General features: G+C 38.2%; 2 protein-coding genes across 9 annotated transcripts; both read left to right on the top strand.

Moving 5' to 3' along the window:
- The first annotated feature begins 27,413 nt into the window (after positions 1–27,413).
- On the top strand, positions 27,414–71,694 carry LOC141665043 (very-long-chain aldehyde decarbonylase CER1-like). 8 transcript variants are annotated; one of them, XM_074471035.1, is made up of 11 exons: positions 27,414–27,530; positions 28,544–28,767; positions 31,487–33,084; positions 44,026–44,070; positions 46,058–46,150; positions 55,654–56,035; positions 56,128–56,235; positions 56,478–56,679; positions 56,782–56,880; positions 57,004–57,177; positions 71,005–71,694. In XM_074471035.1, exons 6-9 carry the CDS (start codon positions 55,703–55,705, stop codon positions 56,793–56,795), a joined length of 657 nt encoding a protein of 218 aa, XP_074327136.1. In that variant the 5' UTR covers positions 27,414–27,530; positions 28,544–28,767; positions 31,487–33,084; positions 44,026–44,070; positions 46,058–46,150; positions 55,654–55,702; the 3' UTR covers positions 56,796–56,880; positions 57,004–57,177; positions 71,005–71,694. The 8 variants fall into 8 exon arrangements, 6 of the variants coding, with proteins under 6 accessions (XP_074327136.1, XP_074327146.1, XP_074327149.1 ...); XM_074471029.1 differs by lacking the exons at positions 27,414–27,530; positions 28,544–28,767; positions 31,487–33,084; positions 44,026–44,070; positions 46,058–46,150 and adding an exon at positions 51,564–54,663; XM_074471040.1 differs by lacking the exons at positions 27,414–27,530; positions 28,544–28,767; positions 31,487–33,084; positions 44,026–44,070; positions 46,058–46,150 and adding an exon at positions 51,577–54,663.
- Positions 62,562–65,165, top strand: LOC141685997 (uncharacterized). The gene is made up of 4 exons (XM_074491086.1): positions 62,562–62,868; positions 63,025–64,075; positions 64,817–64,982; positions 65,082–65,165. Exons 1-4 carry the CDS (start codon positions 62,562–62,564, stop codon positions 65,163–65,165), a joined length of 1,608 nt encoding a protein of 535 aa, XP_074347187.1.
- Positions 71,695–72,089: the final 395 nt, after the last annotated feature.

Here is a 72,089-nt window from a genome sequence, read left to right as displayed (position 1 = left end):
TTTCTTTTCTTACTGCAATGAGTTAGTTTCCCGAGCTTTATTCCTTTGACACCATCCTAACACCATATTAGCACCAAAACAATGCTAATTCACTTGAATTTCGGATTAATGCCTAAAATGCAAAAATAATAGAAAACAAATTAAAACACCAACAACTCGAGTACAAATGCACCAATTCAAAGCTTAATGGAGCGTTATAAAGTGTCATAAATGCCACTCAACATACCCCCAAACTTGAATCGATTCTTGTCCTCAAGCATAAATAGACTCAAAGAACAAGAAATAAAAATTCATGAATGCAACGATCCCCAATTGAATAACTAAACCAATCAACAAGGAACATCTCAACAAATGCAGTGATTCGCATAAAGATCAATCAAACCTTACAAATCAACCTACAAACCAGAGACGTACGTGTGTAGAAATGCTTATAGATATACTATCGCCACTAGATCAATAATCATGACTCACTACTCATCAAAGCAATCACAAGGTTATAGATAAAATAAAAGCTAGACTCAAAATAACTTATAACACTTCAATTCTTATAATGGATTATTATATGGATTCATGCTTTAATTCACAACAAAACAACACAAGTATCCTTATTTGACCGTGCAATTAGTGAGGTCCACAAAAGACTTATACAATAGTACCCATGTAGCGAGCGTTAGGTTAGCGGATCCCAGACTATAAAAGCCTTAGGTCCCCTAAGAACTTAATAACTCGAGTACTAAAGAGCCCACTCTTGATCAATTATACACAACACTTATTTTTTTCTAGTCTTTTTTTTTCTTTTCTTTTTTCTTTTTTTCTTTTTTTCTTTCTTTTTTCACAAATTTCTGAACGAGTGCGTTTCGCTCCATCTCGTTCAACCCTAGACTACTCATATAAATATGAGCCGGCTACTAGCCAATTGACACCTAGCCACAACAACTAGCAATGAAATCCAATTTCTCCAAAAAAATTTAAAAATCCATGTTATTTTATCATTAAGAGAATATCCTAAATTATAAATATAAACAAGTGATTAAACCTCGACAAATAAACAAGCCATGATCATGATCTAGCACTCAAACAACCTATAAGACTTAGTTAAATACAATTGTCTCTAGCATGCAAAATCAATTCGACAAAACTTAACATCACTAAATACGACATCACTACACTAACATTAATATCACAAGTCAATCGGAAAAATCATCTAAGGCATCATGTTATTATACAAATGCATGAATTATATGAACAAACTTTAAAAAAAACTACAAAAATAATAATAAAAAACTACATGGCAAAATATGCAACTATATGCACTAAACTATCATGAATATGCAAACTATATGCGATTCACACAAAACATATTCCTTCAACTACTACCCCAAAACTTAAAATTTTCACTGTCCTCAGTGAAGGTAATAGTAAGGAATCAAACATACCTACTCGGAATCAGGATCCTCACCCTCAATGGGTGGAGTGTCAGGTGTGTCTGGAGGTGGATACACGGAGTCCTCACCAAATACTAGCCATTGGATGTCAACACATGTGGCTCTGAATGCAGTCCCTAGTGCCTGGGTGAGATCACGTGCAAACCGACTATGGATGTCATGCATCGCATCCATCCTCATCGCTAAACGCCTGTACTGCGTCGTGCTCAAACCAACTCCAACATCCGCTCCTGCTTCCTCCTGCTTCTGCTGCGATGGACCATCCTCTTCACCTAGTTAAGCTCTCCAAGCAGTCCTGCTCGACTGAGCTGCCCCAGTAGCTGGCCTCCCACCAGACAGATGGTCAAAAGAATAACCGAGCCCCGTCAAATCAGACTTGCCTCCATCCCACTCGTGCATCGTAGCCAAAATGGTGCTGTCAATTGGAGCACTCGGAATCTGGAGCTGCTCGTATGCTGGCCAATGAACACCAACTGCCACACACAGCTTCGTCACAATGGATGTATAGGGTATAGAACCCATAGTACTCCCTCTCAAGAATCTCAAAATACCCTGGTTGATCACCATCCCAAGGTCCACATAGTCACCCTACAGAATTCCCCACAACAAACGTGCACGCTCCAGAGTAACCTCATGCATATGAGAACTGGCATGATATTAGCACAAATAAATGAATTCCTTGTACGAGCAAACTTGTTTATACACGAAGCAGGAAATGTGACATAATCAGTCATGCCCCTCTTCAACTTCCAATGAGTCTCAGGCACACACAGAGTAGCAACAATCAAATCTTGATCAAAGTCCTCCGGAGTCTTATCATTCCAGGTGTCCTGACCGGGCATCCTCGTAGGCTGCTCAATCACCCTCCTTATCGCATCCGCACTGTACTCCACCGTCATCCCCCTAACCACAGTGAAACCATTCTTCTCCGCCTTTGCATTAGCATAGAACTCATGAATAACACTCATGGGCACAGCAGGGGGTGCCTCACAAAAAGCAACCCAACCCATCTCCAAGATCATCTCCAACAACTTACCATCTTTCCCTGATGGCAGTAAACCTAGCTCATTCGCTATAGGCTTCGAGAGAAGCCTCATATACTCCACTTCAGCCTCAGGAGTCGAAAACCTCAGCCTCACACCACCTGCACTCGAAGAATCAGTGGTGTTGTTGCTGACTTGAGTTCTTTTCCTCTTGGGTGCCATTGGGATTGAATAAGAGAGAATAAAAGATAAGTATTTGAGAGAGAATTGTGTTTGATAATTTGAGAAGTGGTGGAGAAGTTTGTGTATAAGTGTATGTATATATAGGAGGTAAGAAGAGAATTAGATATGGAATAGAAGTGGGAATCAATTATGGGAATAGTGGGAATAATGGGCTTGATTTGGAGAGGGAAATTTGGGATGTGGAAGAGTAAAATTCTTGTATAAATTGATTTTTAAAAGAAGTCCCCGATTTTCTCTTCACAACTGCCTTTTATATTTTTTTCTGAATAGGGACCCCAGCGCGGCCGCACGCTAGAACAACGCGGGTACGTTCACCTTCTGCCAAATCGGCGCGGGCGCACGCTAGTTCGGCGTGGGCGCGCGCTAGTTCGGCGCGAGCGCGCTTGGTTTCTGGAATTCCAGCGCGGCCGTGCGCTAGATCAGCGCGGCCGCGCGCTGCATCAGCGCGGACGCGCTCAGCTTCTGAAGTTGGCCCCGATTTTTTTTATTTTCTGATTTTTTTGTGTTTTTCTCTTTTTTTCTTGCTTCATTTACCTACTAATATACAACATACTTGGGTTGCCTCCCAAGAAGCGCTTGTTTATGTCGTTAGCTTGAAGTAGAAATGCGAGATCAAACGGACAACAAAACGGCACTAACCACCTCGCGGTTTGCCGTGTCACCATAGTAATGCTTCAACCTCTGACCATTTACCTTGAATGCTTGACCTGGATCATTCTCAAAAATCTCCACCGCTCCGTGTGGAAACACAGTTTTGACAACAAACGGCCCTGACCACCTAGACTTCAACTTTCCAGGAAAAAGACGGAGACGAGAGTTGAACAAGAGAACTTGTTGCCCCAACACAAATGATTTGAGAACTAGACCCCTATTGTGCCACCTCTTGACTTTCTCGTTATACATTTTGTTGTTTTTATATGCTTGAAGTCGAAACTCATCGAGTTCATTTAATTGAAGCACCTCTTCTTTCCAGCTGCATCCAAGTCTAGATTCAACTTCTTCAAAGCCCAATACGCTTTATACTCCAGCTCCACCGGCAAATGACACCCCTTACCATAAACCAGCTGAAACGATGATATTTCCAATGGAGTCTTGTATGTTGTTTTATACGCCCAAACAGCTTCGTCAAGCTTCAAAGACCAATCTTTTCTCGATGGACACACAACCTTCTCTAAAATTTGCTTGATCTCTCTGTTAGATACCTCAGCTTGACTATTAGTCTGTGGATGATAAGCCGTAGCAATGCGATGATTCATATTATATCTTTGCATCATAGTAGTGAACTTGCGATTGCAAAAATACGACCCCTCATCACTGATTATGACTCTTGGAGTTCCAAATCTTGTGAATATCTTCTTGTGAAAAAAATTAAGCACTACTTTCGCATCGTTCGTTGGAAACGCCTTAACTTCAACCCATTTCGACACATAGTCAACCGCCAACAAGATATATTGATTGTTACAAGATGAGACAAATGGCCCCATAAAGTCAATTTCCCAAACATCAAAGACTTCAACCTTGAGAAGCACATTAAGAGGCATCTCATCCCTCTTGGATATATTACCCACACGTTGACATCGATCACATTTCAAACGAACCGATGTGCATCTTTAAACAAAGTTGGCCAAAAGAAACCTGCTTGAAGAATATGAGCTGCTGTTTTTTTCTCCACCATAATGTCCTCCATAAGCCGTTGAGTGGCAATCTCGCAAGATCCCCCCCTGTTTTGCTGTAAGGAATATATCTCCTGATGATTTGGTCAGCTCCTTATTGAAAAAGAAACGGCTCATCCCACATATACCACTTCACTTCATGCAGAAACTTCTTCCTTTGATCATATGATAAGTCGGGAGGCATGATATTACTCACAAGGTAGTTCATAATGTCTGCAAACCATGGTTCTTCATCTTGCACTCCAAACAGCTGCTCATCAGGAAAAGACTCATTGATCAACGACTTATCTTGTGAAGTAGCAATTGGATCCTCTAAACGCGAGAGATGATCAACGACTTGATTTTTAGTCTCTTTTATATCCTTGATCTCTAATTCAAACTCCTGGAGTAAAAGAACCCATCGAATTAATCTAGGCTTCGAGTCATTCTTCGAGATGAGATATCGAATGGCAGCGTGATCAGTGAAAACTGTCACCTTCGTCCCAAGCAGATAAGATCGAAATTTCTCGACATTATAGATGATAGCCAAAAGTTCTTTCTCCGTAGTAGTATAATTAAGTTGAGCACCATTAAGAGTCTTACTAGCATAGTAGACTATATGAAATATGTTATTCTTTCTCTGCCCAAGAACTGCTCCAACTACATAGTCACTTGCATCGCACATCATCTCTAAAGGTTCACCCCAATCAGGTGCAGTTATGACAGGTGTCGTGATTAAACTCTTCTTTAAGAACTCAAAAGTAGCCACACACTCGTCATCAAAGTTAAACAGGACATCCTTCTCCAGAATATTGCACAAGGGTTTAGAAATCTTTGAGAAGTCCTTGATGAACCGCCAATAGAAGCCCGCATGACCAAGAAAACTGCGAACTCCCTTAGCAGAAATTGGTGGGGGAAGATTTTCGATGACCCCCGCCTTGGCTTTGTCCACCTCAAGACCCTTGCTAGAGACCTTGTGCCCAAGAATAATGCTCTGTCCTACCATAAAATGATATTTCTCCCAATTGAGAACCAGATTGGTCTCAACACACCTCTTGAGAACGTCGCCTAGATTTTGCAAGCACTCATTAAATGAATCACCAAACACAGAGAATTCGTCCATGAACACCTCCATATTCTGACCAATCATATCAGAGAAGATAGCCATCATGCATCTCTGAAATGTGGTCGGTGCTCCACATAACCCAAAAGAAACCCTTTGAAAGGCGAAAGTACCAAATGGACAAGTGAAAGTAGTCTTCTCCTGATCTTCTGGAGCAATGCATATTTGATTATAGCCAGAATAACCATCCAGAAGATAGTAGTACTCATGCCCAGTCAATCTATCGAGCATCTGATCAATAAATGGCAGAGGGAAGTGATCTTTTCTTATAGCCTTGTTCAGCTTCCTGTAATCCATGCAAACTCTCCACCCCGTGACTTTTCGAGTAGGAATGAGCTAATTCTTCTCATTAGCAACGACTGTGATACCTCCCTCCTTTGGTACACACTGAACCGGACTCACCCAAGAACTGTCAGAAATGGGATAGATGATCCCTGCATCCAGCCACTCAAGGATTTCCTTCTTCACAACTTCCTTCATGATAGGGTTTAACCTTCTTTGTTTCTCAACACTAGGCTTGCTACCTTCCTCTAGCAGAATTTTATGCATACAATAAGAAGGGCTGATTCCCTTGATATCTGCTATAGTCCAACCAATTGCTGATTTGAATTCTTTACAAATTCTTAAAAGCTTCTCCTCATCTCTACCTGAAAGGTCAGATGCAATAATAACAAGCAGAGTAGATGCATCACCTAAAAACGCATACCTCAAATGTTCAGGTAAAGGCATAAGTTCAATAGTAGGAGCTTCCTCAATAGATGGCTTGAGGCGCTTAGGAGCTTTGTTCAACTCCTCCATTCCCAGAGATTCAAAAGGCATATCAATCTTCCTCTTCCAAGGAGAAGCATTCAAATATTGCAACTCCTCATCCCCGTCATCGTCTTCACTATCGGAATTCCCCAATAAGGCCTTCTTTAAGGCATCAGACCTTAGCAATTGATCAAGTTCTGAAGTAACAACAGAATCAACCAACTTCACTTTTAAGCACTCCTCATTTTTCGTAGGGAACTTTATGGCATTGAACACATTAAAAGTTATATCCTGATCCATCACTCGCATGGTGAGCTCACCTTTCTACACATCTATCAAGGTTCGTCCAGTAGCCAAGAAAGGTCTTCCCAAGATTATGGGAATGTTCTTATCCTCCTCGAAATCAAGAATTACGAAATCAGTAGGGAATATGAGTTTATCCACCTTGACTAAGAGATCCTCCACACTACCTCGTGGATATGTAATAGAACGATCGGCCAACTGCAAAGTCATATAAGTAGGCTTTGGATCAGGAAAGTTCAACTTCTTGAAGATTGACAAGGGCATCAGATTGATTCCGACTCTCAAGTCATATAGGCACTTATCAAATGACACATTTCCAATGGTGCATGGAATAGTGAAGCTTCCAGGATCTTTAAACATTGGAGGCAACTTCTGTTGCAGCACAACACTGCATTCCCCCGTGAGAGCAACGGTCTCTAAGTCATCAAGCTTCACCTTCCTAGAAAGAATATATTTCATAAACTTCGCATAACTAGGCATTTGTTCAAGAGTTTCAGCGAAAGGTATATTGATGTGAAGTTTCTTGAACACCTCCAAAAACTTCTCAAACTGCTTATCCAGCTTTTTCTTTTGTAGCCTCTTAGGAAAAGGAGGTGGAGGATAGATATATTTCTCCCCTGTATTACCCTCACGAGGAGTGTGCTCAACAGTAGTCTTCCTTGGTTCCACTTTTGCTTAATTCTGCACTTCTTCTTTTTCAGCCTCAACTTCATATTCTAGAGTCTTAGCTTGTTAGGAATGTATGTGCATTAGTTTGATGATATGTTTAACAAAATACTTAAGTAGAAATTTAGTGTCTGTAGCCTCAACGGATAAGACCACTTTGGCTATCCGTTGATGGTGTAGCTTTACTTAGAAATAAGTCTAGTGTTGTAGCATATTTCAGTCTCTGTATTTAAAATGTAATTCTTGGAAGTTGAGAGAAACTATGAGTCATGTTGACTACTAGATGATATGCAGATAGGAAGGCCAATTGTAAATACTTCATGCCTTGTAATTTTGTATAAGTGAAGTGGTATCAACGGATGACTTAAAGACCTTCAACGGATGAGAAGCTAAGCTTCAACGGATGTCTCTAAAGCTTCAACGGATAACATCCTTCAACGGATGAGTGCATCAACGGATGAAAGCTTCAACGGATAACATCCTTCAACGGATGAGTGCATCAACGTATGAAAGCTTCAACGGATGTTCTGATGATTAGCCGTTGATAAGGGGTAGTTGTACCTACAAACAGAGGCACATGGGTTGATAGAGACAAATGAGATGTGGTAGCCGAATTTCAGGAACAACAGAAAAAGCAGCCGTTCTTCTTTAGTACAAAGATGCAATAGTCAACAAAGTACTGGAGTGAACAGGAAAAGTAGCAAGTGAAGATCTTATTTTATTACTGTATTTTATATTGTTCTTCACTTGTACACTTGGTAATATATAAACCAAGTAGAAGCTAGTAATTAGACGAGAGATTTTCCAGAGCTGTTTAGAAAAATATTGAGAGAAAATTCATCTAGTTTGTACTAGGATGCAGCTGTGATCAACATTGTTTAATCACAGATTTTCTAAAATACCATCTCTGGTGGAACAACAAATCCACCAGAAAAGTTTTTAAGGTCTGTTGTGTTCTTTACATTTGTGCTTGAATATATATCTGTCTGTATTAGCTTAAAGCAATTCACACACTTGTTCTTCTTGAACACACAACTTTCATAAACTGCTCAAAACTTGAAAAAGTTTTGAGATTTACATTCAACCCCCCTTCTGTAAATCTCATTGTTAGTCCACTAGGAATAACAATTGGTATCAGAGCAGGCTCTTGACATACAAAGAGTTTAAAGATCTTGGAATCTAACAAAGATGAGTAAGAAGGATATTGGAGTAAAAATCCCAGTTCTTGACAAAGACAGTTATCACCATTGGAAGGTGAAAATGCACCTTCATCTACTCTCCCAAGATGAAGGTTATGTAAACTGCATTGAGAATGGTCCTCACATTCCCCACAAAGTAGCAACAGTTGCTACAGCCACAGTTGCTGTTGGTCAATCCATTCCAAAACCTAGAGCAGAATGGACAATGGAAGACACAGAAGAAGTCCACAAGGATAAGAAGGCTATGAACATTTTGTTTAATGGTCTTAACATGGATATGTTTGATAATGTGATAAATTGCACAACTGCCAAAGAGGTTTGGGACACAGTTCAACTACTGTGTGAAGGTACAGAACAAGTGAAAGAAAACAAAATGCAGCTTCTCATTCAACAGTATGAATACTTTCATTTTGAAGAAAATGAATCTTTAAATGAAACATTCAATAGGTTCCAAAAGCTGTTGAATGGACTGAAGCTGTATGGAAGAGTGTACCAGGTGAAGGATTCAAATCTTAAATTTTTAAGATCCTTGCCAAAGGAATGGAAACCCATGACTGTCTCCTTAAGAAACTCTCAAGATTATAAGGACTTCACTCTTGAAAGATTGTATGGAATCTTGAAGACTTATGAACTAGAGCTGGAACAAGATGAGGTATTGGAGAAGGGGAGAAAGAAAGGAAGTTCAGTTGCATTGGTAGCTGAAGATGAGAGGAAATGCAGACAAGAAACTGCGAGATCTACATCAAACTCCAAAGATGGTATAAGAAATCAGGAATCAAGCAAGGGGAAAGAGCAAGTTGCTGAAAATGAAGACAACTCCAGCCAAGATGACTCAGATGGTATTGATGAGCATCTTGCATTTCTGTCCAGAAGATTTGCAAAGATGAAATTCAAGAAAAACACTAGAGCCACTAAACCTCACAAAAACACTGTGGACAAATCCAAGTTCAAGTGTTTCAATTGTGGTATAAGTGGACACTTTGCAGGTGAGTGCAGAAAGCCAACTTCTGAAAAGAAGAAATTTGAACAAGTAGATTACAAAAAGAAATATTTTGATCTACTCAAGCAAAAGGAGAGGGCTTTCATTACTCAAGAAAGGGACTGGGCAGCTAATGGAGATGAAGAGGATGAAGATGTGGAGTATGTCAACCTTGCTCTCATGGCTGATTCTGAAGAAAATGAAGTTAGTTCATCAAGCAATCAGGTAATCACTACTGACTTAACACAGCTTACTAAAGAAGAGTGCAATGATGCTTTTAATGACATGTCTACTGAATTATATCATTTGCGTGTGTCTCTTAAATCTCTTGCTAAAGAAAATAGTAGGATTAGAGAGAACAATCTGTTTTTAAGTAATAGAAATGCTTTGTTAGAAGATAAGATGATTGACCTAGAGAAAACAAAGTTGCATTGTATATCTGTTGAAAATGAACTAGCTGAATCTGTTAAGAAAGTAGAAATACTTTCCAATCAATTAGAGAAAGAGCAAGAGGTGATTAAAGCCTGGAAGACATCTAGGGATGTAAGTGCTCAAATTGCTAAGGTCCAAGGAATTGAATCATTCTGTGAAACTGCCTGGGATAAAAATAAAAAGAAACTGGAATTAATTGATGGGCTGTCAACGGATGTGGAATCAACGGATGATGAAAGTTATCCGTTGAAGGAAGAAAAGGAGCATCCGTTGAAGGTTCCTCAATCAAAACAGGCAGATGTTTCTAAAAGAGAGAATCTAAAGAAACTCAACAAAAAGTTTGGTTCAACTTCAAAGAACTTTGTCAAAGAAGAAGCAAGCACATCCAAAGATGTCAGTAAGGTGAATGTAGGGCACATGACCTTAGAACAGTTAAATAATAGGCTCAAGATGGTTGAGGATAAAAAGGAATCTAAAAGAAAATCCAACAGAAATGGGAAGGTAGGAGTTAATAAACACAACAATTACACACCTGATAGGTATGCTCCTAGAAAAAGCTGTGTGCATTGTAGTAGTGTTAATCATCTATCTGCTAATTGTAAATCCATTAAGAAGACTCCCATAACTGTACCCTCTTCTATGCCTAATATGTCTGCATCACCTCTGCATGCTATGCCTGTTATGTCTCAACAAAATCCTTATGCACATTTTGTAAACATGCCATATTTTAACAATCCTTATCTTGCTGCATTTAGTATGCCTCAGATGCCATACAATATGCCCATGTGGAATAACATGTTTGCATAATCAATGCCTAATAATTTTACAAATGTGCTAAATGATTCTGTGACTAACCCTACACCTCAACCAACTACATCTAAGACCAAGGTTGACTCAAACTTACCTAAGTCTAAAGATGCAGGAGGAATGAAGTCTAGGAGAAAGGCTAACAAGGATGGACCCAAGGAAACTTGGGTACCAAAATCAAATTGATTGATTTTATGGTGTACAGGGAAATGGAAGAAATCTATGGTACTTGGACAGTGGTTGTTCAAGACACATGACAGGAGATTTCTCCCTGCTCACAGAGTTCAAGGAAAGAGCTGGCCCTAGCATAACCTTTGGAGATGACAGCAAAGGGTTTACTATGGGATATGGCTTGATTTCAACAAGGAATGTCATCATTAATGAAGTTGCATTAGTTGATGGTCTCAAGCACAATTTACTGAGCATCAGTCAACTATGTGATAGAGGGAATACAGTTTCCTTCAATTCTGAAGCCTGTGTTGTCACTAGTAAGAAAGACAACAAAGTGGTTCTAACTGGAGTTAGAAAAGGAAATGTGTACATAGCTGACTTCAACTCTACAGATGCAGAATCCATTACTTGTCTCTTCAGCAAAGCAAGCTCAGTTGAAAGTTGGCTATGGCACAAGAAGCTATCTCACTTGAATTTCAAGACAATGAATGATCTAGTCAAAAAGGACTTAGTTAGAGGAATCCCTCTAGTTGAATTCTCAAGGGATGGTTTGTGTGATGCTTGTCAGAAAGGCAAACAAAGGAAAGCATCATTCAAAAAGAAGCTTGAAACAACAATTGATGAACCATTACAGCTGCTACATATGGATTTGTTTGGACCAGTCAATGTATTGTCTATTACAAGAAAAAGATATTGCTTAGTGATTGTAGATGATTTCTCAAAGTTCTCATGGGTCTATTTTCTTGGATCAAAGGATGAAGCAAGTGAAATCATTATCAATCACATCAGGCAAGTCAACAATCATCCTGACTTGAAGGTTAGAAATATTAGGAGTGACAATGGAACTGAGTTCAAGAATTTGACATTAAGGCTGTTCTGTGAAGAAAATGGAATCATGCATGAGTTCTCAGCTCCAAGAACACCTCAGCAAAATGGGGTTGTTGAAAGAAAGAACAGATCTTTAATTGAAGCTGCCAGAACAATGCTTGAAGAATCAAAGTTACCAACATATTTCTGGGCTGAAGCTGTTAATTGTGCCTGCTTCACTCAGAATATTTCTTTGATCAATCAAGCTAAAGGCATGACTCCTTATCAGTTGTTCAAGAGAAGAAAACCAACTCTAAACTTTCTTCATGTCTTTGGATGTAAATGCTTTATACTGAGGAATCAATCTGACCATAAAGGGAAGTTTGATGCAAAGGCTGATGAAGGGATATTTGTTGGTTACTCAGCTGGAAAATCTTATAGGGTCTACAATCTAAGAACCAACATTGTTATGGAATCTGTGCATGTTGTGTTTGATGATAAAAAGATTGATGGACTAACAGATGAGGGACATAATGAGAGACTCAAATTTGACAACATTGAGATATATTGTGATGATAGTGAAGAGGAGACTGATGGAGATGACACTTCAAAAGGGATTCAAAACATGCCCCTGGATAATGCACAAAATACTGCATCCGTTGATAGAGGCAATGCAGTATCCGTTGAAAGACATAGTGCATCATCCGTTGAAGTACAAAATGAAGCATCCGTTGATCATAGTTCATCAACGGATAATCGATTTACATCATCAGTTGATAGAACTCCAAGTTCCCTGCAAAGGACCAACAACTCAGGGGGAGTTTCAACTAGTCAACACTCTGTCTCACATCATGACAATACTGAGGCCACCTCATCTAGAGCACATCTTCCACCACAAAGGAAATGGACCAAGAATCATCCCTTTGAACTGATCATTGGTGATGCATCATCTAAAGTGCAAACAAGAAAAGCCACTCAAGATGAATGTCTGTATAGTAGTTTTCTGTCTCAGGAGGAACCTAAGAAAGTGGAAGAAGCTCTATTGGATCCAGATTGGATATTAGCTATGCAGGAAGAGCTGAACCAATTTGAGAGAAACCAAGTATGGAAGCTGGTACCCAAACCAAAGAACAAGAGTCCTATTGACACAAAGTGGGTATTCAGAAACAAGATGGATGAAAATGGCATTATCATAAGGAATAAAGCCAGACTGGTTGCTAAAGGCTATTCTCAGCAAGAGGGAATAGATTTTGATGAAACATATGCTCCTGTTGCAAGACTTGAAGCCATCAGAATATTTCTAGCCCATGCAGCCCATGCCAATTTCAAAGTCTATCAAATGGATGTCAAGAGTGCATTTCTAAATGGGAAATTAGAGGAAGAAGTCTATGTAAGTCAACCTCCAGGATTTGAAGATCCAAATTTTCCAGACTATGTGTATTATCTGTTGAAAGCACTCTATGGACTGAAGCAAGCACCTAGAGCCTGGTATGAAACCTTATCAAAATTTCTTTTGGAGAATCACTTCACTAGAGGTACTGTTGATAAAACTCTCTTCTTTAGGGATGTTAATGGCTCTAGTATACTTGTTCAAATTTATGTAGATGACATAATATTTGGCTCTATAGATGATAAACTTTGCAAAAAGTTTGCTAAGCTAATGCAAAGTAAATATGAAATGAGCCTAATGGGAGAACTAACCTATTTTCTTGGTTTACAAGTTAAACAAGTTAGTGATGGAATTTTCATTAGTCAAACTAAATATATTTATGATCTTTTAAAGAAGTTTGACTTAATGGAATGTTCATCTGCAAAAACTCCCATGGCCACTGCCACCAAACTTGAATTAAATAAGACTGAAAGGTCTGTGGATATTACAAGTTATAGAGGCATGGTTGGTTTACTTTTATATTTAACTGCTAGTAGACCAGATATAATGTTTGCTACATGTCTTTGTGCTAGATTCCAAGCTGATCCTAGGGAGTCTCACTTAATTGCTATCAAAAGGATTTTCAGATATCTCAAGGGTACACCAAATTTAGGTATTTGGTATCCTAGAGAATCTGGCTTTGATCTAATTGGTTATTCAGATGCAGACTATGCAGGTTGCAAAATAGATAGGAAAAGTACAACAGGCTCCTGCCAATTCCTGGGAAACAAGCTTGTATCATGGTTTAGCAAAAAGCAAAATTCAGTCTCTACTTCTACAGCTGAGGCTGAATACATTGCTGCTGGAAGTTGCTGTTCTTAAGTGTTATGGATGAGGAACCAACTCCTTGACTATGGACTTCATGTTGATAGAATTCCTATCTTTTGTGACAACACAAGTGCCATAGCCATAACAGAGAATCCTGTGCAGCACTCAAGGACCAAGCACATTGATATCAAGTACCACTTCATTAGGGAGCATGTCATGAATGGTACAGTGGAACTACATTTTGTTCCAAGTGAACAACAAATTGCTGACATATTTACCAAGCCACTTGATGAATCAACATTCACAAGATTGGTAAGTGAGCTAGTTATTCTCTGCAATTTCTACTCACAACAATGGCACCAGTCGTGAAGATTATGTCTCAATCTGGGTTCATCTATGAAAAGAACAATTTCATAGCTTTGGTAGAAAAGAATGAAGCCCACTCAGACTATCACAAAATGATGGACTTCATCAAAAACTGTAAACTTAGCTATGCAATGCTGGAAGCCCCAACAATTTTCTGTGAAGTAGTTGAGGAGATTTGGACAACTGCTGAGTTCAACTCCATGGATATGACTATCTCCTTCACTCTCAAAGGTAAAACTCACTGTATTAACTGTGATGATTTACAAGCATGTTTTAAATTGCCTGAGAACAATGCCATGACACCACACACTGATAGTGATGTATCCAGCATGTTAGATTCCATAGGTTATTCTCTTAACTCTGCTAATTTAGGGAGTATTAGAAGAAAAGGCCTTAGGAAAGAATGGAGTTTCCTTGGGGATGCCTTTATAAAGGTTTTCTCTGGGAAAATTAGTAATTTTGATGCCATAACTTCATCTCTGGTTAATATGCTCTATATGCTTGTTTCTGATAGGTATTTTAACTTTAGCAACTATGTGATGCTAGAATTAGGTACTAGATTAGGTAACAAAGCTAATAGACCTAATAACATCTATTATGCTAGATTCTTTATGTTATTGGCTAACCATGTTGCTGAAGGTTTAGTCATAATCAATGAGAATAATAAACTCAAGTGCTGGGCACAAGAGAAAAGAGTTCTTGCAGACTTGATGAGAATGGATCTTAACAGCAGTGTGCCATTGGTATATTTACCAATCATGAATGCACCTCAGGTAGGTGAGGTAATTGCTTCTACAACTCCTACTTCTTCCAACCCCTCTATTTCTTTATCTTCTAGTGTGGCCATGAAATCTGTGATGCCCCAACAGATTTCTACCAAGGTCACCAAAACTAAACTTTCAAAATCAAAGACAAAGAAATCCACCTCTGTTGTTTCTCAAAAGACAACAGTTGTAACACCAACTATTAACCCTGAGGTGAGTGAACAGGGTGTGAGTGGTGAGGGGAGGGGTGAACATCAAAGAAACCCCCAGGATAAGGAAGGAAAGTTGAGTGCTTCCCAAGCTAGCCAAGCCACAGTTTCTCAAAAAGCTGTGGTGGTTGAAAAGGTATCTAGCACATCCCTAGTAGCATCCTCCCAAAAGGATGTTACTATTGAAAATAATTCCAAACCAGGAACACAGAACAAACGAGGGAGGGACACTAAAGCCAAACACTCACCAACAAAAGCCTTTATTAGAAGAAAGAAGGCTAGAACCCAATCTTCTACACAGGGTGCACACACTGCACAGATACATCCATCTGTATCTATGCCTTCTCAAACTCAGTTTGATGTGACTCCAATAAATGTGGAGTCACAGCCCCATTCTCTCACAATAATCACACATCAATCACCAAACACTTCATCACCATCTCTGGATGTGGATATGTTATTCCCATCAATTCCTGATTCTCCCTCTTTACAACTCAGGGAGAAGCCCCACTCAAATACAGGTGATCATCATCTCTTAGATGATTTGTTGGATCACCCGCAAATTCTTTCAGATATAATTGAAGGATCTGTGTCACCACATCTCAAATCAATCTACACAGATTCAACAGTTATATCACTTTCAATTTCAACTTCTTTTCCTTCTTCAACGGATATCACTCATCCGTTGACAAGTGGTTGTTCTTCAACAGATAAGCTTAACAGCAGTTATCCGTTCATAACATCAGTTTCACCTTCAACGGATATTCCACATCCGTTGACAGTCTCTACACAAATAACTGAATTAATCCCAAGTGTAGAAGACATGAATACTGTGCAATCACTCTTAGGATTGAGGGAAGGGAGTGACAATTTGAGTGAGAGGCTGGGTTGCTCCCAGGGAAAAGGAGAGATTGAGAGCTCAAAAGTGCATGCTATTTCTTCCAGCATGGCAAAAGTAAGTGAGTGGAGTACCACCTTAGTAGGTGAAGGTGAGGGAGTGAGTTGTGTGAGCCAGGGGGAGCCCCTGATGCAAGAACATAGAGAAAAAGAGAGAAAAGCAGGTACAGTAGATACAAGGGTGGAACCAGCCATTGCTAATGAGTCAATGATTGTGGATGATGCTGAAAAGGAAAGACAATTTCAGCAACATTACAAAGCTGTAATTGATAACATTTCCTTGGATGCTGACACTTTTACTCATCCTGTGACAGCCTATCAACTGTTGGCTGCTCAGGGCAATGAGGAGGCAGAAAGGTCACTACATCTAGTGCACACAACACAATCTCTTCAAAGGGATAAAGCTGCCATTCACAAAATGCCTTCTACAGCTGGTGAGCCATCTGAGGAATTTGGAGCAAATTCTGATGATGATGACTCTATTTCTTTTGATGGAAGCATGAACTTAGGGGGAGATGAAGGCCCTAGTTCAATTCCAAATCTACCTGAATGGGCCTTGACTAAGGAGTATAGATCAGGGGAATTCAATGTCTCTTTAGTCAAACAAATCAACACTATTCAACAGGCCATTCAGAATACTTCACATGCAAGTATCAAGGCTATCCTTCAAGCTCACCTGGACTCACTGCATCTCATGAAGCTGCAGCAAGTGAAGCAGAATCTGAGTATGGATGATCTCAAGAAGGATATTGCTGACTTGAAAACCTATACTTCAGAAAAATTGGATTCAGTCATGCCCTATGGTACATTGCAGGACTTGGTTTTGAGATTGAAGAAAGAATCTGTTACTGAAAAACGGTTGGCCAAGTTAGAAGACAGAGTTCAAGTTATTGAAGATTCTGTGGCCACCATTCTTCACAATCAACAATCTCAAACCAGTCTCCTAATGCAGCTGGCAAAAGCACAAGGCTTGACCCCTCTCCTTGATGATAACAAAAAGGGGGAGAGTAAAAGGGAAGGGGAAGGAGAGCCATCTACAAAAGTTAACATATCTAAAGTGCTAGTTCCTGCCATCACTACTTCTCCAATCATTCAAATCAAGGGCAAGCCTGATGGAATTGATTTGATTCAGCTAGCAGCAGCTGAAATTCAAGTGAAAGAACAAAGGAGGAGAATTGATGAAAGGTTGCAACTGTTGTTTGGTTCTACACAAGACAAATCAACATCTGTGAAATACAGCACAAAAATTGAACCAATCAACATGGAGCTCATGCCAGTAGGGAGTCATAAGGATGGAGAAGCTTCTTCCAAAGAACTACAAGCTATAATTCTCAAGCCCAATGAAAGATCCAATAAGGACTCAACAAAGAATCCTTTAAAAGAAGTGGACTTTCCTCCTCCAAAAGCTGATGAGAACAAGATTTTAGGCAGGAGTATTGCTTATCTCAAAAAGACCATGGATGAGGCTGTAAGGAGAAATAGAGCTATTATCATTAGAGAGGGAAAGAGCATATGTGTGATGCAAGGACATCCCAAATTCTCAATAGCCAAGAAGGAAGAAGACAAGCAATTAAAGGCTGACAAAAGAGCACAAGCAAAGCTTGAACAACAGCTAAAGTCAAGTCTAGTTGAAAAAGAAAAAGGGATTGAAGTCAGGGGTGAAGACAAGACTACAAACCTAGATGAGGTTTTAGGGAGTATATTTGGTGAGAGTGTGGAAGAAAGAGAGGAATGGCAGAAGGGAAACAGAAGAAAGGCCAAGGCACATAGAAGGAGTGGAGATAACACTGAAGTAACCAAATCTATATCTAAACCACTACCTTCCATACCTGAACCCCTTGTTGCTGATCCCACAATAAACATCCATGGTGAACCAATCATTCCAAAAGAGGAACCTATTGATTGGGACACTATCAAATTGCCTACCTTTCTAACCACTCTTCCACTACCAAAGAAACAGAAAAGAAAACCAAAATCTACACCTCCCATAACCTCTAAGAAATTCACTCAAAAACAAAAACCTAAGCCTAAGTCACCCATTTCTAAAGATGATTATGTTCACATCTGTGACATAAAAGAAATTTCAGACATTGAACTCTATCTGGATGAGCTGGAGGATGTAAGGGGAATAGCTGCCTACAGACAGCTACCAGAGAGATTAGTGTTCAGATATAAAGGAGCTGGGGAAAGAACATGGCCTCTCCACAGGATTCTGGATGAAGGCTACTCTACCTTGATTAGAGTCTATTCAGCTATACAAAAGGATTCTGGCTTTACCAGAACTGCCAAGACTGAAATTCTCAACAAGATAGCCAATATAAGGAAAACTTGGAGGGAGCCCAATGCTTTACCCAGGACTTTACTCATTCAAGAAAGGGAAATGAAAATTCACAAATCACCTCATTGGTTGATGGAATTTAGAGATGATAAAGGAGTCAGAAGATTTTTCAGACTTGAAGACCAACTCAAGATTGCCAGCAATGAAACTCTCAAAGAAATGCAATCTAAGTTGGATGTCAGTGTTGAAGATGAAGCTGAATTCTTCAGACAACTCCAACTCCAAATTGAGGAAAATGACAAAAGGCTAGGAAAGAAAACCAGGGAACAAAGAAGAAAAAGATGATTTGCTCAGACTAAAGGAGTGTCCTTGGAAACACTGTAAATCTTCAATTATCTCCTAGTACATACACTTTTGCAGCATTTTTAAATTTCTACTTAGTTTCAATTCATATATCTGTTAAGTGTTTTGTTATCATCAAGTTAACCCTGAATTTATGCCTACAATTCTTATAGACATAAATAGGGGGAGATTGTTAGGAATGTATGTACATTAGTTTGATGATATGTTTAACAAAATACTTAAGTAGAAATTTAGTGTCTGTAGCCTCAACGGATAAGACCACTTTGGCTATCCGTTGATGGTGTAGCTTTACTTAGAAATAAGTCTAGTGTTGTAGCATATTTCAGTCTCTGTATTTAAAATGTAATTCTTGGAAGTTGAGAGAAACTATGAGTCATGTTGACTACTAGATGATATGCAGATAGGAAGGCCAATTGTAAATACTTCATGCCTTGTAATTTTGTATAAGTGAAGTGGTATCAACGGATGACTTAAAGACCTTCAACGGATGAGAAGCTAAGCTTCAACGGATGTCTCTAAAGCTTCAACGGATAACATCCTTCAACGGATGAGTGCATCAACGGATGAAAGCTTCAACGGATAACATCCTTCAACGGATGAGTGCATCAACGTATGAAAGCTTCAACGGATGTTCTGATGATTAGCCGTTGATAAGGGGTAGTTGTACCTACAAACAGAGGCACATGGGTTGATAGAGACAACTGAGATGTGGTAGCCGAATTTCAGGAACAACAGAAAAAGCAGCCGTTCTTCTTTAGTACAAAGATGCAATAGTCAACAAAGTACTGGAGTGAACAGGAAAAGTAGCAAGTGAAGATCTTATTTTATTACTGTATTTTATATTGTTCTTCACTTGTACACTTGGTAATATATAAACCAAGTAGAAGCTAGTAATTAGACGAGAGATTTTCCAGAGCTGTTTAGAAAAATATTGAGAGAAAATTCATCTAGTTTGTACTAGGATGCAGCTGTGATCAACATTGTTTAATCACAGATTTTCTAAAATACCATCTCTGGTGGAACAACAAATCCACCAGAAAAGTTTTTAAGGTCTGTTGTGTTCTTTACATTTGTGCTTGAATATATATCTGTCTGTATTAGCTTAAAGCAATTCACACACTTGTTCTTCTTGAACACACAACTTTCATAAACTGCTCAAAACTTGAAAAAGTTTTGAGATTTACATTCAACCCCCCTTCTGTAAATCTCATTGTTAGTCCACTAGGAATAACATAGCTTTTTCAGGATTCGTAACCTTACCAGACCTCAATGTAATTGCCTTAACATGCTCCTTAGCTTCCTTCTTGCCCGACACTTCAGTATTGCTTAGGAGTGTGCTAGGTTGACGATTCAGTAATGCATTAGCAATTTGCCCAATATAATTCTTCAAGGTCTTGATTGACACAACTTGGCTCTTGCACATGAGCCTCAACTCCTCCAATTCAGATTTTCCATTAGCTTGCGGTAGCTGCTGAAGTTGAAGTTGTTGCCTAGGGGCATATTGCGGTTGCTGAAAACCAGGAGGGTTATACTGCTTTGCTTTGTATGGCTGATAAGATTGTTGCACTGCATTCTGATTATTACTCCAGTTGAAGTTAGGATGATTGCAGTTATTTGGATGATAAGTGGCTGGAGCTTGTTGTTGTGATCTTTGAAAGTTGCTCACAAATTGAGCTGATTTGCTAGAAATAGCACACTGCTCAGTTTCATGTGCCCCCGCACAAAGCTCACAAACACTAGTGATTTGATTAACTTCATAATTCACCAAAATCCACTTTCATCGTCAAATCTTGAAGTTGAGCACCTATAGCAGTAGATGTATCCACTTCCAGAATTCCTGCTACCTTGCCTTGCAACATTCTTTGTGTAGGATTATGGTATTCATTAGCTGCCATGAGCTCAATCAACTCATAAGCTTCATTATAGCTTTTGGCCCATAAGGCTCCACCAGATACTGCATCGAGCATAGGTCTAGACTGAGCGCCCAAACCATTGTAGAAATAGTTTATAATCATCCAATCAGGCATGTCATGGTATGAGCGCTTCCTTAGCATCTCCTTATTTTGATCTCAAGCCTCACACAGAGATTCTCCAGTTTGCTGAGCAAACTGAGTAAGAGCATTCCTGATTGCAGCAGTCTTCTCCATAGGAAAGAATTTAGTGAGAAACTTTTGAGCTAGATCATCCTATTTGGTGATAGACCCTGGTGGTAGAGAATGTAACCAACACTTTGCTTTATCCTTCAAAGAGAATGGGAAGAGTCACAGCTTGATAGCATCTTCAGTCACCCCATTGAACTTCAAAGTGTCGCAGATCTCGATGAAATCCCTGATGTGTATGTTGGGGTCTTCTATAGGAGAACCCCCAAACTAAACTGAGTTCTGTATCATCTGAATCGTGCTCGACTTGATCTCAAAAGTGTTAGCTGAGATGGCTGGTCTGATAATGCTTGACTGAATATCATTGATCTTAGGCTGAGAATAGTCCATCAGAGCCTTAGGATTTTCTCCATGATTTCCCATCAATACTAAAGCTGGTTTCTCGACTTTCTCTTCTTCTTCTTCTATTTTCTCTACATCCTCAAGAACTTCCCTTCGAATCACTACAGCTTCTTTCTCGGCTTGATCCAGATTTCTCTTACGAGCCCGCGAATGCGTATGCATACACGCTCGCTAGAGTACCTGAAACATGACAAAGAAATGAGTAGGTAAGTAACAAAGTCCGAGTAAATGAACTTTAACGATCACTGATGACAAATACATAAACTAAAAGTTAACACCGTTCCCCGGCAGCGGCGCCAAAAACTAGTTAGTCGCTAAACACGTGCTAAAATTCACGCAAGTATACGCATTAGCAAGTAGTATAAGATATAAATCAGATTCGTTCCCACAAAGAATGGCTTAGATTAACTTTCTGATTTATGCACTTATACAACAATGATATGGCTATTATTCAATGCTAAGACGAATAACAATTTTGGGTTTGATTATACTAAGATTAACTATTGAGAATTATACTAGAGAACGTTAACTAAAGAGAGTAAAGAGAGTTGAATAATATCTGACACAAACATGGGATTCTAACTTCATTAAGTACTTCATTCAATAGCCTTTTCGCTCTTAACCTTAGCATGTAATGGTGATGACACTAATCAGATAACACGAAACTGATAAACGCCAACTTTCGTCGCACGAATACCATACTACCAGACATCCACAAAAGAGATGGAAGCTGAATAGACACCAATTATATTGAGACCCTATATGTCTATAGAATTTGACAACATAACGGTTTAATGCACAAGTTATCTATCATGATTATACAGGGCAAGTAAGATGGTTAAAATTACCTATGAATCATGCATAACAATAACATATGAACCTATGCTAACATGAAAAGTTCTAAATCCTTAAATTCATTATCGCTTCATTAAGAATTAACAAGCTATCTTATAATTTCGCGACGCTCATAAGACGAATAAGCACAACCAATACTAGGTTAACATAAAATCACCACACACTAAGGCATCAAAACAAATCAACTAAAGAAATCCATAAATAAATCCGCTAGAACCCCACGGTAACGATTAGCCCATAATCGGACTCAGCATCAATGTGGGTTCCGATGAAAGCATGGTATAATAAACGTAGTCTTTATAAACAAATAATAAATCAAGTACGAAATCCAGAGTATTAGGTTCACAAAACAAGAAACGAGCATCCAAGATTACAACTTAGAACAAAGATTCACAAGAATAGATTAGATCTTCTCCGCCTTCGTTGAATTGTGCTATAGGTCTTCTTGTCGTCTTCTCATTAAGTTCCGTTACGTCTCTCCTGAAAAAATCTTTTATTTAGGTATATATAGCAGCCCATGCAAAGTAGAAGTCCTCCAAATGTAAGCCAAGTAGAATCAGGATTTTAACATCCCGAACCTGCGCGACCGCGCGCTTGATCATCACGGGCGCGCTGTGTCTCTGAAGGTTGGGCACGGGCACGGGTGCGTGCTATGACAGCGCGGGCGCGATGGCCTCCTGGATAAAATTCTGCTTTCTTTCTTTTTCTTGCTGCAATGAGTTGGTTTCCCGAGCTTTATTCCTTTGACACCATCCTAACACCATATTAGCACCAAAATAATGCTAATTCACCTGAATTCCGGATTAATGCCTGAAATGCAAAAACACTAGAAAACACATTAAAACACCGATAACTTGAGTACAAATACACCAATTCAAAGCTTAATGGAGCAATATAAAGTGTCTTAAATACCAATCAACATACCCCCAAACTTGAATCGATGCTTGTCCCCAAGCATAAACAAACTCAAAGAACAAGAAATAAAAATTCATGAATGCAACGATCCCCAATAGAATAACTAAACCAATCAACAAACAACATCTCAACAAATGCAGTTATTTGCATAAAGATCAATCAAACCTTACAAATGAACCTACAAACCAGAGACGTGCGTGTGTGCAAATGCTTACAGATATACTATCGCCACTAGATCAATAATCATGACTCACTACTCATCAAAGCAATCGCAAAGTTATAGATAAAATAAAAGCTAGACTCAAAATAAATTATAACACTTCAATTCTTATAATGGAGTTTTATATGGATTCATGCTTTAATTAACAACAAAACAACACAAGTATGCTTATTTGACCGTGCAATGAGTGTGGTCCACAAAAGACTTATACAATAGTACCCATGTAGCGAGCGTTAGGTTAGCGGATCCCACCCTCCCTCGTCTCTCTTTTTCCGGCCTCTCTCTCTCTCTCTCTCTCTCTCTCTCCCCTCTCTTTTTTTCCTCTCTCTCTTCCCCCCACCCCACTGCAAGTCTCAGACCCCTCTCTTCCCTCACGCTCATACCCCTTTCAAATCGGAGTTATACTAGAACTGGGAAACGGCGGTGTTGCGACCAGAACCGCACAAGCAGAAGAACAAAGAAGTTGCTCCTGCTTCTTTTTCGCACAAACTCACAGCCCCTTTCTCCTTTAGTTTGATTTAGTATAGAAGCTTCGTATAATTTTGTATTGGTTTATATAATATGTTACTAGGTTAAGTTTTAATTTGAGTTTTGTGTTAGCCGGAATTTTGGCGCCGGAGTTTGGGCGCCGAAGTTTGGACGGATATTGTATTACATTGTTTGTGTGTATTTTATCTTAGCATGATGGAATAGCTTGTCGAAAAACCTGATTGTCGCCGTAATTTGGTAGCTGTTTGGTTTGTTTTTGAACTCGCCGGATATTTTCCGAGTGACCGTAGAAGATGACGGAAAAATTTTCTGATTCAAAACTCCGGCTAGGGATTTTTTTTAAAAAAAATTGGTGTTCGTTAAGTCAACCGATTTCGGTTGAAATTAGAATTATATTTTGAATCATATATGGTTGAATTTAATTGTTGAGCGGGCTTTTTGAATTTTTTTAAAAGATTTCAATTTTTGGGTGATATTTTTAAATTTGGTCTAAATACGACCGATTTACTAAATATGACTCGAAAGAATATAACCGGTCCAAAAATCAGTCGTATTTGGCTAAATACGACCAGAAACGGTCGAATTTAACTAAATACAACCGATTTTTTGGTCGGTTGTATTTACCCGTTTTTCTTGTAGTGTCTGCATTTTTCTCTTCGAGCAGTTCGTAGTTTTTTCTGATACAAATAATCTTCGATCTGCATATCCAAAATCCATAATTTTTGCTATCAAATTTATTGAAAATAAAACATCGAAAACAAAACTCAAAGCAAATAAAAACTAACAAGAAAATAAACAAATACTATGTATGATATTACTTTAAAAAGTTGATAAATAAATACTAAAATTTTATTTGATTATTCAGTTCTATTTTTTATGAGGTGTGCAACATAATATTTTAGCAAATAAGCTTTTAAAATGCGTTCAAGAACACTTATTAGTCGTGGAGTATAATTTCTTTTCGTATAACATTGTATGGTGGACGAATAATTGAGATACGAACCCAAATGCTGAAATACATGTACCATGCTTTCTTCATCCAGTTTTTGACTTTTAATTCTGTCTTATTTCATAGCTTTTTCTTATTCGGTAGAATCGGTTTGTCCTCACCATCAGCTAAAGCCCGACATGTAACATGTACATTGCATTATGAGATTATTTCTGGGCTCAACTTAAAGAGTGGATTAGTATTAGACGAAGGGTCAAATTAGAACAAAATATGAGCACCCAACATACTTTGGGAGAAACAATTGCTTTTCTAAAATATAGCTCAAATTATATAGTGTATCACTATTATAAACTGAACAAACAAGGCTTATCAATTAAAATTCTGAAATTTTTAAAGGTTGTAGGAGGGGCCAAAATAAGACATCAAATAAAAAAAATACTTAAGGAGACGGGATAAGATTTCTAAATGTCAGACCCCATATCCCTTTTTTATTTCTACTTTGGACTCCTTATGAGCATTTTAATTTTCCAATCATAACTTCTCTTAGCAATAATTTTAGATCTTGAATATGTAGTCATTGGCTAAAATATTCACTTCCTTATATTTGAACCTAAACCTGGGTTCTCAATATTAATACATATATATAGGCCAAAAGTTTAGTGGAGTCTATTTTTTATTTGGAGATCTGCAGTCCCTGTTTATAGACTGTTAGGGTAGAAATGGAGGTCTCACATTACATTATATGTGTATAAAATAAAATCTAAAATTAAGGGCGTAGTACTGTACATACATCTAAGTAGTTTTTTCTTCCTTATTCCACATAAATTTAGGCTAAATTATGTATTGAAATTTTATTTTTGAATATAATTTTCATATATTATTTGTTTATTTTAGATGATACATTTTAATTTATATTTTAAATTACTACACTTTATTTATTAAAAAAATCTACAATATATTCTTCACTCTATTTTTTCTAATATATTTTTCAGATAATATTTGATTTGAAAGTTGCATTATATTTTTTTTATTTAGGTTTGAAAGTACTACACTTTATAATTTTAGGTACTTCACTCTATTTATAAAATTCTACAATATGTTCTGACTTTCATTTTTCTTAATTTATTTTTTTACAATATTTTTTTAAGTATTATATGTCTCTCACTTTGTATTCATCTATACAGCTCTCCAGAGTCTCCAAATAATATGGTTCTCTACTAAACCCAACTCTCTCTCTCTATATATATATATATTCATATAATATTTAATACATATATTTTGAAGTTCTTATTTTATATTTAATATTTTTAATACTAATAAATCTAGAATAATAAAATCTAATATGATGTAGTTATATATTTTATAATAGATGTATAATAATGTTTATTAATTGTGTTTGATCATATTTCTATATGTTATTATTTTTTAATCATAACATATATCAGATTATAATTATAAACAATATATTTTCATTAAATTTATATTTTATTTTCACCTATATTTATTTAAATAATTATATTTATTTTAACATGAAATTTATATATATATATATATTTAAGAATTTGAAAATAAAAATAAAATAACATTATTGAATATAGTTAACTTACTACTCTTACGAATTCAACAAAATTTTACATAAAAAGTTTACCTAATCATTATTTATAAAACCATTTTAGCTATTAGCATTACTCAATGCTCAGAATATATACTCTATATCAATAAGCGAAATCATATTTTATTGATGCAAAAAGTATGGAATTAACAAAGTAACAAATTTTGGTACTTAATTACCTAAAGTACATTGACTTCTATTCTATCTAAACTTTATTTTTATTAGTTAGTATCTATCCAATGTGTCTATCTACTTTTAATTTGAAATAAAAAGTAGATAGACACATTGGATAGATACTAACTAATAAAAATAAAGTTTAGATAGAATAGAAGTCAATATACTTTAGGTAATTAAGTAACAAAATTTGTTACTTTGTTAATTCGATACTTTTTGCATCAATAAAATATGATTTCGCTTATTGATATAGAGTATATATTCTGAGCATTGAGTAATGCTAATAGCTAAAATGGTTTTATAAATAATGATTAGGTAAACTTTTTATGTAAAATTTTGTTGAATTCGTAAGAGTAGTAAGTTAATACATATTAAACTTTGGTACTCACCTAATACAAATTCGTAATACAAATTCGTAAGAGTAGTAAGTTACCAAATTTTGGTACTCACCTAATACAAATTAATTTATATTTTCTTTAAACTTTGTTTTCTATCGGTTAGTGTTCATCCAAGACTCTATTTGCTTTTAATTTAAAATATATTTTAATCTAATTTGATAAAGCACAAATTAAGTATTTCACATTACAAATATTAATTATCAACTATAACTCATGTTCTATTAGAACACAAAATTACCAAATTTGGTACTCACTAGAAAAATTATATAACTATTTTTATAATTTTATATAATAAAATCTCAACTAATACGAATTGACTTTTACTATTTGTATACTTTATTTTCATATTAATTTCTGTTTGCCAGTGTTTATCCGAGTGCCGATTTAATTTTAAATAATCTTATTAGTAAAAATTAATATGTTAGATTAATATAACAAATAAAATAATTAATTAAATAACTAGAATTATAACTAGATTTATAAGTCATATTAGTAAAAAAACTAAAATTCTATAATTACACTTGAATTCGATTTTTTTTAACTATATAATTTAAAGCATTTATTTATTTTAAATTTTTAATTTGTATTTTACATGAATTATTATAAGATTAAATTTTATACAAATAAAACTTGATACACGGGTTAATAATAATAAGTGTAAGTGTGCCTATTTATAAATGAAGCAGAACCAAGACAGACAAGAAAGAAGCAAGATAGAAGGCCATGGCTACTAACCCAGGCATTCTCACTGATTGGCCATGGGCACGCCTTGGAAGCTACAAGGTATACTCTCTTTCTCAGCTTTTGTAAATTCTTGAGCTTGTTTCAGAAAATTAAACTCCTTTGGTTGATTCTGGGATTTGTAATTACTCCTCATTTTTTACATATTCAGTATTATCTTCCGCACAACGCACATTATAGATTGTAACTTAGGTAGTTGACTTAGAACTATTTTTAACATATATATATGTGTACCACACCGCAGTAACAACATAAGGTTTGACAGTTGCACTTGAAAAAAAAAAGATTGTTATGGTAGAATATACTAATATAAAATTCGTGTAAAATCTTCCTGGTAAGACCGAAATGCATCAAGAATTCGAAAATATAACTAAAAAGTAAAAAAAAGTTACTCCAAGACATAAACTTGTTAGGCATATTTTTAGATGACTGAGAATTATATCAAATCCACATCATTTTCTCCAAAATTGAACTCTCTGCTACAAAACCTAACCCTAGACCTAGACTTTGTATATGTACATATGTATTATAATTTAGTAATTAATTTAATTTTATATTTTAATGTTATGTAATGTTAAGTAGGAGGGTTGAACATAATCTTCATTTAAGACATTGCTCCGTTACTACTCATGATTTATATTTTAAATTTGGTGCTGGTTAATTCGGCCGCTCGAATTTAGAATAATATTTTTAATCATATACACTCGAATTTATGTTTTAAGCAGATGTTTCAAAAAAATTTAAAAATTCAATTTTTTGGACGGGATTTTTCAAATTTTAATGAAAAACAAGTTTGACCGCTTTTAGTCGAATTTAGTCGTTCGTATATTAAATACGACTTATTTACTAAATATGATTCAAGCGAATATGACCGGGCCAAAAACTGGTTGTATTTAACTAAATACGACCAGAAAACGACCAGAAGCTGACGAATTTAACTAAATATAACCGAATTTTAACCGGTCGTATTTATTGTTTTATTTTATTTGTAGTGATTACACAAGCTTAAGTCTTGGATTTGACTAATCCTATGTTAAATGAAATATAAACTGCAGTATGTGGTTCTGGCGCCATTTGTGGTTCACAGCATCTGCTCGTACCTAACAAAAGAAGAGAATGGAAGAGACTTGACTAATTTTCTTATATTCCCCTTTCTGTTGTGGAGAATGCTTCACAACCAGATTTGGATTTCTCTCTCTCGCTACAGAACGGCCAAAGGCAACAACAGAATTCTTGACAAAACTATCGAGTTTGAGCAGGTTGATAGAGAGAGTAACTGGTAATCCTTCCTATCCATTTTGTACTAATAATTCTTCACACCGATCTTTTGATTATGACTCTCATGTTGTTGCTTTTGATCAGAAAAAGCCTCGGTATATGTAACACCCTTTTATAATAAAAGGAGATATTATTTAAGGAAAATATTAGAGAAACAAAATGACTTACTAAAATAGTTACAAATGTCACATGTGATATATTGGTTGGCTAAATATAAATGGAACCCCTACAGTTACATTAATAGGATCAATTAAATTTTTTCATTGTATCACATCATTCATGTCATGTCATTTTGTGACAATTTTTTGTAACCTTCTTTTGTACCTCTAGCATTACTCATTATTTAAAATCCATAAACCTGCAAACACAGTACTAATATATTTCTAAAAAATAATTAAATAGTCTAAATATCTTTAAAAATAATATTAAATCTCCAAACTGTCTAAAACAAATATATAAATGCCGAATCTCTAAATAATTAAATCTCGATAATGATAAAGTCAGAATGCCTAATCAACGAAATGGGGGAGCTCTCCATCACACATCCCAGATCCCCCTAAGCACCTGTCAGAAAAAGAATACGTCATGAGCCAAACGCCTAGTACGGATTTGGATTACAGTTTATAAATCAAGGGATCAGAAATAAATAATCAGCAACTTATAATAAAACAACAATTTTAAAAATAAGTAAGGCTGAAGCAACGAGGGGTTATGATATTTCATACCAAGATCAGAACATATACAAATACACACATCATAGGGTACCTAATGCGTGCAACAGAATGGATAACGTGTACGATATATACAACGTTGCCATAAATCAAATCACAAATCAAATTCTGGGTATATCCATGTATCCTGAATAAATATCAAATGCGCAAAAGCTCTTCCCAAGAGTTAACAGAAGGATACGCCGTGACCAATTACATTGTCACGGAAGTGTCATGTCACTGGTGCCGTAATGACATGGCTGTAGTACCCTACAGCTCGTTAACTCGGTATACCATAAATCACACTAAGGGTTCAAAATAAAAATATTCTCACAAAATTTTAAAAAATCATCTGAGACAAATAATTCAGATCTAACACTTTTCAATTTTTAATACTCTAATATTACAACTTGTAATACATCATGTACCCAGACATGAAAATCACATGTCATGCTAATGAAGATTTTAATTAATGCTATAATCGTAATAAAGAATCTGCACAACTAGCATTATATTATTTAATTAATTACACAATACTATATTAGTAGTACAAGTAGTACCTGTTCTCATCGTTGATATGAAGAAGAAACAGAGTGAACCACGGACCAACTCGGCGCCTGTGTTTTCATTCTCCACATGCAGTTTTAGGGTTTATTATTATTTTTTTAATAGACTCCCGTATGTTTCCCAATATTTATATGCACTAAACTAAATATTGTGTTGTATGTCCCTGTTAGAACTAAAATTCTAATAAGAAAATAATTATATACGTTGTCTTTTTTCTATTTAGCAAATACATTAAATCACTTATTCTGATTCTAATTCTAATCCTAATCTAAATTATATTTTTTATATTGTTTTAACTATAATAATAATTGTTGTTAATATTTTTATTATATTTGAAATATATAAAATTCATGTAATATCCGTCGTTATCTATTGATACTATTAAAAATCTAAAACAGGGATGATCAAATTTTGTTAAATGGGATATTTTTTTATTTGGGAAACTTGTTGCTGAAGGGAGGGTCTAATCTGCCTTTATGGAGGACGGATGGTATTGTTATAGCAATTTTGCTTCATGCTGGACCTGTGGAATATTTTTACTACTGGCTTCACAGAGCTTTACACCACCACTACCTCTACTCTCGCTATCATTCTCATCACCATTCCTCTATTGTGACTGAGCCTATCTATCCATTTCTATTCCTTTGCACATGTCTAGATATTTAATTGCCTGCTATGAAATTTAATTTGTCTGAATTTGTTACTTATTTAATACATTACTTATACTAGTTGAACCAATTTTTTTAGGGTAAACTTTCAATACTAGTTACCAAACTATGAAAACTATATTACAGTCGTGTTTCGAGTTACAGGTTTGGGTGATCCTCTAATATTGATGTTTGATGGTTAACAGATTTAAATATTACTTTCAAATAGTAATTTGGACTCGTGCACTAATTTTTGAAAAAGTTACTCCGAGAAATTTTGTCAATTAGGAGGATTGGTAATATCGCATCTAGTGGAAATGCAAGTCGCTTATTCAAACACCTAATTATCGAACAATTTTATTCAAAACAATTACATCAATCTGCTAATCGAAACAGCTTACTCAATCGATTACTCAATAGTTTTTTTTTAATTAATCACTAACAGTTAAATGTTGGGCAAACTAGGCCTATATCTGGTTCTTAAATATGCAATGTAGTTTAGTAAATCCTGCAAATTTTTATACTATTTACATAATGTAGCATGTGCTAAACTTATCTGCAAGCTTTAGGAGTTGTATTCAATCCAGATTCTAAAATCCTCCAACAAAATAGCGATAATCTATAAATCTCATAATCTCTATCATCTGGCATGGTATAAGTGATCATGTTTAAAATTTTCATTTTCATGTGTGCATGAATATTTAGATTTTGTATTGACATTTTCAAAATGTTTATTATATTTGAACTTATATGTGGGTGCATATATATATATATATATATATATATATATATGCAGCTGTGATTCATCCGTTTGCAGAAATTGTATCATATTTTACCCTATTTCTAGGGCCGGTTGCGACTTGACATTGACGGGGACAAGCTCTATTGTTGTAGTATTTGGTTATGTAACTTACATTGATTTCATGAACAATTTGGGGCACTGCAACTTTGAGCTCATTCCTAGGAAGCTTTTCACCATCTTCCCTCCTCTCAAATACATCATGTACACACCTACGTATGTCTCTCTTCCTTCGCTCATAATATCTTTCGATATATTGACGCTCCCATCTGCCAATTCGAGCAGGGCTATATGTACAAAATTTGGTTTACAAAAAATTTACAAAATAATGTGACAAACATAATGTGTGATATTTTAGTTGGGTTGTTGATGTGAATGCAGTGCCTCGTTCCAATTAATGTCTACCACATATTTATTATGTGAAACTTTTTGTATATAATTTTGTGGATGTGGCATTTCTCTGCCAATTCGCAGCATGCCATGTAAAGAATCTGTTAATCCGTGATTTCTGATGATGCATTGAAGAAGTCTACAACAAATCAGATTGTTAGTTAGTTAGATAAGTATTAGAGTTTTGTTTAATGTTAACTTAGTTAACTGGATAACCTTTGACTTATCTTTTCATAACAAACTCTATCTTAGATAAACCTAACATATTTCAAATTCCTTATCTCTCTCAGGTTTATCTCTTTCAAGAAACAATACTAACGGATTACTTGTTTTACTCATTCAAATATTTCAAACCTAATCTTATCTTTTATTATCTTTAAAAAAGTTTGAAATACATTATATCCGTTACATGTTTTCTATATAAACCGACTTGATGTTTTTCAGAAACATACAACTCTCTGCACTTTCCATCTTATATCTTTCTGAGAAAAACATCCTCTTAATTATATTCATTGATTATCCAGTTAATTAAGAGTTTATAGTCGAGTTGTCATCTGTCACATTATTATCTTTGTATTTGAAAGAAAGGTGTATTGTATCACTTGTCCCGGGTTGTGGGAATATTGATTACAAGATCAAGGACAAGTAGCTGTGTGCTAGGTAGCTGTGTGCTAAGGAAAGGGTTCTTTCATTCAGGGCCAAGATTATAATCAAGGAAAGTTTGTAAGTACTTTATTTAAGTGGATATAATACATTCTCTATGCTAGTTGGCATGGGGACTTGGATGTAGGCCACAGACTAGGTATAGGGGCCGAACCAAGTGAAAAGATTTGGTGTTCTTGCATTAACATATTTCCAGCATTGCATGTTTATATTTCTGCAACTTACATTCTGCTGAATATATAGTATCTGTCACATTCAGTTACAGCCTGTCTCATTTGCTAAGACAAAAGAGACTGTCTCATTTGTGAACAGTTGCACTTTAACTAATTCTGTTGAGCCTACGAATTTCATTTGGTATCAGAGCAGGTGCATTTAATTCTCTTTTTAGTGTTTATTTTGCTAGCGATCTATGGCTCAACCAGATAGGTATTCAAACAATTATCCACCACTGCTTCATGGTGCTGAAAACTACAATGATTGGAAGTTTCGTAAGAAGATCTTTCTCCAGCGTGATGCATTCGAATGGGATGCTGTAGAAAATTGTAAGAACCCTGATTTTTGTAATATTTTAAAACTTCTGTGAATAATAACTTGAGCTAATTAAGTAATACGTATGGGGATCATCATAAAATGAATAGTGGAATTTTGAGAATCCGAGATCATATTCTTGTGTATCGAGGAAAATAAGTGAATGTAAAAGCCGACGGAATTCGAAGATTCACAATTATACTACGTGTTTTCGTATCCGTAAAGAATGGCGTAGAACCGGGAATACTACGTGAAATAAATAATATATCAAGGTGTTTCTATGATCAAGAGAAGGAATGGAATTGGTTATAGGATTATAAGCGATAAAAGAAATCGCTACGAAACAAGTCGTTATACATGGAAACTATCGGAATGGAACGACGATTGCATTTACGATAAATAAACGAATGAGAAATTAAATCCCATGCAAGTTGGCCATGCATAACCAAGTCCTAACTAGTAGTTAGGAGTATAACTAGATGATTAGAAGCTAACTAGAATAGTTAGTGGAATAGTGTTGAATAGTGATGGGAGACAAACAAGTACACAAGCCATACTTCTCCCTTTTCTCACTTCACCACACAATCAAACCAACCCATACCTTTTCCAAATTATTGTCAAATCTGCTGCATACATCCCATATATTCATTATACACTCCCACACTTTAGCCACAAAAGAAAACAACCCCTTTTCCCTCACTTAAAGCTCTCCCATTTTTCATTCCAGCAGTTCGGATTTTCTGAGCAAGGGAGAAAGAAAAATTCATAACTCAAAATATACTCATTCAAATATCATGCAATTTTTACCATAGCTTTTCTATATCATGGGTAAGCTTCGTACCAAATTTCAGCCTCAAATTATTTATTTTCAATTTTATAAAAATGTTTGAATGAGGTGCTGAAAGGTAACTCCGAAATTTTAACTTGTTTCTTTGTTTTGTTTCTTAAGGGTCTAGCCCTTCTAAGTGTTTTCTAAGCAAACCAAGCCTCAATCATCCTAGCACTAACCTTCCTAATATCCAAGAAGGTATAACTTTCAACCTTTTAAGGTTTTATGGTTGAATTTAAGAGTTATGTTTGTTGTAGTGTTAAGATCTAAAGGATTGTGTTTGTTTGAGTTTGTATTGATTATGTTCTTGCTAAAGACTTGAGATGTTGAGTTGTAATCCATGTATGTGGTACTAGATAGAGCATATAAGGTTCATGTGGGTGGATCTTGAGAAGTACTTGTGTTTATGATGGTTATAGGTAGTGATTGTGTTAAGATCAAGTAGTAGAAATTGAGTTTGGGCATTCTTGCACTTGATCTGTTTTCTGCAAGACATTCGGCCATGAAAATGGTTAAAATTTGAAAACCAAACACCAGAGACCATACCACTTCGATTACTCGAGGCAAGTTTTTGAAACCCTATCTCATACTATCCATGCTATATATATACTGTTGTGATATTGATGCCATGATTTACATTTCAAATATATATGCTTGTCTATGATATCAATGCATACGAATTATGCGATTGTTACGAAAACAAATTTCGTTTTACACGAGTATGAGAAATTGAAATGTATTTCAAATATAATATATGATAATGGGAGTTGGAGATATTTTAATAGCGATTTAATTCCGGAGAGAGCCGGACGCGAAAGATTTCTATTTCCATAAATAAAGTACCTTTCACGTAATATAGATATCAAGCGAACGATTGAGATTTTGACTTAAACTTCGAGAAATATTGGTTTATTCATTTAAGGGACACCCTTACTTGATTGATTATTTTATAAAGCGATACTTAAGGGATTATTAAATATCCAGAAAGTATTTAAAAATATACTGAATAGTTTATAAATCATTTCACGTTATTTAATAAAGATTTATCTATTCAAAGAGCAATTATAGGATATCAAACCCTGTTTTGATTATTTGATTAAGGTGTCTCCATTCGTTGGACCTCATTCAGAAATATTTTGTATTTCAGAAATATTTTGTATTTAAGGTTTATTAATTCATTGAACCTTAATTCGAAATACTTTGTACTTAAGATTTTATCAATTCATTGAACCATATTCAGAGATATTTTATATAGAAGGTTTTTATCAATTCATTGAACCTTATACAGAGATGTTTTATTTATAAGATTTTATCAATTCATTGAATCCCTCTTAAATTATTATGAGACCTTAGATATTTAATATCTTCGGACTTCTAAAAACTTATTTAAAAATAGACATAGTTCCCAAAGGTACTTTCTAAATTATTCAAAACTCTTGAAAGAGATTAATCATTTGAAACGTATCAAAACCTTAGGGAACTTAGTCTTGAAGCATAAGAGTTTTGCTTCCTCGTTCAATAAAGAACAAGTGAGTAATATACGTGTCACCCTACTACAGATAGGGATTTGAAAATGATTTTAAATTCAAAAATCCGACAACTCCCAAAGATCAATTGAGTTAAAAGTGATGAATAAAACACCTTATTTACAGGTCAACTTTTAACGACCTATTCCTTCGAAAAAGGATTTTGAGCAAAAGATATAACTATTTTGGGACTGAAATGTGGCCTGCCCGGCACAGAGTGGTATCGGGCAGTGAGCAGGCGCGGAGTGGCGCATTATGCAAGCGCGGAGTGGCGCATTGTACGGTTATATGGTCTATGTGACCATTGACTTTCGGACTTGCACGGCAATGGGCAACCACCGTGTAGTGTCTTGATGAGCCCAAAGGCGGCTAGGTTTGTATTCCTTCTACTAGTAGAGAAAATTTCGTATTCGGCTGATCACCGATACGTGGTTTATTCCAGTATAGTCCCTTTCTTCCATTTTGGAAAAACTGTTGTGAAATATACAACAGATAGCCGATAAGGCTGAGTTTTAAACAAGGATATTGATGAATATATATCAAATCCATTTGAGAAATCTGCTGATAAGGCTGAGTTTAAATAAGGATGTTGATGATTATATATCAAATCCATTTGAGAAATCTGCCGATAAGGCTGAGTTTAAATAAGGATGTTGATGATTATATATCAAATCCATTTGAGAAATCTGCCAATAAGGCTGAGTTTTAAATGGGGATGTTGATGAATATATATCACACCCATTTGAGAATCTTGGTTCGAGTAACATCTTGAGATTTTGAAATAAAATGAGTACGAGTATAAAATGATTTTGAGAAAGAGATGAATACAAGTATTCAATGGATATACTATTGTAGTTGATTTTGAGAATATTATAAATTTGATAAGCATATAAACTTTCAGAACGCTTTGGAGATACAAAGTATAATTATTGGTTTTATTTATCCTTACATACTTAATTATGGGGATATATACCTTGCTGAGCTTTAATGCTCACCCTTGCTTTTATATATCATATCACAACAGACTACCAGCATGGATCAGACCAGGACTGCTGTCCGTAGGCGGGTAAGGAACGCTCATGAGTTCCGTAGGCTTTTTGTGCGCCAGCCCCGTCAGGTAGATAAGTGGAAATGATTTATTTGATAATGTTTCCAAGCATATAACCTGTGTGTATGTGAGTTTGAATAAAAGGTCGAGTAATATTATGAAAAGAGAATTATTTAATTAATAAGTGATCGTAACGACCCGAATTCACGACCTTGGATTTGGGGGTGTTACAGAAATGGTATCAGAGCCAAAGGTTATAAGTTTTGGAAGCAGTAAGAGTAAAATGGGTAGACTGAGGATCTAAAAGTTAACAAGAACTCTCATCGAGTTCGTAGTCGGATTACCATGGAGTAGTCGCGACGGTAGTACCCAAGGGGACCTTAGCCTTAAGAGTTGAGGCATTGGTTGAGTTATTAACAGTCGATTGAAAAGCCAACATTAAGGGAAGAGAATGAGTTGTAGCACTCAGAGAAAAGATTGCTAAGAGTTATATGCGAAAGAGAGTCCATTGGTTGAGCCAATAGAGTTTGTTGATGGACTACCAGGAGTTATGTTGAAGTGTTTATGTGAAGTGTTATACGGAAATTGATGGAATCGTTTAAGATCGACATAATGAGGAAAGGAGAAAATTGTACATGATTTTTTTTATAATGTTGATATAGAAGTGGAGCTAAGTCTCCGGAGAAAGCGGGATGAAGACGATACCCCAATACCATAGGTTGATTGGAAAACCCGAGTCTTGCCACTCATAGCTCTTTATAGAGTGTCCTTGAGGAGACATATTAGGCAAGAATCAAGATGCTTAATTCTTTTACTATTAAGGTTATTACGTTACCTGAATTGGTTGAAAGTATTGTTCCGATAATAAGGGTTCAATACATGACGAACAGCGAATCGACAGAATAATTTCTGAAAAGTTTCATGCTCCTGCAATCAACGCAGCAAGCTCCGAACTACTGGAGGAGAAGACCAATAAGTCTGACACAGAATTCCAAGAGTGGGATGTCACTAGGAGCTACGTGTATATTCTCGGCAGGATGTCGTCTTTTGTTAACGCATCAAATCAGGTGCGTGGGCACAACGTTGCGAGTAACTAAAGAGGAATGAAGAATGTATTTGTGACAAAGTGAGTTATTAAGCGACTTTAACATAATGAGTAGAGACGCGAATAATGTTATATTGGTGATCTTTTATAATAGCATAACGATGCCACCCCGACATATTGGGAAACTAGAGCAAACCCTGCTGAATTGGTAAACCAAAATAACCAAGAACACGAGGAAGTCGAATATAATGAATTCGGCTTAGAGGATTATAATGAAGAAGAAACTATGGATACTAGCGAGGGGGAAGGCCAGAGAGGAAACCCCATGGACCAAATTATGAATCTTCTTCGAGAGAATTTAAATTGTCACCCTCAACCCAGGTGGATCATGTTCCAGTTACTAATGTCTTTAAGGCCTTTAAGTGGTTAAAACCCCCAGAAATTTCAAGGTACTGCTAACCTATTAAGTCCAGAGCTTGGCTAAAAGAAATGGAAAAGAGCTTTGAGATAGTGCCCATAGAAGAGACGCAAAAGACTGTGTTCACCAGTTATATGTTAAAAGGAGAAGCAAATTATTAGTGGGAACCTAAAGGAACCCTGGAGACTGATGTGATTATCACATGGGGAAAAGTATTTCCCAGGTTTATGGAGGCTCAGATGGAGTTGAAGTTTCTAGGGATTAAGTAAGATAAGATGTCAGTGGCTGTGTACAAAGCCAAATTTATTGAACTGTCGAGATTCGTGCCGGAGTTTGTGAACACGAAAGAGAAAAAGGCGAGGAGATTTCAGCAAGGGCTGAAACAATAGATTCAAGATCGAGTGTCATTATTTGAGATAACAGACTATGTGCAAAAAGGCCTCGATTGTAGAGGCAGAGAGTGAGCAAAGTCAAAAAGAGAAAGAGAGCAAGAAGAGGAGTTCGGAAGCCAAGGCGGCAGAGTGATAAACAGAAGTTTCCGATTAGGACTGAGAGGGGAGTGGTGTCCCAACCCGCAGTGGGTACCAGGTTCGCCACTACCGTAGCTGGCGGAAATAGCTTTAGCGAACCGGTAAGCAAGAGTATCGCCCAGGGAGGTGGTCAATATAAGACTACGTTTCATAACCAGTTTCGGTCACCCCTACCAGATCATAAGTCATGTGGGGAGAAACATCCCGGGGTATGTAATTGGGAAAATAGCTACCGAGGTGCTTTAATTGCAACCAACTAGGACATTATTCTAGCAACTGCCCCAACCCAGCTAGGGCGTGATAGCAGGTAACCTTTTACTCAATTTGGTTACTGCAAATATTTTGTTTAATTCTGAAGCAACTAAGTATTTTATATCGCGAGATTTTTGGCCAAGTTAAAACTTAATGTGATTCCAACGCGAGAATTATTGCGAATAAAAATAGTGAATCGAGAGGTTGTTCCAATTAATGAGATTCATCTAATCTGCAAGTGGGAACTAGGAGGGAAGGACTTTAAGTTGGACTTAATTCCTTTCAGGCTGAGAGAATTTGGTGTGGTCTTAAAAATGGATTGGTTATCGAGCAATGGTGCTCAGATTGATTATAAAGGAAAGAAAGTTAAAATCCGAATGCCGAACGGCAAGGAAATTGTGATTAAGGGTCAGCGTCAGACCCAGAAATTTTTGAATATTGCTCAAGCGAAGAAATTATTGAGGAAAGATAGCAAAGCGTATTTAGCATACGTGGCGGGTACCAAGAGAGAAGCCCCGATGTACGAGACATACCAGTTGTTAACGAATTTGAGGATGTGTTTTCCAAAGACCTTTCAGGAATATCACCTGACCGAGAGATAGAGTTCGCTATCGAATTAGCATCAGGAACGGCATCAGTTTCAAAAAGCCCCATATAGGCTAGCCCCGGTTGAAATGAAAGAATTGACTTCACAGTTGCAAGAACTGTTGAACAAAGGAATGATGAGACTTAATATGTCACCATGAGGCACACCAATGTTGTTTGTCAAAGAGAAGGATGGCAGTATGCGATTGTGCACAGAGTATAGGGAACTGAATAAGCTGACTATTAAGAACATATACCCTCTCTCTAGAAATGATGATTCGTTTGACCAACTTGAAGGAGTTGTACACTTTTCGAAAATCGATCTAAGAACGGGATATCACCAACTGAAGATTAAAACAGGGAACAAATACCGTATTTCGCACGAGGTATGGACATTATGAGTTCTTGGTGACGTCGTTCGGGCTAAAGAATGCCCCAGTAGCTTTCATGGACTTTGTGAATCGAGTGTTTAAAAAGTATTTGGACGTGTGCGTCATTATTTTTTTATTGATAATATTTTAGTCTATTCTAAAATGGAAGAAGAACATGCGGAATATCTGAGGATAGTGGTAGAAGCATTAAGAAGAGAAAAGTTGTTTGCCAAATTCTCAAGGTGCGAATTCTGGAAAAATGAAGTTCAGATCTTAGGACAATTGATGAGCAGTGAAGGAGTGTTAGTTGACCCTACCAATGTTGAGGCAGTATTCCAATGAGAAACAATAACCACACCTACGGAAGTAGGAACTTTTTAGGAATTAACCGGTTTTATGAGAGGTTCGTACGGGATTTCGCTAAGATATCAGGACCTTTGATTAGGCCTACTTGCAAAATGGAAAAGGTTGTGTGGAATGAAAAATGTGAGGAAAGTTTTCAGGAATTGAAAAGAAGTTAGGTAATAGCCCTCGTACTGGCATTGCCCGATGGAAAGGGTGATTTGTGATCTATAGTGATGCGTCACATAAAGGATTAGGATGCATGCTCATGGAGCATGGGAAAGTGGTTGCTTATGCCTCATGGCAGCTGAAGGAATATGAAGTAAGATACCCTACTCATGAATTAGAATTAGCAGCAATAGTTTTGCTTTGAAAAATTGGAGACAATATCCATACAGAGAAAATTGTGAGATCTACACTGACCATAAGAGCCTTAAGTATATATTTACTCAGAAAGAACTCAACAGGAGACAGGGGAGATGGTTAGAGTTAATGAAAGACTATGTCGGTGAGATTTTATATCACCCAGGGAAGGCCAGTGTGGTGGCCGATGCCCTTAGTAGTAAAGAGAGACTCAAGATGTTGACAACGCCGGAGGAACTAGTGAGAGAACTCGAGGAGATGGAGATAGAGGTGAAGTCACTGGTAAAGGGACTGATGGACTAATTGAGATCAAATTAAAACTGGAATTGTTAGAAAAGATGGGACATTATCAGGAAGAGAAGACGAATGAAGAGCGAGAATCTTTGACTGAGAATAAGTCAAATGTGAGAAAGATGAGAAGGGAATTATGAGGTATGCGAACCGGATTTGGATTCCGAATGTTCGAGAATTAAAAGATGAAATTTTACGCGAAGGACATAATTCTAGATATTCAATTCATCCTGGAGGTACCAAGATGTACTGAGATCCAAAGGAATATTATTGATGACCCAACATGAAAAGAGACGTGGCCAATTGGGTCAGTAAGTGTTTGACCTGTTAAAGAGTGAAGGTGGAACATCAGCGACCGAGGGGACTCCTACAACCCTTAGGAATTCCGATGTGAAAGTGGGAACAAATAGCCATGGATTCTGTGGTAGGATTTCCCCGAGCTAAGGCTAACCGTGATGCAATATGAGTAATTATATATCGACTGACCAAGTCAGCATACTTTCTTCCAATCAAGAAAACCTATATGGTGGATAGATTAGCAGAGCTATACATCAAGGAAATTGTGATAAGACATGGAGTCTCTGTAGCTATCGTATCTAATAGAGATCCCCGATTCAACTCCAGATTTTTTTGAGGACCTTTCAGGAATGCTTATGAACCAAACTGAATGTGAGTACTGCATACCATCCCCAAACCGATGGACAAAATGAGTGAATCATTCAGACATTGGAGTACATGTTGAGAAATTTTGTAATTGATTTTTAAGGTTATTGAGATGAACACCTATCTTTGATAGAGTTTGCCTATAATCATAGTTATCATGCGAGTATAGAAATGCCCCCACATGAGGCGCTGTATGGTCGGAGGTGCCATTCACCCTTGTACTGGGATGAAGTTGGTGAAAGAAAGTTACTAGGTCCCGACTTGGTGTAAAGAACGAGGGACATAGTTGAGTTGATTAGAGGATGCTTAGCGGCAACCCAAGACCGACAACATAAATATGCCGACTTAGCACGAAAAGACAGAGAGTATGAAGTGGGTGACCAGGTTTTTTTGAAAGTGTCACCATGGGAAGGACTGATGAGATTTGGAAAGAAAGGGAAGTTGAGTTCCCGATATATGGGTCCTTTGAGATTTTGTGACAAATAGAACCGTGGCATACGAATTGGCTTTACCTCCAAACCTTCAACAGGTTCATAGTGTTTTTCATGTGCCAATGTTGAGAAAGTATAATGCGAATACCAAGAATATAGTGAAACATGAGTAAGTACTAGATTTGTCCTACATTGAGCAACCAGTTGAAATCATTGGTTGAAAAGAGCAAGTACTCAGGGACAAGAGTGTCAAGCTATTCAGAGTCTTATTGAGACATCCCAATGTCGAAGAGTCGACTTGGGAATTAGAGAGCCACCTGCGAGAAAGGTACCCCCATCTATTTGTGAGTTGATTCCGGGACGGAATCCTTTTAAGGGGGGGAGACTGTAAGAACCCTGATTTTTGTAATATTTTAAAACTTCTGTGAATAATAACTTGAGCTAATTAAGTAATACGTATGGGGATCATCATAAAATGAATAGTGGAATTTTGAGAATCCGAGATCATATTCTTGTGTATCGAGGAAAATAAGTGAATGTAAAAGCCGACGGAATTCGAAGATTCACAATTATACTACGTGTTTTCGTATCCGTAAAGAATGGCGTAGAACCGGGAATACTACGTGAAATAAATAATATATCAAGGTGTTTCTATGATCAAGAGAAGGAATGGAATTGGTTATAGGATTATAAGCGATAAAAGAAATCGTTACGAAACAAGTCGTTATACATGGAAACTATCGCAATGGAACGACGATTGCATTTACGATAAATAAACGAATGAGAAATTAAATCCCATGCAAGTTGGCCATGCATAACCAAGTCCTAACTAGTAGTTAGGAGTGTAACTAGATGATTAGAAGCTAACTAGAATAGTTAGTGGAATAGTGTTGAATAGTGATGGTAGACAAACAAGTACACAAGCCATACTTCTCCCTTTTCTCACTTCACCACACAATCAAACCAACCCATACCTTTTCCAAATTATTGTCAAATCTGCTGTATACATCCCATATATTCATTATACACTCCCACACTTTAGCCACAAAAGAAAACAACCCCTTTTCCCTCACTTAAAGCTCTCCCATTTTTCATTCCAGCAGTTCGGATTTTCTGAGCAAGGGAGAAAGAAAAATTCATAACTAAAAATATACTCATTAAAATATCATGACATTTTTACCATAGCTTTTCTATATCATGGGTAAGCTTCGTACCAAATTTCAGCCTCAAATTATTTTTTTTCAATTTTATAAAAATGTTTGAATGAGGTGCTGAAAGGTAACTCCGAAATTTTAACTTGTTTCTTTGTTTTGTTTCTTAAGGGTCTAGCCCTTCTAAGTGTTTTCTAAGCAAACCAAGCCTCAATCATCCTAGCACTAACCTTCCTAGTATCCAAGAAGGTATAACTTTCAACCTTTTAAGGTTTTATGGTTGAATTTAAGAGTTATGTTTGTTGTAGTGTTAAGATCCAAAGGATTGTGTTTGTTTGAGTTTGTATTGATTATGTTCTTGCTAAAGACTTGAGATATTGAGTTGTAATCCATGTATGTGATACTAGATAGAGCATATAAGGTTCATGTGGGTGGATCTTGAGAAGTACTTGTGTTTATGATGGTTATAGATAGTGATTGTGTTAAGATCAAGTAGTAGAAATTAAGTTTGGGTATTCTTGCACTTGATCTGTTTTCTGCAAGACATTCGGCCATGAAAATGGTTAAAATTTGAAAACCACTGGCCATGACTAGATAGATATTATTTTATAGTTTCTATACATGTGTAGATCATCATGAGGAGATTTACGGTTTAGGAGTTATGGTCGTTTTAGTGTAAAACATTTCTGCGATTAGCCAACTGCACTTAAGTCCACTTGCATGTGATTTTGAAGGACTTAAAATAATTTTGAGATTCTGGAAAAATTATGAAAAATGGATATGACAGTAGAGAAGACTGTCCAAAAAGAATCTTGGGAAAATATTAATTTTTCGATTTTATAAAAATATTTTGGTAAAGTGAGCGCAAGCGAGAAACGCATAAAAAACCTAGTTTTGACGAACATTTTCTCACGTTCGAGCTTAAAACTCGAAATGGACTTTCTAAAGCGAACGATCGATTTCAAAACCCGACCATGTTATAAAATGAGAATATAAGTGTTGAGAATGTGACGATCGGAGATTCGTTATACTTGAGTAGTTGCGAAAGTTGCTTAATAAAAGCGAGACGTTAATCGCGTACTAACTTAGACCGTTGGTTTTTGTTTATAGATCGCCAACCAAACACCAGAGACCATACCACTTCGATTACTCGAGGCAAGTTTTTGAAACCCTATCTCATACTATCCATGCTATATATATACTGTTGTGATATTGATGCCATGATTTATATTTCAAATATATATGCTTGTCTATGAGATCAATGCATACGAATTATGCGATTGTTACGAAAACAAATTTCGTTTTACACGAGTATGAGAAATTGAAATATATTTCAAATATAATATATGATAATGGAAGTTGGAGATATTTTAATAGTGATTTAATTCCGGAGAGAGCCGGACGCGAAAGATTTCTATTTCCATAAATAAAGTACCTTTCGCGTAATATAGATATCAAGCAAACGATTGAGATTTTGACTTAAACTTCGAGAAATATTAGTTTATTCATTTAAGGGACACCCTTACTTGATTGATTATTTTATAAAGCGATACTTAAGGGATTATTAAATATCCAGAAAGTATTTAAAAATATACTGAATAGTTTATAAATCATTTCACGTTATTTAATAAAGATTTAACTATTCAAAGAGCAATTATAGGATACCAAACCCTGTTTTGATTATTTGATTAAGGTGTCTCCATTCGTTGGGCCTCATTCAGAAATATTTTGTATTTCAGAAATATTTTGTATTTAAGGTTTATTAATTCATTGAACCTTAATTCGAAATACTTTGTACTTAAGATTTTATCAATTCATTGAACCATATTCAGAGATATTTTATATAGAAGGTTTTTATCAATTCATTGAACCTTATACAGAGATGTTTTATTTATAAGATTTTATCAATTCATTGAATCCCTCTTAAATTATTATGAGACCTTAGATATTTAATATCTTCGGACTTCTAAAAACTTATTTAAAAATAGACATAGTTCCCAAAGGTACTTTCTAAATTATTCAAAACTCTTGAAAGAGATTAATCATTTGAAACGTATCAAAACCTTAGGGAACTTAGTCTTGCAGCATAAGAGTTTTGCTTCCTCGTTCAATAAAGAACAAGTGAGTAATATACGTGTCACCCTACTACAGATAGGGATTTGAAAATGATTTTAAATTCAAAAATCCGACAACTCCCAAAGATCAATTGAGTTAAAAGTGATGAATAAAACATCTTATTTACAGGTCAACTTTTAACGACCTATTCCTTCGAAAAAGGATTTTGAGCAAAAGATATAACTATTTTGGGACTGGAATGTGGCCTGCCCGGCACAGAGTGGTATCGGGCAGTGACCAGGCGCGGAGTGGCGCATTATGCAAGCGCGGAGTGGCGCATTGTACGGTTATATGGTCTATGTGACCATTGACTTTTGGACTTGCACGGCAATGGGCAACCACCGTGTAGTGTCTTGATGAGCCCAAAGGCGGCTAGGTTTGTATTCCTTCTACTAGTAGATAAAATTTCGTATTCGACTGATCACCGATACGTGGTTTATTCCAGTATAGTCCCTTTCTTCCATTTTGGAAAAACTGTTGTGAAATATACAACAGATAGCCGATAAGGCTGAGTTTTAAACAAGGATATTGATGAATATATATCAAATCCATTTGAGAAATCTGCTGATAAGGCTGAGTTTAAATAAGGATGTTGATGATTATATATCAAATCCATTTGAGAAATCTGCCGATAAGGCTAAGTTTAAATAAGGATGTTGATGATTATATATCAAATCCATTTGAGAAATCTGCCAATAAGGCTGAGTTTTAAATGGGGATGTTGATGAATATATATCACGCCCATTTGAGAATCTTGGTTCGAGTAACATCTTGAGATTTTGAAATAAAATGAGTACGAGTATAAAATGATTTTGAGAAAGAGATGAATACAAGTATTCAGTGGATATACTATTGTAGTTGATTTTGAGAATATTATAAATTTGATAAGCATATAAACTTTCAGAACGCTTTGGAGATACAAAGTATAATTATTGGTTTTATTTATCCTTACATACTTAATTATGGGGATATATACCTTGCTGAGCTTTAATGCTCACCCTTGCTTTTATATATCATATCACAACAGACTACCAGCATGGATCAGACCAGGACTGCTGTCCGTAGGCGGGTAAGGAACGCTCGTGAGTTCCGTAGGCTTTTTGTGCGCCAGCCCCGTCAGGTAGATAAGTGGAAATGATTTATTTGATAATGTTTCCAAGCATATAACCTGTGTGTATGTGAGTTTGAATAAAAGGTCGAGTAATATTGTGAAAAGAGAATTATTTAATTAATAAGTGATCGTAACGACCCGAATTCACGACCTTGGATTTGGGGGTGTTACAAAAATGGTTTTACAATTCCCATGAAAGAAGGGAAGCCAAAATCTCTCAAAGATCTTTCTCCTGAAGAAGTGAATGCAATGAACTCCAATGCTAAAGTGATGAACTCACTTCTCAATGGCATGGTAGCTACAGAATTAAGAAAAGTTTCAGCATGTACTACTGCCAAGTAGATTTGGGATACGATCAAAGTCAGCCACGAAGGCACGTCTAAGGTACGTGAAGTAAAATTAAGTATGCTAATGAGTGACTATGAAGGTTTTAGGTTGGAAAGAGATGAAAGCGTTCGAGATGCTCAAGGGAGGTTTCTGACATTAATGAACTCCATCTCACTTCTGGAAAGGATCATTCCTCAATCTGAGATTAATAGGAAAATCCTCAGAGCAATGCCAAAGAAATTTGCTCCAAAGGTTACAATTCTGCAGGATTCGACACTACTTTCGAATATGGATACTCTAACACTGTTCAGTGAATTGGAAGAATTCGAGAACCAACTACGCAGATATGATGAAGAAGATGAAGTTCCTCGCAAGAAAACTCTGGCTCTTAATGCAGATGCAGGTGATTCTTCTGAAGATTCTGATGAGGAGATTGCACTTCTCACTAAGAAGTTCCACAAATTTCTGGCCAAAAAGAATACATCTAAACGACCCATGAAGTCTTCATTTCCAAAGAAAGAATTCAGACCTAGTTCAAACAAGGAAGGCAAAAATAATCAAAACAAGGATGCATGCTTTGAGTGTGGAAAGAAAGGTCACTTCAAGAAGGACTGCTACAAGCTCAAAGCCAAAAAGAAAGCTTTACTCACATGGAGTGATGATGATTCTGAAGTGGAAATTGACTCAGACGATGAATTAGCTCAACTATGCTTTGCTGGACTTGAATCTGACTCTAGTGACAATGATGAGGTACATACTGTTCAAGTTAATAGAAATTCATATATATCTCAGGATGTACTAACCTTGCAGGCTCAAAATAAAAAATTAAAAGAAAAGAATGCTTATCTTAAACAAGCATTGAGTGAGGTTCTTAATGAGGTTGATGATTCCATCAAAGATGAATCCTTAGTAGAAGAAAATAAGCTACTATCTGAGAAGGTCTCTAAGCTGAAAGAAGAAGTCAACTACCTCAAAAATGAGATCGAGATGAAAGATGTATGTCTTGATGCATTAAAGAAGGAAACTTTTTTTGCTGAAGCAAATGCATCTTCTGATTCTATAGTTCCTGAACTCAAGCAAAAGGTTGCCCAGCTGGAAACTGATCTAGCCAAATGTTTTCATGGAGAAGGAACCTTGAATGCTTTACTTGCCCAACAGAAATCTTCTCTTGACAAAGAAGGTTTGGGGTATGGATCAGCCAACAAGAAGAAGGTTTTTCAAAGTGGCTATAAAAGAACTTCTATGAAATACAAGATGCCTTATGAAAAATGTCAAGACTGTGGCAAATCTGGTCACACCAATTCTGCATCTCGGTTATGTGGTATTAAGGGCCACGATACTAAATCAGCAACTAGATCTAAATCTGTACATAAATCTGTTAATATTGTTCAAATGTGGATTAAGAAATCTGACAGGCATTTGTATAAGATTTATGATGCTAACATTCAAGGACCCAAAGTCACATGGGTACCTAAGAGATAAAGGATCTTTTGCAGGTCTGTTTTAAAGTCCATGTTCCTCAAAACAAGTGGATTATTGATAGCGGTTGCTCTCGTCACATGACTGGAGATAAATCAAAGTTTCTCTCATTAATCGCTAAAGAGGGAGGCTTAGTTACTCTTGAAGATTCCACTACCGTACGTATTGTAGGTAAAGGTACCATAGGTAATGACAAGTTTGCTATTAACAATGTTCGTTTAGTTGACGGTCTTAAATATAATCTTATTAGCGTAAGTCAGTTAACTGATGCTGGTCATAGTGTTAAGTTTGATAAAGATGTTTGCTATATCGGTAATAAAGCTAACGAGTTTGCTTTAGTAGCCAAAAGAAAGGGAAACATCTTTGTGTTAGATTTTGATGAGTAGCAAGAAGAAATCTGTCTAGCTACCATTCAAGAACAACATAATCTTTGGCATAGGCGTCTTGGTCATGTTCACATGGATCTACTTCGAAAGATATCTTCACATGAGTTAGTTCGAGGTTTACCAAAGCTGAAATTCAAGAAGTTAGAACCATGTTCAGCTTGCCAGCTTGGAAAATAGGTGAAAACTTCCTTTACTGCGAAGAATAAAGTATCAACTTCTGTTCCTCTACAGTTGTTACATCTAGATCTTTTTGGTCCAGAAAGATATGTAAGTTTGGGAGGTAAGAATTATGCTTTTGTTATAGTAGATGATTACTCTCGTTTTACTTGGGTGTTATTCTTGCGTACTAAAGATGAAGCTTTTAGTGAATTCAAAGATCTTATTACTAACCTTGAGACTAAGTATTCCTTAAAGCTCAAGACTATTCGTAGTGACAATGGAGGAGAATTCGAGAAAGATTTCGTGACTTTCTGCAAATCTAGAGGCATTACTCATGAATTCTCTGCCCCACGTACACCTCAACAAAACGGAGTTGTTGAACGCAAGAACAGAACTCTACAGGAAACTGCTCGTACTCTTCTTCATGAAAGTAATCTGCCGCGTAAATTCTGGGCAGAAGCGGTAAACACTTCCTGTTATGTATTAAATAGAGTGCTTATTCGTCCTATTTTGCTTAAAACTCCTTATGAATTGCTTAAGAATAAAACGCCTAACATCAGTTATTTCCGAGTATTTGGTTCAAAATGTTTTATCTTAGATACACAGAACACTAGAGGAAAATTTGATGCTAAGTCTACGGAAGGAATTTTCTTGGGATATTCTACTACAAGCAAGGCTTATAGAGTTTAGAATTCTATCAAGCTCAAAGTTGAAGAATCTATCAACATTACATTTAATGAATCTGCCTTGAAGATATCTCAAATTGAAGAAGATGTTACGGATCTATCGTCTCATTCCCAAATGAGACAGTCTCATTCTGAAAAGAGTCAGTCTCATTCCCAAATGAGACAGTCTCATTCTGAAAAGAGTCAGTCTCATTTTGACAAATCAAGCAGTCAAGACTCTCCAGGTCCATTTCAGTCTTCTGATAATTCTTTGGGATCTACTCAAGCTTCAGATGAATCTTCTGGCTCTCCAAAGACTCCCGATAGTGTTTCAAATGTGGATTCTGTTACTCCTCCGAATAAATCTTCACAAGCGGAAATGAGGCAGTCTCTTTTGAATGAGACAACTCCGATTCATTTCCAGGCAGACAATTCTAATGAGGAAGAGATGAGTAATATTCAACTTCCTAAATCTTCTAGGACTGTGAAGAATCATCCACCAGATAATCTTCTTACTGATTTAGATCAAGGGATTTCTACGCGAAGCAGGCTTCATAACTTATGTGCATTCTGTGTTTTTGTTGCTGAATTCGAACCGAAAAATGCTCAAGAAGCTATTGCAAATGAATGTTGGTCGGTTGCCATGCAAGAAGAATTGAACCAGTTTGAACGTTGTCAAGTCTGAGAACTTGTCTCTCCTCCTTCTAATGCAAAAGTCATCGGTACTTGTTGGGTTTTCAAGAACAAGAAGGATGAAGATGGTAACATTATTCGGAATAAAGCTCGCTTGGTGGCTCAGGGATACAACCAACATGAAGGAATTGATTTTGACGAGACATATGCCCCTGTAGCACGTCTCGAAGCTATTCGGATTCTAATGACATTTGCAGCTCACAAAGGATTCAAGCTTTACCAAATGGATGTTAAAAGCGCATTTTTAAATGGTCGTCTTAAGGAAGAAGTTTATTTGAAGCAGCCTCCAGGTTTCATTCATGAAAAATATCCACACTATGTCTACAAGCTCAAAAAGTATGTTTATGGATTGAGACAGTCCCCTCGATGTTGGTATGAGCGTCTCAGTCAGTTTTTGCTAAAGAATGGCTTCACTCGTGGTACACTCGATCCAACTCTTTTTATTTTTCATAAACGCCATCATTTTCTATTAGTACAGGTTTATGTAGATGATATTGTGTTTGGATCAACTGATGAATCTTTGTGTAAGTGGTTTTCTAACTGCATGCATAAAGAATTTGATATGAGTTTAATGGGTGAATTGCAATATTTTCTAGGCTTGCAAATTAACCAATCTGCTGCAGGTATTTTCATACATCAAAGTAAGTATGTGAATGATTTGCTTAAGAGATTTGCATTAGAAAATATTTCTGCTAAAGCTACTCCGATGAGTACATCTGTCAAGCTCACTAAAGATGAACAAGGTACACCTGTAGACATTACTAAATATCGAGGTATGATCGGCTCGTTATTATATTTAACTGCTTCTCGTCCTGATATTATGTATAGTGTTTGTCTTTGTGCTCGTTTTCAATCTCAACCGAAAGAATCTCATCTGAATGCAGTTAAACGGATTTTTAAGTATCTTAAGGGAACTAGAGATCTTGGAATATTTTATCCTAGTTCTACTTCTTTTAACTTAATTGGTTTTTCAGATGCTGACTATGCAGGGTCACAGGTTGATAGAAAAAGTACAAGTGGTGCGTGTGAATATTTAGGTGATTATTTGGTTGCATGGCACAGTAAAATGCAAACCTCTGTAGCTCTTTCTACTGCTGAAGGAGAATACATTGCAGCCGGTAGTTGTTGTGCTCAAATTTTGTGGATGCAACAAACATTGCAGGATTTTGGTATTTCTTATACAAATATTCCAATTTATTGTGATAATACCTCTACTATTAATATTTCTAAAAATCCTGTTATGCATTCTCGTACTAAACATATTGATGTTCGTCACCATTTTCTGCGAGATAATGTCTCAAAAGGTAATATTGAGTTAATTTATATCTCAACTGATAAGCAAAGAGCAGATATTTTCACCAAACCTTTAGGTGAAGACCGGTTTTGTCTTATGAGACGTGAACTTGGTATGTGCACTATTTCTCATTAATTCATTTTTACATCCCTGTATGCATTCTATTTAGCTTATTTGTGTCAATTATTTGCATAATTCATCTTTATGACTGAAATTGTATAATCGAGTGTTTAATTAATTGACTAATTTAATGCTGATTTATCTATGGAATTTATTGATGAATTTTTGTGAATTAATTACCGTGTTTGGTTTAATTAGTTTGCGTGTTTCAGTCTTAATTATATATTTTATATGTAATTATTTGATGGGACTCTTGAACTTTGGAACTGAACCGAGTTGCATGCATTTTCCTTCATGTTTTCTACTTCTATCTCACTTCTAACTCTTCATATTCTTCTCTTGTCTTATTTAATCTCAACTTCTTTTTCTTTTCCTCTTTCCAAACGTTTCTCTTCTTCTTCAACAATGTCGACCCCTCATACTCGATCCAAATCTAAACCCGCTAAAACCCCTAACCCATCATCTTCTTCTCTTAAATGCCAAAGAACTAATCCTGATACCTCTACTCCAATGTCACCCGAAAAATCTTCTCAGCCTAAAATCATGTCAAAACCCATTCTTAAAGAACGAATTTGTGATCTTGCTCTGCTTCAGCGAGTGGGTGTTGTTGATTTATTCTCCGCTCTCGGTTGTGAACCTCTTTTATCCCCACCAGATGTTATTTACCCTTCTTTGGTTCGGGAATTTTATTCTAATTTCTCAATGATGAAGGAGGATATGGTTTATTCTGAGGTTCAAGGTGTTCCGATTGTGTTCAATGCTAATCTGTTGTCTCGAGTTTGTGGTATCTCGTGCTCCGGTGTCTGTCCGTATACCACGCATGCAGCATTCATGGAGTTTCCAGGATTACAGTATGAAGAACAACTGAAAGTGATTCTTGGTGAAAACTTTATCGGTACCTCTCTTAAGCCCATGGTACATGATCTTACTCCACTTGCTTTATTGCTTTTTAAATTGTTTCATACAAATCTTTTGCCTCGTAAGAGCGGTCGTGACCGTGTCACTTATCAAGATGTTGTTTTAATTTTGGTTTTCATGACTAAAACTCCTTGTGATATTGCTTCGTTGATTATCAAATACATGAGTCATTGTGCGTCTCATGAGTCTATGAACTTGTCCTTTCCTGCTTTGTTGACAAAGATCTTTAGACATTTTTCTATTATTTCTGATGATGATAGCACTGAGCCAGTGTCTACTATGTTTGATCTGTCTGTCCTGTCTGCTAATAATATTGAGATTATTGAGTCTGGTGTTCTTATTTTTGGTGAGGGTCATAAGTCGTTTGGTTCTTTTCCTGAGTCTCCTCACTATATGTCTGATCCTGATCAAGAGGACTCTGTTTTATTGAAATCGTTGTTGTCAAAAGTTTCTGAAAATAACCATCTTTTGGAGTCTCTTAAAACTCAGTTTGCTTCTATCGAGTCCTTGGCATCCCTGACTTCACAAGTCAGTATGATGCGTGCCTCCTATGAGATGTTTAATAAATCTGTTACTGCTTCTCTTGAATCAATAAATGCTAAGTTGGAGATTTTACATGTCCATGATAAGAAGGTGAGTAGGGCTATATATTTTGAATTTGGTGTGCTTCATGAGGGGATGGTTACCACTGCCAAGGCGTGGGAGGAAGAATTTGTCAAGCTCTTCTATAAACTTGGTACAGAAACCAAGTACATATCTCAGCAGGTCTCTACCCGTAGCATGCCATGGCACCAGAAAAAGGACTGGCTTGGTGATATGACTCTGGCCGAGATTACTTCCCCTTTGCCCCTGCCTGCAGTTCCTCCACCTGAAGCTTTTGGAATGACTCGTGCTGAATATCGTTCGTATATTCTGGAATGGCTTCGCAAGAGGGATGGGAAAGCTCCAGATGAAGGCAAGTTAGACAAACTGTTCTCCGAGTATGGTGCTTCTCCAGTTTACCACAACAAGGGAAAGCGAAAGACTCGAGAATCTGCTCCTGTCGATGTTGATGATTCTGACTAGTTTCTTTACCCGCCTTTTATGATGTTGAGGGGGAGAATTTTTAATGTGTTTGTTTAATGTGTTTATTTGATTAAGACGATTGCTTCTTGATACTTGGTTTAATTATCTGTTGATTGGATGATTTTGGTTGGATAGCACTGGTTTATGTGCTGGATTAAATATCTAAGGTTTTATAACTTTAAGTACTGCTGAGTGCTTGGTTTTTAATCTTGGTTTTTAATCTTATTTGCTGTCCCAATTGTTTACCTGTCTCATTTGATAAGTCTTATGTTCTCATGATTATCAACTGATTGTTGCATATATACACTGTTACTATCTAACATATTGCAACAGGAGATTAAAGTGTTTTTGATAGGGGGAGCATAACACTTCTTTACCCTTGGCATCATCATAAAAGGGGGAGAATGTTAATCCGTGATTTCTGATGATGCATTGAAGAAGTCTACAGCAAATCAGATTGTTAATTAGTTAGATAAGTATTAGAGTTTTGTTTAATGTTAACTTAGTTAACTGGATAACCTTTGACTTATCTTTTCATAACAAACTCTATCTTAGATAAACCTAACATATTTCAAATTCCTTATCTCTCTCAGGTTTATCTCTTTCAAGAAACAATACTAACGGATTACTTGTTTTACTCATTCAAATATTTCAAACCTAATCTTATCTTTTATTATCTTTAAAAAAGTTTGAAATACATTATATCCGTTACATATTTTCTATATAAACCGACTTGATGTTTTTCAAAAACATACAACTCTCTGCACTTTCCATCTTATATCTTTCTGAGAAAAACATCCTCTTAATTACATTCATTGATTATCCAGTTAATTAAGAGTTTATAGTCGAGTTGTAATCTTTCACATTATTATCTTTGTATTTGAAAGAAAGGTGTATTGTATCACTTGTCCCGGGTTGTGGGAATATTGATTAAAAGATCAAGGCCAAGTAGTTGTGTGCTAGGTAGCTGTGTGCTAGGGAAAGGGTTCTTTCATTCAGGGCCAAGATTGTAATCAAGAAAAGTTTGTAAGTACTTTATTTAAGTGGATATAATACATTCTCTATGCTAGTTGGCATGGGGACTTGGATGTAGGCCATAGACTAGGTATAGGGGCCGAACCAAGTGAAAAGATTTGGTGTTCTTGCATTAACATATTTCCAGCATTGCATGTTTATATTTCTGCAACTTACATTCTGCTGAATATATAGTATCTGTCTCATTCAGTTACAGTCTGTCTCATTTGCTAAGACAAAAGAGACTGTCTCATTTGTGAACAGTTGCACTTTAACTAATTCTGTTGAGCCTACGAATTTCAGAATCTACATTGTTGACATGGAAGTCATTCATTGACGGAGAATACTATTCAAATTTAGAGCTTGTCGTTCTCGCTTCTAAGGATGAACGCAGTTCGGGCGGTGCGGTTTTTTCCTCAAATCACAAATCAAATCGCACATACGGTTTGCTCAAATTTCCAAACCGCAACAGCACCGCGTACTCTCGAAAACCGCATAAACCACACCACGAAAATGTGGTGCGGTGTGGTGCGGTTCACTGCGGTTTATACTTTACAAGTTCAAAAAAATTAAAAAAATGCAAAACTTAAATTTAATCAAATTTCCGAAAATAGTTTTAGTCAATCAGAATGCAACATCTTAGTTCAATAGTATAAATATTTGGATTTTGGTTTTCCTAGTGAAGAAATACAAACAAGAGATTGTGTAGTCTCTTTTTTATTTGTCAGAAGATCGTGTGGTTCATTTGAATTCTTTAATGAATTTAATATATAATTCTAACTCAATAAGGATGATATGGTCATCTGGTGAAATTCAGTTTAACTAAGAACATAAAATAGTTGTTTATGTTACCCGATAGGAATATAAGTGTGTGTATATATATGTATTTATAATATATTAATTATTGCGGTGTGGTGCGGTTTGAACCGCATTTCAGAAATTAAAAACTACAACTCGCACCGCACCGCGGGATTTATTAAAAATTCAAACCGCAACCGCACCACAAAAATTAAAAACCGCATTTTGCGGTGTGGTTTGGTGCGGTGCGGGCGGTTTTTGCGGTTTTCTGCTCACCCCTGATCGCTTTCTTTAAATTTAAATGGTCGAATCTTACAAAATATAAGAACAGTGTGTTAAATAATTAAATAAATAGAAAAATTAGTTATACATAGATCGAGCATGATATATTAATTTGTTGTAAATTAAAATACGTAGAACCTGCTACAACTGTAATACACAATTCCCTTTTATTCGAAATACGACATATGTATACACAGTTGCAGTGCAATTTACATGTTTTTCTTGAAAAAGGTGCAGATATCAAGTGGTGTCATATTTTTTTCGAGTCCGTAAGTTTCAGCTTTTTGATTGTTACTTGATCATTTTTAACAGGTTCCATTCTCTGCATCACACACAATTTCGAGCCAATTACAGTCTTTTCATGCCTTTCTACGACTACATTTATGGCACCATAGACAAATTAACTGACACATTATATGAAACTTCACTTGAAAGAGAGGGGGAGCCTCCAAATGTGGTACATTTAACTCATCTAACAACACCAGAATCCATCTTTCATCTTCGGCTTGGATCCGCCTCTTGGGCATCAAAATCGCTCAGTACTACTCCACAGTGGTACAGCAAGTTGATACGGGCTTTGACATCTTGGTGTACGATAGTTACATGGTTTTGTAATAGAACGTTTGTTACTGAGAGAAATGTTTTCAAAACTCTGAAATTACAAACATGGGCAATTCCACGATACATCATACATGTATGTTTCTTTCATCTATTATGTTGTTGTTCGGGACACATTAATTATTGAAAGTTAACTTGTTATGATTTAATTGGATGTGCTTATTGCAGTACACTTCACCCAAGCAAAGAGAGTTAATCAACGGTATGATTGGAGAAGCTATAACTGAAGCAGACAGAAAGGGAACTATCGTATTCAGCTTGGGTCTTCTTAATCAGGTGAGCTTTTGCATGCTTTACTTCTAGAATTTAGGTAATGATCCTCTTTCGCAGGATAAAAATTTAAGTTGTGGATTTTTACTATGTAAACACAAATATACCAGGTTTTACAGAGATTTTTTTAATTTTTATTTAGTTTGTTACTAAAGATTCCGCAAGTAATTACATTTGTGATAAGTTGTTAAATCGAAACAATGATAATATAGTATAAATGGATTAATTAGTTACATCCAACATCTCAGGGAGAGGAGATGAACAAAAATGTGGAGCTTTTTATAAGAAAGAATCCCCAGCTAAAAGTAAAGATAGTTGATGGTAGTCGCCTAGCAACTGCTGTGGTCTTAAATAGCATTCCAAAAGGAACAAACCAAGTTGCTATTAAAGGAAACTCGTCGAAGGTCTCCAATTCTGTTGCGGTTGAATTGTGTGGAAGAGGTGTTCTAAGTAAGTAACATTCAATGTTAGAACTAAAAACTAACTTGATAAAGTTAAATTTTGATTTTGTTCCCATATATTTTTACACTACTGGAAACTACTCTGCACTAGGTATCCATTTCTAGCGAATCCGATTTTCAAAGGCTTAAAGAAATCTGTTCTTCAGAGACTCGAAATAATGTAATCCTTTCGAAAAGTTGCTCTCAGAAGGTAATTTTATGATGTAGCTATTAGTAATCACAAGAAAGACATACTTGTATTACAGCTACTATGATGTAATACAGCTATTATAGTAATGCAGCTTTTTCATCTTTTGCGCTTTGAATATTGTAGATCTGGTTAGTTGGAGATGAATTCACAAAAACAGATCAAATGAAGGCATCAAAGGGAACGTTGTTCATTCCTTTCTCTCAGATTCCTCCAAAGAAAATGAGGGAAGATTGCCTTTACAGCAACATTCCCGCAATGTCTGCCCCAAGGCACTTCCAGAATTTAGACTCGTGCGAGGTACAAATTAAGTAATTAAACAATGTGTTATACCCAAAATTTGGCATTAGATTGACTCGGGTCAAATGCGGGCTAGTTATGGTCCAACCCGGTATTGTGTTGTGGAAGTGAGAACGCGTCTAAGCCTTCAGGACGCGCCTGCTTGAGAAGGGGTGTGTTATAGAGTGTGGAGAGTGCATGATCAGGCAAGGGCGCGTCCATGTTCTACGGACGCGTCGATGATTATAAAAGTGCTTGGCACGAAGTCTTGTGGCGGTGGACATTATAGGACGCGCCTACATTTATCATGACGCGCCGTAGGGAGTAGAATGCTGTTCGTAATGGTTTAGAGGAGACGGTGCGAGTCTAAGGACGCGCTCTAATTTCTAGGACGTGTTCCTTGGTTTTGAATGCTGTAAGGAATGATGAGTGAGGAATCAGGTTTGGATCTATGAAGGTGAGGACGCGCCCAATTGTTGAGGACGCGTCCAGTGTTTGGCCTAATACTTTTGATGTTGAGTTCAGGATAGAGCTTGCATAGGGAAAAGTAATGGAAGTTATTTTTACTAGTATATTTGTTGCAGGTACTCTTTGAAGAATTCCCTCCTTGAGACGGTCAAGGAGGGGGATGTCCGTGAAAAGCTTGAAAGCCTCCAGGGGTATGCCTGATGATTGAAGGCCTCCTCCTGTATTCAAGGGGTGTCCTCGTTGGGGATGTGGGGTTTACTTTGGCGTGTGCTTTGGGAGCTATGTTCTTGTATTCAATGGGTGTCCTCGTTGGAGAACTTTGGAGTCATCCTGCACTTTGCACCCAAGAGCTTGGGATCACCTGTCCTGCTATCTGGTGGGTTATCCTCATTCGGGGGACAGGGATGCGTCTGGCACTTGAGGTGAACCGAGGCTATACCTGCGTTCGTCAATCAAGGGAGATAGTTGTAGCGGAGTGTTATCCTTGCGCAGGGAGATGCACTATCCGTGAAGTCCTACGATTACGGACGAGCCTTGGGCCTTCGCGGTTGGGCCTCATAGTTGGACATTCCTAAAGTTAGCGGAAGACGGATATTGGATGGGCTTCTACTGGGCTTAGGAGTGAGAAGTCTAAACTCAATAGACTTCTGGTTCTACAAGAACTACGTCAGGCTTGATCCCTATATAAAGGGTACGTAGGCACATTGAGAGTGTAAGAAGTTGAGAGCTGATAAGAGAGCCACCACTTACTCTAATCAATCTCAGCCTAAAACAACCACAATCAACCACACACCGCTTAAGTTTCCGGCAAAGAACCACCGTCACAGATCTTAGTTCCGGCGAGAAACCTCAATCTTTGTTGTTACCAGATTCCTCCGTCAATAAATTGGCGCTAGAAGGAGGGGTGCTAATTAAGGTCACAATCTTGGGAGGAAAAGATGTCTTACAATCGTGATGGAAGTTCTTATGATGGAAGTGACAGTAGGTCAGAAGGAGAAGGCGGGGGGCGTTATACTCGCCATGAACCTTACGTTCCCAGAAACATGGCGGATCCACCAAGGGCTCCGGATGTAGGGGGACACCTCCAGTTCTCATCAGCAATGCTGATATATTGGAGCAATTATATCGCATGGGGGATACTCTTAACAGTTTTAACTCAAGACTGAACACGGTGGAGCGTCGAAAGATGAGGAGAGGTCGTCGTTTCCCCCGTCATGGTCATGCCTTGGGCAAAGCCCATGTAGTTGAAGGAGATACCCAGGGGAGCGGGGAAAACCCGCGAATCACTCCACGGCGTTTGGAGTATTCGGATGATGTAGAACCTATTGTGGAGCTTGCGGATGAGGACACTAAAGGCAGAGAAAGGCATCGCCTGGGCAACCAGGTAGTGCCACACCCGCATAGGTCTGGGCGTACGATGGACGAGCGTCGTCGTGCGGAGAACACTCAAAACCAAGACGAGGGAGGAAGGGATCGTTCAGCCTTGAAAAGGAGGCTTGGCATAAGGTTGGAGGACGACGATTTGAGGATGTTGCTGGTAGAATGGCAAAAGGAAGGAAATGTCGGAGAAGCGAGGCCCCGTGATACGACGCGTGTGCCCCTCGCATTCCAAAGGGATGACGGGGTGCGGCACCGCGAGCACGAGCGTGCCCCTCCGCGAGGAAGGCCCGGGAATTACTACCGGGGATATCAGAGGAATGGACGAGGAAGAATGGGATATCAATACGGAAGAGCCCCTTACAATGGTAGGAGAGGTGGAGCGCACTCCGCTGGAGAAGCCCCCGCCATTATTCCCGTAGCTTCCCACAGCGTTACTAGTAATGGGTCTGGGGCGCGCCCTCATGACCAGGACGGTGGGCGAATTCAAGTAAGAATGCAGAACAATGATGAAATTCCGTGACGCGGTCAAAATGAACCTCGCGTACGGGAAAATATCTAGGACCACAATGGTAACGAGCCACCGCCGCAGCCTCGGGGCGAGGGACGGCGAGATCCTCCGCCACACCCGGGGGGTAATCAAGGGGAATTTCAGCAAGTCACAGAGCAACCCCAGCAGCCTAATGTTCAAACCATTCCTGGGGTAGGGACGTTTAATGTGAACGACCTCAAGAGGTTGCTCAACCATCTTGAGGGAGGAAGAGTGACGGCGACTGCGCAAGCTCCTTCTCCTTTTGCTGCTGTTGTGAGGGAGGCGCAATTGCCCGCGGGATACAGGAACACAACCAATTACTTGCGTTTCCACGGGAACTCTGATCCTGTGGAGTTCTTGGGGCGTTTTAACATTGAAATGGATGTATATCAAGTACCTGATTTGGCTCGATGCCGTCTTTTGGCAGCCACTTTCAGAGAAGGCGCTCAGCAGTGGTTCCAAAAACTTGGTCCAGGTGTAATTACATCCTGGGAACAGATGAAAACTTTGTTTTTGACACAATTCCAAGCCGCGGTGAAGTACACACCACCTGTTACCATGCTGGCTAATGTGAAACAAAAGGAAGGAGAAAGTTTGACTTCGTATTTCAAAAGGTTCAACGCAGAATCTACTTTGGTGAGGGGTGCAACTGATGAAACATTGAAAATATTGCTTATAGCTGGGTTGCGTGTGGGGACGGATTTCTGGAAGCACCTACAAGGGAAGGACCCATTGTCGTTGGCTGATGTGCTTGCGCAGGCGGAGTCGTTCAAAGCAATCGAGTAGTCACTTGCAGAAACAAAATAGAATGACAATGCCTATAACTCCAAGGGGCGATGCAAGAGAAGGGACAGATCCGTGAGCCCAGATTATCGGCGAAACGCCAGAAGCCCTAACAGGGTAAATGCTGTGGGCTCGCGGAGGGAATGGAGCCCACCATCGAACTACGAGAGAAGAGTCAGCAATTATACACCACTGGCAGCGTCCATTGATCATATCTTCGAGGTAAATAAGGATAGAGGAATCTTCAAGAAGCCCGACCGTTTAACTTCCTGGCAGAGTAGGGACAAGAAGAAATATTGTGACTATCATGAGTCTACTGGCCACGACACCCATGAGTGTCGTCACTTGCGGGATGAGATTGAGGAATTGATCAAGGCAGGATACCTAGGAGAATGGATTGACAAGGTGAAGCGACGCAGGGGACTTGATGACAAGGGTAAGGATGAAAAACAGCCCCCGCGGGCGGAGGATGTTGAAAAAACAGCAGAGGCCAAGTTTCAGAGGGCTGGCAGTATCAGGGCAATTTTTGGAGGACACCCTTTTGTTGGTGATAGTAATCGAGCACTGGAGAAAAACGCGAGAGAAGCGCGACATCCAACGCTCACCAACATCCACAGCTTGGAAGAGAGACCCCCGAAGGTCTTTAAGGGGGAGTCCGCTGATATTACGTTCAAGGAAAAAGAATCTAGGTGGGTGCATCATCCTCACAACGATGCGCTGGTGATTACCATGCTCATTGGGGCAATGAACGTACATCGAGTCTTCTTGGATAATGGGAGTTCTACAAACATCTTGTACTACAGCACCTACAAAAAGCTGGGTTTTCCAGATAGTGACAAGTATTTCGAAGATGCGCACGTCTATGGCTTTACTGAGGAAGCAGTGAGAGTCATGGGTTCTGTCAGGCTTCCCGTCACACTCGGGGAAGGGGCCTTGTCGGTTACCCAAATGATAGATTTCAAGGTGCTAGATCAGGATTCCGCGCACAATGTGCTGGTCGGCAGACCTTGGTTGCGAGCATTCAGGGTGATAACCTCGATACACCAGTTGATGATAAAGTTCCCAACGCCAAACGGGGTTGGCAGTGTGAGAGGGTCACAGTATGAGTCACGCGACTGCTATCATAAGGCTGTCAAGGAATTTCGTAGAAGAAGGTATGAAGGGAAAGGTCTCCCATTTGAGGATGCAGAAGATATTCATACCAAACCAAGTGGAGAGGTTCATGCCCACTATTTCGTTGAAAGCCCCGGAAAGGAAGAAACCAATGTCTCTGGTAATTCTTTTTTGACGCGGGAACGTATTTCGAGGATCCGTAGCGTGGAGGAAGTGGTGGTGAACCATATCGAGGCGATCATACAGAAAGAGGTTAACGGGGAAAAGTTGGAAGGAAGAAGTGAGATTTTGCAAGGTCTCGGGAATAACCTCAAGGTGGATGCTCCTCAAAATAAGGACGCGCCCTTGAACGAAATTAAGGTTGATGCTCCTCCAAACGAGAACGCGCCCTCAGATGAAAAAGTGGAAGTCGAAGACCCCCGAGACTTTGATTTCGATTTGGATCCCAAGATCCTTATGCCCGCCAAAAGACGGGACCGGCCGAAGACACAATATCTATTCCGGTTGATAAAAATGATCCGAGCAGGGTTTTGAAAGTGGGATCCCAGTTGGGTGATGAGATAAGAGGAAGCCTTTCCCGCTTTCTAATTGCAAATCTTGATGTCTTCGCTTGGAGTCATTCAGATATGATAGGAATCAACCCGGAGGTAATATGTCAGTGTTTGAATATCCTCCCGAATTGTAAAGGCATACGTCAGAAACGCCGCCTGGTAAGTGGAGAAAGGGCAATAGCGTTAAAAGAAGAAGTGGACCGATTGTTGGAGGTGGGGCTGATCAAAGAGTCTTTCTATCCCGAGTGGCTTGCAAATCCAGTATTGGTGAAGAAACCGAACAGGAAGTGGAGAACATGTGTGGATTTCACAGATCTCAATAAGGCATGTCCAAAGGACAGCTTCCCATTGCCAAGAATCGATCAGTTGGTGCAACAGCGGGGCATGCGTTGCTGAGCTTTATGGATGCATACTCCGGTTACAATCAAATTCCGATGTATGGCCCCGATCAAGAACATACATCCTTCATTACTGACAGGGGGTTATACTCCTACATAGAAATGCCGTTTGGGTTGATTAATGCTGGCGCGACCTACCAGCGGTTGGTAAACATGATGTTCAAAGATTAAATCGGAAGAACTATGGAAGTCTATGTGGATGATATGCTGGTAAAGTCCAAGGTAGCGGGTGACCACATCAAGCACTTGATGGAAATATTTGACATTCTGAGGAGGTTTTGTATGAAATTAAACCCGCAAAAATGTGTGTTCGGCGTGGAGTCGGGCAAGTTTCTCGGGTTCATTGTCAACCACAGGGGAATTGAGGCCAACCCCGCAAAGATCAAGGCATTGATGGATATGAAGTCACCTACCAATGTGAAACAAGTGCAGAGTTTGACTGGGAGAATCGCCGCGTTAAATCGATTTGTTTCCAAATCGTCCGATAGATGTAAGGAATTTTTCAAGGCGATCAAATTAGCTGGGAAAGACTTTGTATGGACGTCAGAATGTAAAGAGGCTTTCAAAAGAATCAAGGAGCAACTGGGAAACCCTCCCATGTTATCAAAGCCGTTAGACGGGGAGTCTCTAATACTGTACCTTGCAGTGTCTGAATATTCGATCAGTGCAGTTCTGGTTAGAGAAGAAGATGGGCAGCAATCACCAGTGTACTACGTGAGCAAGCGGTTACACGATGCTGAAACTCGCTACACAAGTATGGAGAAACTGGTTTACGCCCTGATTCTTGCGTCAAGAAAATTGCGACCGTATTTTCAAGCCCATAGAGTTAAAGTTCGCACAGCATACCCGCTGCGACAGGTCCTGCACAAACCAGAATCATCAGGCAGAATGCTGAAATGGGCTGTGGAGTTGGGACAGTTTGATTTGAAATATGTACCTCGAACAGCGATAAAAGGGCAAGCCTTAGCCGATTTCTTGTTGGAATTTGATTCTGAAATTTGTGATAAAGCTTTGGTAATGCTACATCCGCCTCGTTCTGAGGAGTCTTTGGAAGAATTTCCGCATCCTTGGTGGATCTTGCATGTGGATGGGGCGGTTAACAATGGAGGAGTAGGTGCGGGTATAGTACTTGTGTCTCCGGAGGGTCACCATCTGATGAGTGCCATTCATTTCAAGTTTTATGCAACCAATAATGATGCGGAATATGAGGCGCTGATTAATGGCCTGAAAATCGCTTTGGAAATGGGTGTGCGGAACTTAATTGCAAGAAGTGACTTCGAGTTGGTAGTGAATCAGGTGAATGGGGGATTTCAAGCGCGAGGCCCACGAATAGAATTATACTTGAGATGTACGCAGCGCCTGATTGGAATGTTCAAAGAAGTTAGATTGGAATGTGTTCCACGGGAGAAGAACAGTAATGCGGATGCTCTGGCAAAAATGGGGTCGCAACAAGAGGCTGTGTTGTTAGGATCCATCCCCCTTGAAATCCAGGAGATTCCTAGTATCCCAGAGGTAGAAACTATGCGAGTGGATGAGGCTCCCAAGGAGACATGGATGACGCCCATTTTAGCCTACATTCGCAAGGGAACACTCCCCGAGGATAAGTTTATGGCTCGCCGACTCCGCTATCAGGCTGCAAGATACGTGATATATGACGAAGTCTTGTACAAGAGAGGGTTCAACCAACCTCTGCTTAGGTGTGTTGAAGAAGAAGAAGGAAATTACATCCTAAGAGAGGTGCATGAAGGAATCTGTGGCAATCACTCGGGGGGTAGTTCGTTGGCAATGAAAGTTTTGCGCCAAAGGTATTATTGGCCCACAATGAGAGAAGATGCTACAAATTTCGTCAGGGCATGTGATCGCTGCCAGCGCTTTGCAAACTACTCGTCTATGCCGGCGACACTCTTGACGCCTATGGCAAGCCCGTGGCCGTTCGCCATGTGGGGAATTGATCTTATCGGGGAATTGCCGAAAGCTAAAGGAGACGTCAAATATGCAGTGGTTGCGGTCGATTACTTTACTAAATGGGCGGAAGCTATGCCACTGGCTACTATCACCGCAAAGAAAATCAGAGATTTTGTTTTCAACTCAATTGTATGTAGGTTTGGAATCCCTTACAAGCTTGTCTCCGACAATGGAAAGCAGTTTGATAGCAAGGAGTTGCGACAGCTATGTGAGGAGTTGAAAATCAAGAAGGAGTTTGCGGCCGTCTATCATCCTCAAAGCAATGGACAAACAGAAGCTGTTAACAAAATAATAAAGCATATCCTCAAAACCAAGCTGGAGGAACGTAAAGGGAATTGGCCTAAAGAACTCCCGAAGGTGATGTGGTCATACAACACTACGCCGCGATCTACTACAGGAGAAACGCCGTTTATGCTGACTTACGGCTACGAAGCTATGGTCCCCGTGGAAGTTGGATCGGGATCACTTCGCAGAGATTGTTACGGGAAAGAAGATGCTGAGGTTAATCAAAGGCTTCATTTAGATCTCTTAGAGGAGACGAGGAAAAATTCTCAGCTAAGGCTAGCGGCATATCAGCAGCGCGCCGCAAGGTATTATAACAAGAAGGTAAAAGGACAATTGCTGAAGGTGGGGGATTTGGTACTTAGGAAAGTGATGCCCAATACAAGGAACCCCCAACATGAAGTGTTTGGAGCTAATTGGGAAGGACCGTACAGAATAAAGTCCATCCTGTGGAAGGGGACTTATCACCTTGAAGATATGGACGGGAAGCTAGTTCCGCGAGCTCGGAATGCGGAACATCTCCGAAAGTATTACCAGTAAGGTGTGGCTTTGGCCCCTTGCGTATTTCTTTTATCATTTTGGGTTATGCCCAGATTATAGGCTAGAATTAAATAAATTCCTCCTAGCCTAGGGAGGTAGTGCATGTACTACTTACCTTTGGACTAGTTGAAGGGTCATTTTTTAGAAATAATTTCCCCACAGAGCATAGTAGCCGTGGGACTGGTGCACTTTTGACATCAGAGCGCATTATAAATAAAATTTTGAAACTTTCCAAAAGGATATTTGCTCAGTTTGCATGATCTCATGACGCGTCCTAAGTGAAGGGCGCGCCCTAAGCTAGGGTTTTATATGAACGGAACTCGAGTAAAATGTGCTATTTTCAAGGACGCGCCCAAGTTATCTTGGTTGATGCTCTTTCAGTTGAATGTTTCTTTAATTTTGACAAAACATAACTAAAAAAAAAGGGGGAAGACAGGTTCTTACTGAGAACGCGTCCTGCCTGAGGTACGAAGTATTTCTTTGAGATAAATTTAGGCACGTCAAAATATTAGGACGCGCCCCATTGTGCTTTGTGCCTTGACTAAATACACAGGTATAGCATAGTACCATGCTCATGTACTTTCCAAAACAAATAAAGACGCGTTCAACTAGACAGGACGCGCCCACAACGGACATTTGCTTGATCTGTGATAGTAGAAAAGATAACAACAATATTTCAAATGTCATGTGTCCACAACATAAGACGCGCCCATATAAATGACAGAATATAATATTTAAGTAAAAATCTGCATGGTTAAGGCAGAGAAGCTTCATAAAAAGTGCAAGCGAATAAAGTCCAAAAATAGTCATTACAATTTGTAAGGCTTCAAGGGGCCCGCACCCTTAAAGTAGTTCAAGTACATAAAAAACAGAGGACGCGTCCTAGGCAGGAGGCGCGTCCTAAGGTTTGTCTTGATCATCCGCAGGGGGAGGTTGAGTCTGAAGCGGAGTAGGAGCAGGGGACGCGTCTTCTTCCTCTAAGCCTAGAAAAATCCTCTTGTTCTTGATGGAGTCCGCGGCCCTGACCCTAAAATCATTTACCCATATCTGGGTATCTGCATCAAACTTTTAGAATGTATACTCTGGGTCGTTGGCAATGAACCCAGAGCACCATTCTTCAAACCCAGCCTGGAAGCCGTGCTGATAAACTAGCTTTTTCTCCTCTGTCCATCCATGCAGCCTATCATCATTCAAGGTGTCGAGCTCCAGCTGCATGGTGGAATTCAGGGTGATGACGCTGTCCATTTGCTTTTCCATTGCGGAGATATTGCCTTCCAAAACAGCTTTTTCTGTTTCTAGACGCGTCCTCTCCCCCTCCAGGCGTCTGATTTCAGCATCTTTTTCTTGGGCAAGCAGGGCAATGTGTTTTTCCAAAGATTTAACTTTGTCTTCGGCCTGGCTCTTCGCAGTATCTGTAACAGCAAGATGCGCCCTGAGCCTGGCGGCCATGTTAGCACTCTGCCTGGCATGCAGGTGAAGCTCAGCTGCAGCCCTCACCATGGCCTCCTCTGTTTGCTGCTCTGTTCTAAAAGTCCAACCTCTGACTTCATCCTCTGTGAAATCCCCAACAGAGGATGCGCCCAGGTATCTGAGAACGAAAGACTGGTCATCAGGAACTACCTTTTGACGCTTCAAGGGCGCGTCCTCCACCTTCTCGGGAATGTCGAACACGGTAGTGTCGATTATCTTTGGTGGAGGAGAAGGAGTTGCAACAGGAGGTGGGGTTTTTGCCTTTGAATCAACCTTTGTAGGAGCTTGTTTCCTTGCCCTTAGTTTTTTGGAAGCCCCAATTGCGAATCCTTTGGGGAGTGAGGCCATATCTGCGATATAAACTTAAAAAGGGGATTAGTTATGTACAAGAAGACGCGTCCTGAAAGAAGGACGCGCCCATATCATGATATAAAGGTCTACGTGCATGACAGATATAGAAAAATGCAAAGATGTATAAATGAGTGTGAAAATGACGCATCCTAAAAAAAAAATATAACGCATCTTACCTAGGATGTTTTTTGTAATAAAGAGACACGCCCGGGGTGTAGGGCGCGCCCAAGGTGATAGTGCATATATAAAGTAGCGTTTATAAATCAGGCTAAGGTTAAAGGGAAAAGGTGAGAATAAATATGACGCGTCCTAAAGCCGTGAAGCGTCTTACGTATAATGATTTCTTACCTTGCTCTAAATCCACCTTCTTGTTGACATCTGGCTGAATAACTTCTGTGGCTTGGAGCCCTCTGGATTTTTCGAAAGCGGTGAGGATGGGTTTCCCATTATGGAAATTTGCAGAGAGAACCCACCCGTGGGGACAAAGCTCCTATTTTCTTCAAATTTTCCTCGGTGATCATGTCCTTGAGGTTGAAATGTTTTTCAGCATACTGTAAAACCTTCTCCGCTCTTTTCTTCTTCTTTCCTGCTAGCTCTTTCTGGGTCCTTTTGTCTAAAAGAAGGGAGAATAGGTTACAACAAGGAAGATAAAGAAAAGGTTATAAGAGAAAGGGCGCGCCCTGATAGAAAGGACGCGTCCTAAACTCACTTGGTTCCAGGTTGAAGCGAACGCGTGTCCTTTTGACGTCGTAAATATAGAAAAATGGCTCCTTCCAGTCTCTTTCGTGGCTAATTTTACCTTCATTAAATCCCTTGTTGTTCAACCATTTGTTGACTACCAGAAAATGGTACCCGGGAATTGATTTCCTGATGTTGTAAAAGAAGCTGAATTCTTTCATCGAGGGCGCGCCCAGCTTCAAGTTATGGTACATGATGAACAAAGCCCAAGCAAGTTTGTATAAATTTGGTGATAGTTGGACTGGAGCCACGTCGTACCATTTTAAAATTTTCTTAATGTATGGGTGCAAAGGCGCGCCCACACCCAAGGAAATTAATTTTGGAGTAAGCACCATTCTTGGGATCCTTTGGTTCCCAACGTTGAAAATGTGCGGCCTCATGGTTCGAAGAGGGCGCGCCCAGATGCCCTCCATGTCATAGTATTTTATGTGCCATTGGATTTCTCAGTCGGTTGCGGTCGAGTCAAGGGCAACACATGCTAGCTTACCTTCTTTCTTTCTTCTGGCATTTTTCTCTGCCTCAGTTAGAGCGCCAAGCCTGGTCCAGTCACAATCCACTTCAACATCTGAAGGATCCCAATGTTCCAGAGGAGAGTCTGATTTTTGAGGAGATACGGGATATATTTCGGGGTCAGGAATCCTTCTTTCGAACTCACTTACACTGTGTGGGGACGCGTCCCCAGAAGGAGCCGCGCCCTGAGAAGATGACGCGTCCATATCAGAAATAGCCATTCCTTGAGGTTTTTGGCTTGTAGTGGGGATAATTTCGTCGTCCGTCCAATATTCGATGGCGGCCCTTGTATGGAGAATTGGAGTTCTTTGCCTTTTGACTCCCTTATTTTCCATTCTTGAAATTATGGGAACATGGTCCATGGAGTCAGAGCTGGAATCAGATATTATTGAGTTTTTTGATTTGAGGGAACGCAAGACGCGTCTTCCTACTCTAAGGAAGGAATTTGTCCTGTGGATGTTGGGAAAGTCGGGTTTAAAAGCTATCAGATGTGGGGAGTAGATTCCGAGGCGTTTGTTGAGGGCTTTGAATGGATGAAATGGTGAGAAGGAGGACGCGTCCTCCAGCTACAAAAGAATGAATAAATATTTGAGGACGCGTCCATATGTTAAAAAAAGAAGAAAAAAGAAGATGGTGAATGAGTGAATCATAAGAAAGATGCTAGAAATATTAGAGGACGCGTCCTAAAAATCTATCATATGAAATTCACTGTCAACACACGTCCTAGTAAGGTGTTGCCCTTATATGACCTTTACTTAAAACGGTTTAAACAAATGCCTTTATCAAAGAAAAATAAGACGCGCCTTGACGGGAAGACGCGTCCTACGTGGTTATGATGCGGAGGAATACTAATCGACTGTTACAATTTGGGGGAAATAAGATAAATCCTAGAAACATGTAGTTGGGAGATCAGGGAAGCTAAACGTGTTATATTTACCTATACATACACATATACATATAAGGAGAATTAAGAACGGTGCATGGAAGCTCGAAGCATATGAACGGGTTTTTGCTCATGAAACTCGATTTACTCAATTAAATAAGAAAGTAAAAGAAGATTTGTGTACCTTGTGAGTTGACGGTTGGATTGAGCTAAAGAAATAGGGAAATGGCTGGATAGATCGCCGGAATTTGGACCTCGAAACTCCTGCTTAAAAAGGCGGCAATGGCGGTTGTGTGAGAGAGAAAGAGAGATGGTGGTGGTGGTACGGTGAAATTAGGATATTTATAGAAGGACGAAAGGACGACAGCTGTACACCACATGCAGAAGGTGAAAGTAAGACGCGTCTTCCTTTCACGACGCGTCCACCTGTTTTGAGCCAAATTTCGTTTAGATGAAAATTCCAATTTTGTTTTTAACTGCAAATGGAATTTGGGGGGTAGTTGTTATACCCAAAATTTGGCATTGGATTGACTCGGGTCAAATGCGGGCTAGTTATGGTCCAACCCGGTATTGTGTTGTGGAAGTGAGAACGCGTCAAAGCCTTCAGGACGCGCCTGCTTGAGAAGGGGTGTGTTATAGAGTGTGGAGAGTGCATGATCAGGCAAGGGCGCGTCCATGTTCTGCGGACGCGTCGATGATTATAAAAGTGCTTGGCACGAAGTCTTGTGGCGGTGGACATTATAGGACGCGCCTACATTTATCATGACGCGCCGTAGGGAGTAGAATGTTGTTCGTAATGGTTTAGAGGAGACGGTGCGAGTCTAAGGACGCGCTCTAATTTCTAGGACGTGTTCCTTGGTTTTGAATGCTGTAAGGAATGATGAGTGAGGAATCAGGGTTGGATCTATGAAGGTGAGGACGTGCCCAATTATTGAGGACGCGTCCAGTGTTTGGCCTAATACTTTTGATGTTGAGTTCAGGATAGAGGTTGCATAGGGAAAAGCAATGGAAGTTATTTTTACTAGTATATTTGTTGCAGGTACTCTTTGAAGAATTCCCTCCTTGAGACGGTCAAGGAGGGGGATGTCCGTGAAAAGCTTGAAGGCCTCCAGGGGTATGCCTGATGATTGAAGGCCTCCTCTTGTATTCAACGGGTGTCCTCGTTGGGGATGTGGGGTTTACTTTGGTGTGTGCTTTGGGAGCCCTGTTCTTGTATTCAACGGGTGTCCTCGTTGGAGAACTTTGGAGTCATCCTGTACTTTGCACCCAAGAGCTTGGGATCACCTGTCCTGCTATCTGGTGGGTTATCCTCATTCGGGGGACAGGGATGCGTCTGGCACTTGAGGTGAACCGTGGCTATACCTGCGTTCGTCAATCAAGGGAGATAGCTGTAGCAGAGTGTTATCCTTGCGCAGGGAGATGCACTATCCGTGAAGTCCTACGATTACGGACGAGCCTTGAGCCTTCGCGGTTGGGCCTCATAGTTAGACATTCTAAAGTTAGCGGAAGACGGATATTGGATGGGCTTCTACTGGGCTTAGGAGTGAGAAGTCTAAACTCAATAGACTTCCTGTTCTACAAGAACTACGTCAGGCTTGATCCCTATATAAAGGGTATGTAGGCACATTGAGAGGGTAAGAAGTTGAGAGCTGATAAGAGAGCCACCACTTACTCTAATCAATCTCAGCCTAAAACAACCACAATCAACCACACACCGCTTAAGTTTCCGGCAAAGAACCACCGTCAGAGATCTTAGTTCCGGCGAGAAACCTCAATCTTTGTTGTTACCAGATTCCTCCGTCAACACAATGTATCTTCTTTTAAGTAACTTTATTTCAAATACAACAAGAACTACATATATTTTGCGTTAAATATTTTGAGTGACAGAATTGGTTACCCCGAAGGATGATAAGTTCATGGCGTATAGCTGGAATAGTGCATGCATTAGAAGGATGGAATGTCCACGAATGCGGCGACATGATGTTCAGCATGGACAAAATCTGGCAAGCCACTCTTCAACACGGCTTTCGTCTACTCCCGGCCAGTTCGAACAGAATATTGAGCAAGTAAATGCTATCAAGTATGCAAACATTTAGATATTTTCTCCTAAGCAATTTTGAATAATTCTACAAACGTGACTGAGCAGTACTGGTTTGAAGTGGCTCTTCAAGCATGTAGACTTTCGAACTCAAAAATAAATAATGTGTGTTTACTGTTATATGTTTTTCAAAAAATTATCATGCTGCGCTTGTTGAGAGAATGGTATTTTATCTAAATTAGTGCTGAGCTGATATTTCACTTTTTTATATTATAATTTTAGATTTCAAAGGGTGCAAAAGGTGGGAAATCCAAAAGACATTTCTCTTGGTCAATTTGGTCCGCTGAATGTCCAGTTTTTTATGGAGATTTGACCCATCACTTCATGAAAAAGCTTTTCCTCAAGACACTACAATAATCAGAAAGCATAGCTAATTCATACAGGGAAATGATATTTCAAGAACCGATTTTTTTATTTTTAGAACAATTGTCTTGCATATGCCCCTTTCATTCAGAATTAGACATAGGGATAGCATTAGCGGCGCAGGTACGTGTTTTAAAAAATATTTTTCATGTAAAATTCATATATAATATAATAATATTAAAAAAATTAACCTTGTGCCCTCATTTCTCAACTCCTCGAAATCTGATTATTTTTTCTTTTTTCTTTTTATTAACTATATATTTGATTTTATATATTAATTTTATTATATTTTTTTTGCTTTGACATACTAAGATTAAATTGACCTAATGAGAAATATTAAGGTTATATAAGTTGTCGACTTAAGATTAAAATTGTCGGCAGTTTTCAGTTCAAAATCAAACAATTGTAAAAGAATGAAATGAATACCCAATTTTTTATGGTTATATAAATGAAAATATCTATATTCACATGATCTGGTGATTTCTATCTATTTAATACTTCCTTCGTCCCA

The sequence above is a fragment of the Apium graveolens genome, chromosome 1 (assembly GCF_009905375.1).
Source record: "Apium graveolens cultivar Ventura chromosome 1, ASM990537v1, whole genome shotgun sequence".
Classification (NCBI taxonomy): domain Eukaryota; kingdom Viridiplantae; phylum Streptophyta; class Magnoliopsida; order Apiales; family Apiaceae; genus Apium; species Apium graveolens.
Note: the sequence above shows the minus strand (reverse complement) of the source record. Positions and strands in the feature narration are given on the sequence as shown.

Coding starts and splice junctions, on each gene's coding strand:
- LOC141665043 (XM_074471029.1), top strand. CDS start 51,670: ATGTCGACCCCTCATACTCGATCCAAATCTAAACCCGCTAAAACCCCT.
- LOC141685997 (XM_074491086.1), top strand. CDS start 62,562: ATGGAAGTCTATGTGGATGATATGCTGGTAAAGTCCAAGGTAGCGGGT. Junction 64,076..64,816: donor TTCAACCAACCTCTGCTTAG/GTGTGTTGAAGA, acceptor ATCACTTCGCAG/AGATTGTTACGGGAAAGAAG. Junction 64,983..65,081: donor TGCTGAAGGTGGGGGATTTG/GTACTTAGGAAA, acceptor ATCCTGTGGAAG/GGGACTTATCACCTTGAAGA.